We start from the raw sequence: 56408 nt of genomic DNA, 5'->3' as shown, positions 1-56408 counted from the left end.
TATCAACGATCTCAAGTATATATCCTGAAATTCCTGCCCTTGTTCAGTTGTGGGAAGACCTTCATCTCGTGGACCAAAACCTTTTCAAGGGAAGGTTCAAACGGGAAACAACATAATGAAAAGTTGACTATAACCAAATGCTTAATTAAACCAACCATACAAATACTATAGCTAGCAGAGAAGCCCCACTCATTGGGATCACATCTGCCACCCTAATCATTCACCCTTTCACCACCTATGTAAACTGTAGTTACTTGCCAAACTCCTCTATAGATTCTCCAAAACCTGCAACCTCAACCATCAAGAAACACAAGTGCAGCAAGCATCTTAGAGACACCACCACTACACCTTACCCTACAGCTCACACCATCCAGGTTTGGAAACATCACCCATTATTTTTCACTAGATCTAAGTCCTGGACCCACTAACGCTGTGGAAGTACTTCAGTACAGGGATTTCAAACAATTCATGAAGGCAGCTCACTATTCCTTCTTAAGGTAAATTTTGAGAGAGTGAAAGAAGGAGACTCCTCCATTTCCTACAAAGGAATAAAATATTACCAATTTTCTGTGCTCTCATGGGAATTTAATTTTTTAAATTTTAATTTAGAGAAACAGCATGGAAACAAGTCCTTCTGGCCCAAAAGCTCGTGCCACCCAAAAATACACTATGCGACCAATTATCCTACAAACCCCATAGGTACATAGGAGGAAATATGAGCACCCGGAGGAAACCAATGCAGATCCAGGAAGAGCAAACAACTTACAGATATTGGCGAGATCGCTGGCATTGTATCAGTTTATGCTAACTGTACTGCCCTATTTTGTTATTAATTTTTCATAATTACTCTTCCCACAACTTATGAGCTACTTTGACATGATCTTTAAAATCACTGCTATTAGAAATATGAAATACTTTTTTTTGAAGTTTTTTTTGAAGTCTCTGAAGTTTTTGTCACTCATAAAGAGTTAAAACTTTTCATGTCACTTCCAGTTTTGTCGCTCAAATGATTTTAAGATTTCATCATTTATTCCTATAGGGCACAGAAGAAGACTCTCTCTGCCAGCCTTCAACTTCCCTGCAACGTCATTGTGTCAGTTGACCTCACTAAATGTTCCCAGTTTCCAATAATTAATCAGGAGGCCATTCTGCCCCTCGAGCAGGTTCTCTAAGATTACTGATGATTTCTTTAAACTGCATTCAGTTGCTATGCTCCTGTTTCTCAAAATTCTATCCAAAAAAATCTTTCAGTCTCGTATTTAAAAGCATTACTCAAACTTCTATCTACTGCAACTTTGTGGGGGAGAGCGCTATGTGTGGAGAGCTCTTTCCCAACTTCTCAAAGAATTATTTCTATGTCACCACCACCCCCCCCCCCCCCACCCCAACCCCATCATCCTCACCAACACCAAGCTGTGATTTCGTATTCTTTGGTAGCCTGGTGATAATGATATGATCGTTTGTTGACATACAATCAAGTACAATGTACAGATCCTCCAACATTTTTACATGCTGCAGCCACACAGATGGCTCAGTGAATCTCATTTGAATCAGAAGGTTGTGGGGACTTTCGTTGCCATTGTCTACGCAAAACAAAATCTAGACTGACCTTCCAGTGCAGCACTTGGGGTGCTTTCCTTTTGACATAAAGTTACCATTGCACAATCTTAAAAAAAGACCAAGGAAGTTCTCACCAGTAAGATGGATCAATATTTAATTTCTAATAGTTAACATTTCTAACATTTCTAATAGTTCATCACCTAGCCATTATCACAAAGCGGTTTGTGGTGCTTGCAGTATCAAATTGGTTATTATCATTCCTATCTTGAGAGAGAGGGCAAATCCCATCCTTCCAAAACTAGATGAATAATTTAAAAACTAATGTGGATATGAGGAAAATGTAGGGAAGGGTATAAAAGGAACAAACAAGATCTTCTCAAATATTAGTGAGGCAGAGATCACTCTTAAGAAAAAGATGGGGAAATTAATGAATCGAATGAACGGTCTGGATGGGGAATACACCCAAATTTATATTAAAAATGTACTATGGTCTCCCAGAGCCAAAGTGTAAAACCAGGATTACAGAGCTCAAGGGAAAGATCGGAGTCGGACTTGGGTGTGGTGGTTTCAGAAAGAAGCTGGTCAGATTGGTGAAAGGACAGCATGACATCAATTATAAATGCAAGATACGGATTGGTTCAGTATAATTTTTTTACACCAATTATATCTTACCCCACAAAAGTACAGATCAAAAGTAGAAATATCAGATATGCTTCAGAAGTGGGGGTGAGACAGGAACTTTTCTACATGGGTGAAGGGGAGGCCATTTTGGCAAGACATTGCAGAAAAATTAACCAGGATAACTGGAGTGGCCTTCACAGGTAGTTTTATGGAAATAAGCAACAAAATGAATAAATATGAAATCTAATTTATAAAAATAGCATTGGCCGTAGCAAAAAAAATTATTGTAATCACTTGGAAGTCCAACTCCCCTCTACTTTATATTTTTGAAAAAAATAGTCAAAAAAATTAAAGAGGCAGGTTGCTTGGTTCTCACCATGGTTGTTTGGGGGGGGATCTTGCTATGCTCAAATTTATGGTGGCATGACTAGCTTGCCCGTGATCCAGGTTTAAATCTGCTGCTGTCTGTCAGGAATTTGCACATTCTCCCCATGACCATGTGGGGTTCCTCTGAGTGTTCTGCTTTCCTCCCATGTTCCAAAGATGTACATGGTCAGTAGGTTAATTGGCTACATGGGTGTAATTAGGTGATGTGGGCTTGTTATTATGCCTGCTGCATCATTTACAATAGTGATCACAATTCACTCTTTTTATTTTGACTGTGAGGTAGTTTGAGGTGCCCTGGAAGGGATAGGAAAGGTGGTAGAGATGAGAAATACCTACCCTTTCATCAGCCACTACCTTTCAAGTGTCTGCATAATTGTATCAGAGGCCCACTGCTTGTCAGGCAGAAATCATGGTTCAACGAGTTCAGATTTCAACTTGCATCCCTGTCACTCTCTTCAGGTTACACACCAATTCCACAAATACCTGCTCTGGATTCTGGTGTTGACTATCCCAGCCACAAGGCTTGGTACCTTAAATATCATTTTCACTCTGTCTGAACTGACATTACATTCTTTCTGTAATTCATACAGCTTTGCTCAGACTAGTCTGGCTGCTATGTTGCTGTGTGAAGAGGAGCCTGCATTCATAATCTTTTTTTCCCTGTAGGGCACCGTGATTACATCATTTAGTTTCTGCTTTGGATCAGGAGCTTAGACAGGTCAACCTCGTTGTACTACTATAAATAGGTCAATTTATTAGCAACTGTATCTAAATATCCTGCATGATATTCTAGTTATGTATGATAGGATGAAGAAAAACAAGTTATCAGGTCTGCTCCCTTAAAACTAAAAACAAAGTATGTTGGCACTTTGATTGACCACTCCCATAATCGCACACCACTCGTTTTTCCTAGTCTTGCTAATCTTCTCTGCTCCCTTGAAGTGTTTTACTCTATGTAAATCTACTTCAACCACCTTTTAACGAGCATGTCCTATTTCCATTTTCGCCACCACCCCCCACCCCCCCCCCCTGCCTTTTACTCTTGCACCAATTATCTTCAAGCATAATCCTTGGGTTATTGACTCCCTTCACAGATGATTCCCTCCAGATGCTGCTTTCCATGCTGCTAATAGAAAGTTTTTTTTTGTTTTCGTTGTTCAAATTCTGTGCTTGGAGCAGCTCTAGTAAACAAATGCTCAAGGAGAGCAGGTTCTTTATGTTCTCCGCGTAATTTAGAGTCCTTTTTTGTGGAGTTTATTTTCACTTCTTTTTCAACATGGTCAATTCAGCAGGTGCCACAAGAACAAATGTTGTGAAGTTGTTTCCACTATCCAGTATCTGGAACTAAGAGTGGCCACTAACAATATGATGGTAAGAAATACCTTCAGCTCTTTGGAATTCTCTCTACCAGTCTGTGGATTTCCAGTTGTGAAGATAGCCAAGATTTGGATCACTTGGAGACTGAGGGTCAGTGAGGAAGTGAACAAGCCACAGGGATGTGATTTCATTGAAAACATGTTCAAGGAGCCAACTGGCCCTTTCTTTTTCCTATTTTTTATGTTTTAAATAGGTGGAGGAGCACTGGTATTGGTGGTGAATCTTATGGGCGTAAATAACAAGGGCAATACAGCTCAATGAATACTACAGTGACAAACTTCTCCATTACTTCAATAAAGTCAATTAAGTCGGATACTCAATAAAGGGTCCTAACATGAAACAGTGACTTACCATTTCAATCCATTGATGATGCCTGGCCAGCTGAGTTCCTCCGACTTCTTTTTATTCATTCACCATTACTTTATTTAATGTAAGGTGCGGTGGAAAAGCTCCAAACATTATTTAATTAAATTTACAAAATACTTCCTAACATATTTGAAATGTTAATTTATTTGCCTAAGTAGCTCATACAACTATATTGATTTATCAGAATATTTACTGTGAACTTTTAAAAGTATTGTTACATTTAGACAGGTGATTGAGAAAGGAAAGGTTTAGAAGGATATGGGCCGAATGCAAGTAAATGGGACAAGCTTAGTCAGCATGGACAAATTGGACTGAAAGGCTTGTTTCTGTGTAGCAGAACTCCATGAATTATATCTAATTAGTAAATAATGCAAAACCAAATTCCAATATCATCCATTTAATGTCAGATTTTGATGCTCCCAGTATCCTTAAAACCCTTAAGAATGATTATTTGAAAATAATGTAGTGAAATGTTCAATATTAAAGACCAAAATAGTAGAATTGATTGATGTCAACTAATAATTACTTGTAAAGAAAAACCAAACCAAATAAACTAGCCACTGGAAAATTAATTGATTTTTATTAAGCAAATCCAATACATACAAATCATTGGGCTCACACATTGTTTCCAAATTTGGCTTTATAAAGAGATAAGAAACAATCCATCTATTAACACTGTTTAAAAATACTTTCCCTTTGTGCAACACTGAATTAGTGCAATTTCCAGATTTGTGACAACGTCCTTTTGTTGCTTCATTCTTAATTGAGAACTTTGAGTTGATTTCTCTCTGTTCCTTTCTGCTATAAAATTCCTCTTCAATTTAATTTCCTTTATTGTCCACCCAATACTTACTTTCAACCAACTGTTCCTTTTGCAGCTGCTCAATCTTCCACCATCCCAAGCCAAACTAGTGATGTCACTGTAGGCTTGCAGCACCTCTTGCCTTATACAGTCTTCACACATGCTCTCACACTCTTCCCTTTGCCATTGCACACATGACACGTAGAAACAGTGTAAATACTAGACAATGTTAAGCTCTAATATTGTATTGGTAGAAGACAAACATGACAAGATTCCCTTGGAGGATTGGGGAAGGGGGAACAGTCCACGCAGGGCATGTTATCACAACTTGAGAGTTTTTAAGAAATTGCCCTCAATCAATGAAAGCACCAATCAAGATGATGCAAAAGAGAAAAGAAAAACTTATGGCAATTTTAACAAAGTTTGTAGCCTCAGCAGCTTCTGATATTTAACAACAGTTGTGAACGGTTAACATTCCAGACAAATAATGTAACATCTTAAACTAGACATGAACAATTCCAGTCTGGAACCCCTCCTCACTTAACTGACAGAGCCGGTGTTTGAGCTGCTTGTCCTATCGATTTACACATAGTTCAGAGTGGTATCAACAAATGTCGAAAGGAATGCTCTCGTGTTGTGGCCAAAACAATGTGTTTTTTTTTAATGTACAGATCTTTTCTCTGAAGATGCTACACTGCAAAGCTTCACATCCATATATACTTTCAAAACCAGATCAGTCACAAGAAAATCCTGCTCTACTGATGAGGCTATCTGGATTGCTAAAGTGAAATTCAGGTTAGGTCACCAATTCTAATGAAACCCCCATGATAGTCTCTCTTAAGCAAATTTGTAAATTTCACTACTTTAGGAGAAGCACTTTAAATAGACAGAAGCCATATATATACACGTACATCCTTAATAATTATTGGGGAGGGCAGGATGGGGGTTTCAGTGGTGGGAACTCCATATAAACATGCTTGGTTTGAATTAATGAACAGAAAATCGAGTGGGCTTCATCAAGAGAACATCCAACCCATATGGTTTCTAAACTACCAGGAAAACTCTCTTTGCTCATTATCAAGAATTCATAACAAAAAGCACAAATAAAAAATGCAGATTGTGGAAATGTGAAATATAAACTGAAGATGTTGGAAAGACTCAGTGGCTCATGCAGCAAATGTATAGAGAGAGAGAGAGAGAGAGTTGATGCCTTCATCAGGACATCTCTGGATTTCCAAGAAACACACAATGAATGTCACATTTCATTTCCTCCCATAATTTTCAAAAATACAATAACTGAATTGTAGTTGAAAATATTGCAGCATTAAACCATTATGCACCCTAGACTCAAAAGTATCATCTTCAATTCAGAGGGCATAAAGTATCAGTTTACCTTGGAACTATAATGATTTTTGTGGAGAAGGTGTCTAATTACCTACCCTTGACATTCAACAACATTACCATTATCCAGTCACCAATCAGAAACATCCTGGATGTCACCATTAACCAGAAAATCAACTGACCCAACCATCAAGTCCCATGGCCCTAACAGGCAGCCAGAGGCAGAGCATCCAGTAAAGAATGGTGATGCATCAACAAGGCACAGGTCAGGAACCCCTCCACTTGCCTGGAGGCCTGCAGTTCCAACAACCCTCCAGAATTTGGCACCATACAGGACAGAGCAGTGTTAGTCACTGATACAGAGTGGCTGTAGTGTGCGCCATCTACAAAATGCACATCGCAAACCCACTTCTACCTCCAAGAATTGCATATGGGAACTCAAACACCTACAAGTTCCCCATAGAGTAACACACTGTCCTGAATTGAAAATACCATTCCTTCACCGTCAAATCCTGGAACTCTTTACTCATTAGTACTGAGGGAGCCCAGCCCCTTCACCCAAGGGACTGCAGTTGTTCAAGAAGGCAGAACTCCATCATCTGCTTAACTGCAATTAGGGATAGACAATAAATGCTAGACAGAGTTGGCCACATTGGGAAGAGTTTACAAAAGAGTGGGTGGTTGAGGTACACAAGGAGTGATAACTTCAGAGATTTTGTTAGTTTACATCCAAACTTTGGGAAATAAATTATCCTGGATACCATATGGCAGTAACCACTTTAAGACTGGTCAAACCCTGTCATGAAGAAACTACTACAGTAAAATAAAACTTGCTCAGAATGGCTCTACTGCCTTTTATGCAGAGAGGTTAGTTCTTTGGTCACTTGGACTGTTTTCAAACTTCTCACCTGAAAACACACACATTTTGGGTAGGGACGACAACCACTTGTATTCCATAATACCTCTGAAATAAAATGTTCCTCAGGAATTTAATCAAACAAAATCCAATGCTGATACCCAGAGAGATACGGAGGCGGGTGATCAAAATCTTGGTCAGAGCAGGAGATGGACATAGCATCTTAAGAGTTTGGCAGTGAAGTTAGGGAGGAAATGCTTATGAGTTTGACAACAGAAGGCAAGTCCAGCAGTGGTGAGGAATCTAAAATCAGGGGTGATGAATGAATTAAAGTGAGGAGTGTGACAGAGCTGTAGGGGATAATAGAGAAAGTTGCAGAATGTTATGACAGGTGCTGTAATGTTCTATGGTCTTGTGTAAAATGGACCTTAGGCTCCCAGGGCAGCTCAGAACAGTCTTACAATGCATTCCTGGTGCTTGTAGTGCCTCAGCATTGGATGATTTTGGTGGTGCATTCCAGATCTTAATGTGTGGCAAAAAGTCCTTGTCCTCATGGTTGTTTTACCAATCAATGCCCTTGTGTCCTCTGCTGACTGACCTTCTCACTTTTGAAACAGATTTTCCCAATTTATTTAATCAAAAGCCTTTCCTAATTCTGAGCATCTCTATTAAATCTTTCTGCTAAGATCCTTCACAGCTCCCTCAGTATCTCTGCAGAGCCAAAAGCCCTTCTGTAGATGACCATTTTGGATGCTTATTCAGTGTCTGAACGAGGTGGACATTAAGAACGAATAGTTCTCAGGGTGATGGCAAAAGCGCCGGAGAGATGGACAATTGTACTTCGAGCAGACAGATGTTCATTGGACTGAATGCCCAAGAATCTTTGAAAATTCACGGTACATAACCACCACACGATTTTCCTGCTTTGTGCTGGTGTTCCTAGGAAGGGTTAGTTGGAAATAATCACACCCAAACAAATTGGAACTCGCCCCACTATGATCTGGGCTTCCAGACAAACCTTCATTGAGTGCTGGGTATGTTTGCCTGAGAGCTTGAGTCTTGTCTTATATGGCAAACTGCTTCACATCAACACAGAGCACACTGAAACTGGTGTGCTTACTGAAAGGTGACATCCTAACACAAGCTCTGTCCCTCACTGACTGCCATTAATGCCACCACAGAAACAAGAGAACTCTCTGCTGGAGAGTTTGCAGCTACAGAAAGAAGACGTTGCAACCAGTCACTGCCATGAGCACCTGAGTAGTTCCAATATTTGTCAATAAAATGAGCAAGTTACAGCCTTCCTGGTGACCTGGTATGTTACAGGAATTTCTCACCTACACTAGTGCAAACGGTATTGATAGAAACCCTGAGAAATGTTGGAAATGATGTAAACAGGAAGGCTCTGGATTAGACATAGCACCCAGACATCCTCTGACAAACTGAGAGGATCACCCATGCACATCAGTAACGCTACGGACCAAGAGCAACATTCAGACCACAGTAACGACAGTACCCTCTATAATGTTGGGGACAAATACACTTTTTCTGCTTTATTTTCCACTGTGTTCCACTGTTTTAAATTTGTAATCAAACAATTCATGTGATTAAAGTGCATAGACCAGATTTTATGCAAGTTATTTATATGTATTTTGGTTCGACCATGTAGAATTACAGCAATGATTGCTTGAAGTCTGTGATTCATAGACATCACCAGGTGCTGAGTATCTTCTCTGGTGATGCTCTACTGCAGCCATCTTTAGTTCTTACTGTTTTGGGGACCTGTCCCATTAAGTTTTCTTTTCAGTATTTGGAATGCTCAATTAGATTTTTATCAGGTCACTGACTTGGGCATTCAAGAATTTTTCAGTTTTTAAACTTTGAAAAAAAAATCCCTTGTTGCTTTAGCAGTATGTTTGGGATCATTACCTTGCACTATTCCAAGTTTGGAGGCATTTGCTCGAACTTGAGCAGATAAGGTGTATCTATTCACCTCAGAATTCATTTTGAATGTCCATAAATGACAGACTTCAAGCAGTCATTGCATGCAAGGGATAGGCAACAATGTACTAAACATGACTACTTTAATATACCATTGCTATGTCCCAAATATTTTGGTGCCCTGAAATGTCGGGACTATGTATAAAAAGTGCTGTGATTTTTACAAAGTGTATACAAATAACCTCAAATAAAATCTGGAATGTGCACTTTTAATCACGTGAATTGTTTGATTACAAATTTAAAACGGTAAAGTATGGGCAAATAAAGGAAAAAAAGTGTCTTTGTCCCAAGCATTATGGAGGGCTCTGTAAGTAACCTGAAATCTTAGCCCAAAATACACTAAGTTATGCCTGTGATTCTGAAAGAAAACATGGCTTTGAATTCCTGATTTCAGGCAATAACTTAAATGCAGGTTTATACTCTTTGGTAAAAGCAGATATGGAAATGAGATTAGATATAATGAAATTACACTTCCAGTGCAGATCATCTCAACATATCCAGATAAATGCACATAGAGCCTGTGGCTCCTTAGTGAGAAAGAACTTTGCAAAACTGGCTCTATAAGGTATGAATAATAAATGTGAGGAACAGAAGAGTATGCAATCAAATACCAAGGGCTATAATGTTCTTTCATCACTTTTTCTACGGTTAATATATTCCACTTTATTCTTACCTGTGGAAGGGAGCTGTGCATTTTACACACCAAGTGCTGGATAACTATTTAAAGAAACCAAATGCAATATTCAATTAACATTTTTGCTTAAAATAAAGCAGCTTCAAATAAAATAAAATACAATTAGGTGAAGTAATCTCCAAATCCCCACAGAATTGTGAGCAGACCAACATCTTCGTTTTGAGGGTCAGAGAACTTGGATCAAATATTTTGAGATCTAAAAGCAGACACGGGCCTCTAAACCAGACACTGATGTCTGTACAGTACTGTTGCTAAAAGCTGATCGATGCTTTGAAACTTCAATAAATGTTTGCAGGGTTGAGGTTCAGACCAGAGAGTTATTATCAACTTCATCCTTCCCTGTTTTGTTTTCTCTCATGATTTATCAGCGAGAATATAAATAAGGTTTTAACTGCAATCATACCTTCTTGAGCGATCTGGCATTGCAAATGTAAAACAAGCACACATTCAGGCAGGAGCACTGCTGCGAGCTGTCCAAAAATAGGACCACAGCTTTTCGAGTGCTCACATTATATTAACACTCGTACAAGCCAAGTGCTATAATGCACAAGGTTTACTACATTAATAAATTATTGTGTAATACTGTGCTGAGGGAAAACACAGATGGAGACAATATTGGTTGTATCCAATACAATGGTCATTGATACTCTGGCATAAAACATATGTATTTCCCCCCCAAAAATTGTGCTTGTTTTTATTTTGAACATTAATGCAATTATAGTAAACACACATGTCCACTTTAAAATAGGAAAATATTAAGGAAATAGTTTTCTTGCTTTTGTAAAGCAGTCTTCTTACAACTTTCTTCATCCTTATCTCCTCCTAGATGAACATAGATAATACCAGAATTAGACTCAAAAATTGCAAGGCTACATGTATAATCTGTAATTCCACTTAAAGTTTATAAGTAAATGATAATTATCAAATATATCACACAGGAGGACACCAGCCCATTGCACCTGGGTCAATTTCTGACCAATGCTCCAATTAGTTCCTTGTGGTCTTCCACAATACACAAGTACTGGAGAAACTCAGCAGGAAAGCAAATCAGTCAACATTTTGGGCCTGAGCCCTTCATCAGCAATGCCAAAGATTGGGTGAACACCTAAAAATGATGGGGGAAGTGAAGGAGGTGGAGCCCAGGCATACAGGTGATAAGTGAATGCTAGAGGGCAGGCGAAGTAAAGAAAGGAACTAAGAGATGATAGGGGAGGGGCAGAGGCCTGAAAGATGGTCCCTCATAGGAGGAAAGAAGGGAAGGGGGTAGGGGATAGGGAGCTAGAGGAAGGAAGGTGTGGGTGGTGTGCAGGGGAAAGAGAAGGGAAGGGAGAAGCGAAGGGAGGGAGAGAAAAAATGGTGGAGAGGGTTACCGGAAATTAGAAAAGTTGATTTAGATGCTGCCTTGATTGATGAAGTCTAATCTGCTGAAGTCCTCCAGCAATGCCGTGTCTTGTTCCAGACTTGTGTAACCTCACTGTCTTGTCCTTTTTTCTTTTCATGTATAGGCTGAACACAGGCAAATGGGACTAGCTTGGGTAGATAACTTAGTCAGCACGGACAAGTCAGATAAAAGACCTGTTTCCCTGCTGTAAAAACTCTACATTTATCCAAGAGTTCCAATTCAATCTTGTTCCATTGTACTTTCTGGCAGAGGTGGACAAAGGAAAACGTGCTCACCTAAGACCAGAGCTGGCTTTTGATTTCCTTAACTCTGCCTTATACTCTCCAACCAATAACAATCATCAATAAAAACTGAAAATGCTAGAAACACTCAGCTGATCAGGGAAATTTACATTTCAGATCCAAGATCAGCTCTGACAAAGGGACTCAGCTGTGAAACATTTTCAAATTTTTTCTTTCCCCACAGGTGCTGTCTGACATGTTCAGTCTTTCAACCGTTTTCCGTTTTTATTTCAGATTCCTAGCATCTGCAGGTTTTTGATTTTCAATGAAAAACATATTTAGTAAAATCTTGCTTGTGTATTAAATCACCCCTTGACCTTCTCTGTTCCAACAAGTACAACCAATCAAAGCCCTGGAACTGTTGGAATAAATTTCTGGCACTACCCTCTCTAAAACCCTTAACGAGATTCATAGTGATATGCACCTAATTGGATCACTGCATCACAGTCAAATGTCTGATATGTACAGGTTTAGAACAATCTTACTTATAGTCCATTCATAAAGTTGATAATCGATAATGCGCTTTTGCAAAAAAATCAGCCTCACCAACTTGTCCTTCCACTTTCATATATCAGCTCTAATTTTATCATTTATTTCTTTGTTCATTTTCCAGGAACAGGTTTGTCTGATGTTTGTCCTTTATCTTTGATAGTGAAGGTTTTGACAGCACTCTTGGTTTATTGAGGCCTGGTTACTGTGTGTAGCACTACAAACTTTGACTGCAATTGTTCAAGGGAGTGACCTTCATCTATTTTACTTGAAAGCCAAGTCCATTAAATGATGAATAATCGTCAGCGAAGGGCCTGCCAGAGACAGTTTCCATGGTAAAGTAAACAAACCGCATTTCATTACTTAGAGCAGATAAAAATAGCTTTACTGGGCATTCAGACAAAGACAACACCTTCTATTAACAATTAAGCAAAACGTTTAATAAAGCAAAACATCTCAGGTTTTTCACGGGGATGTATGACTACAGAAAAGAAGGAAGATCCACAAATGGAGATGTGGATTCGGCTAACTAAAGACTTCAATAGACAATAGACAATAGGAGCTGGAGTAGGCCATTTGGCCCGTCGTGCCAGCACCGCCATTTTAGATCATGGCTGATCATTACCATCAGTACCCCTTTCCAGCCTTATCCCCATAACCCTTAACTCCGTTACCCACAAGAGTCTTATCTAACTCTCTTTTGAACATAGTCAGTGAATCCGCCTCTACCACCCTCTGTGGCAGAGCATTCCACAGATTCACACTTCTCTGGGTAAAAAAATGCTTTCTCATCTCCGTCCTAAAGGGCCTACCCTGTATTCTTAAACTATGCCCTCTAGTCCTCGTCTCCCCCATCATTGGGAACAAGTAATCAGACTTCACCTTGTCTATCCCCCTGATGATTTTATATACCTCAATCATGTCCCCCCTCATCCTTCTAAACTCCAATGGATACAAGTCCAATTTTTCTAGCCTTGCTGCATATGACAACCCTGCCATCCCTGGAACTAACCTTGTAAATCTGCGCTGCACACCCTCTATAGCTAGTATGTCCTTCCTCAAGTTTGGAGACCAGAACTGGACGCAATACTCCAGGTGGGGTCTCACCAGGGCCCTGTATAACTGCAGAAGGGCGTCTCTGTTCCTATACTCCAATCCCCTCTTTATGAAAGCCAACATTCCATTTGCCTTCTTCACAGCTTTCTGAACCTGCATGCTAGCTTTCAGTGACCGGTGAACAAGTACACCCAGATCCATTTGCACTTCCCCACTCCCTAGTTTGTCTCCATTTAAATAATACTCAGCTTTCCTATTACTTCCCCCAAAATAAATAATCTCACATTTGTTCACATTGAAATTCATCTTCCATTTAGCCGCCCACTCCTCCAGCCTGTCCAAGTCCCTCTGCATTTTCCTTACATCCTCCTCACACCCCACACCGCCACCCAGTTTAGTGTCATCTGCAAATTTGCTCATGTTATTCACAATCCCCTCATCCAAATCATCAACATAAACTACAAACAACTGAGGACCCAACACCGATCCCTGAGGCACTCCATTCGTCACATCCTGCCATTCTGAAAAAGACCCATTCACTCCAACTCTTTGTTTCCTATCTCTTAACCAATTTCCTATCCATGTCAGCACCTTACCTTCAATACCATGCTCCCTGATCTTGCCCACTAGACTCCCGTGCGGTACCTTATCAAAGGCCTTCTGGAAGTCCAAATACACCACATCCACTGGCACTCCCGAGTCCACCCTCTTTGTCACATCCTCAAAAAATTCCAGAAGGTTAGTCAAGCATGACTTACCCTTAAGGAATCCATGCTGACTAGCCCTTATACTATTATTACTGACTAAGTGTTCTGCTATTTCTCCTTTTATGATGGACTCCAATATCTTCCCCACCACTGATGTCAGGCTAACCGGTCTATAATTTCCCGTTTTCTCCCTCCCTCCTTTCTTAAAAAGCGGCACCACATCAGCCACTCTCCAATCCTCAGGGACCTCCCCGGAATCTATGGAACTTTGGAAAATGTCGACCAGTGCCTCCACAATTTCCATAGCCACCTCTTTAAGCACCCTAGGATGCAGCCCATCAGGCCCTGGGGATTTATCAGCCCTCAGTCCCAACAATTTACTCATAACCTCCTGCTTCTGGATCCGGATATCCATTAGATCCCCTACCTCCCCAGTAAAGTTCCCCAAGTCTCTTGGTACCGCATGACCACTACCCCCTAAATGACTATAACCTATATCCTCCTTGGTGAAGACAGTTGCAAAGTATTTGTTAAATTCCTCTGCCATCTCCGGTAATAAATGTCCGGTAATAATTTCACCCTTGCCCATTTTCAAAGGGCCAATTTTAGACCGAACCAATTTCTTCCTCTTCACATACTTAAAAAAGCTTTTGCTATCCTCCGCAATATTATCTGCTAATTTCCTCTCGTACTTCATTTTCCCGTCTCTTATGGCTTTCTTAGTTACCCTCTGATGTTCTTTGAAGGTTTCCCAATCCTCTAATTTCCCACTCCGCTTCGCTATCTTATAATTACTCCCTTTGGACTTGATAATGCACTTGATTTCCTTAGTTAGCCAGGGCTGCCATTTACATCTCCTAGAGCCTTTCCTCCACTTTGGAATAAATTTGTCCTGAATCCTGTAAAAAATGTCCATAAAAACCTGCCATTTTTCCCCAGTTGTCCTCCCAGCTAGTGTATCTTCCCATTTTATTTTGGATAGCTCCTCCCTCATAGCTGCAAAATTCCCTTTATTTAACTGAAGTACAGATGCTTCCGACTATTCCCTAATGGCTCCCCTACATCAAGGTCACTTATTAAGTCTGCGTCGCTGCACAGCACCCAGTCCAGAATCGACTTCCCCCTGGTAGGTTCCTCCACTAGCTGTTCCAAGAAAGTATCTCGTAGACATTCTATAAACTCGCTCTCTTGTGTTCCTGCCCCCGTCTGATTATCCCAGTCCACCTTCATGTTGAAGTCCCCCATAACTACCGTATTGCTACCACTTTGACATGCCACTCTTAATTCCTGATTTATACTACTACCGATATCTGAGCTACTTTTCGGAGGCCTGTAAATGACCCCCATTATATTCCTCTTGCCCTTGCAATTTCTTAATTCAATCCAAACAGACTCTACCTCACCTGTTTCAATGTCCTTCCTTTCAAACGCCTGAATCTCATTTCTTACCAACAGAGCTACCCCACCTCCTCTTCTTAACTTTCTGTCCTTTCTAAAGGACGTGTACCCTGGAACATTTATTTCCCAATCCTGCCCTTCCCGCAGCCATGTCTCCGTTATTCCGACAATGTCATAACCTCCCATTGCCATTTGCGCCTCAAGCTCATCCATTTTATTCCTTACACTCCTTGCAAAGAAGAAGGATTATAGAGGAGAAAAGTAGAGGGGTTTTCAAAATACCAGATCTTAGGGCTTTTGCACCATCAATAAGGTACAGTAAGAATGTGATGGAATACTCTCCAGTTACTTGGATGAGTGTATCTCCATAAACACTCAGGATACTTAACACCACCCAGGATGGATCAACACTCCATCCACCAGCTAGTACACAGTGGCTACTTGCCCAAGCTTCTCCAACAGTGCCTACCAACAAAGACAAGAGCAACAAGTGTAGGAGAATACCACAATGTCTCCGGTTGCACACCACCCTGACAAGCAACCAGTCCTTCTTGTTGATGCATCTAAATCCCCAAACTCCTTCTCCAGCAGCACTCTGAGAGACACAGTAAAAGCAGTTCAAAAAGTCGCTTATCACTGCTTTTTCATTGTCCAAAAATTGGTCCCTTTGAAGATCAAAGTGATTGGCTTTGTATGGAGCCAAAAAAGATGGGGGAGATCTTAAATATTTTTAAAAAATCAGTATTCAATCAGGAAACCAGCACAGAGTCGTGGGAAATAAGGAAAAAGCAGTGAGGTCATAGAACCTATACTGATTAAAGAGGAAGTGTTTGCTGTCTTAAAGCAAGCAAGGGTGGATAAATCCCCCAGGGCATGATAAGATATTCCCTTGGACCTTGAGGAAGGCGTAGCAATTGCATGGGCTCTGGCAGAAATATTTCAAATGTCCTAAGCCACAGGTGTGGTGCCGGAGGATTGGAGGGTAGCTCATGTTGTTGTTTAAAAAAAGACTCCGAATAACCCTGGAAATTATAGACTGGTGAGCCTAACATCAGTAGTAGGTAAATTATTGGAAGGCGTTTTAAGAGACCAGATATACAGTACAATTATTTGAATAGCCAGGAACTGATTAGGGATCAATCGTCAACAATGTTTTGTGTTTGGTAGGTCGTGTTTAACCAAACTTATAGAGATTTTCGAGGAGGATACCAGGAAAGTTGACGAAGGAAAGGCTGTGGATGTTGCCTACATGGACTTTGGTAAGGCCTTTGACAAGGTCCCACATGAGAGGTGAGTCAGGAAAGTTCAGACGCTGGGTATTCACGGTGAAGTAGAGAACTGGATTAAGACAATGGCTGGGCAGAGAGTAATGGTGGATGAATGCTTCTCAGACTGGAGGCCTGTGACTAGTGGTGTGCTTCAGGGATTAGTGCTGAGACCATTGTTGTTTGTCATCTATATCAATGATCTGGATAATAATATGGTAAATTGGATTAGCAAGTTTGCAGAAGTTTGTTGTAGACAGCAAAGAATGTTTTCAAGGCTTGCGGAGGGATCTTGACCAGTTGGAAAAATGGCTTGTAAAATGACAGATGGAATTTAATGCAGACAAATGTGAAGTGTTGCATTTTGGAAGGACAAACCATGAAAGGACGTACATGGTAATGATAGGGCATTGAGGAGTGCAATAGAACAGAGGGATCTGGGATACAAATACATAATTCCCTCAAAGTGGTGTCACAGGTGAATAGGGTTGAAAGAGAGCTTTGGCTTTCATAAATCAAAGTATTGAGTAAGAAATTGGGATGTTATGGTAAAGTTGTATAAGACATTGGTGAGGCCAAATTTGGAATATAGGGTACAGGAAAGATAGAAAGAGTACAGAGAAGATTTATTAGGATGTTGCCCGGACTTCAGGAACCAACTTAAAGGGAAAGGTTAAAGAAGTCAGGACTTTATTCCCTGGAGCGTAGAAGAATGAGGGGAGATTTCATAGAAGTATTTAAAATTATGAGGGGGAATAGACAGATAAATATAGATAGGCTTTTCCCACTGAGGGTAGATGAGATACAAACCAGAAGACATGAGTTAAGGGTGAAAGGGGAAAAGATTAGAGAAACTTCTTCACACAGAGAGTGGTGGGAGTGTGGAACAAGCTGCCATCTGAAGTGGTGAATGTGGCCTCAATTTTAACATTTAAGAAGAATAAGGACAGGTACATGGATGGGAAAGGTATGGACAGCTATGGACTTGGTGCAGATCAGTGGGACGAGGCAAAAAAATGTTTCAGCACAGACTAAAATGGTCAAAGGGGGCTTTTTTTCTTTGCTGTAATGATCTATGGTAATTAGGGACATTATGGTCATTAAGCGTTGACCTTGCCATTGATGCCTGCATTCTCTCCAGTGTCCTTCCTGGTCAGTATTTATCCTTCAGCCAATAACATTGTCTGATTACCTCACCATTACCATGATATTTATGACAACTTGTTAAGCTAAAGTTGACTGCCATATTTCCAACATCAGAACAGTGACTGTAGGTCAAAAAAGAAAATTATTTACTATAAATGCACCAGGGATATCCATAAAAGTCACTAACATTAAACAGTACAGCACAAGAACACAGGCCTTTGGCCCATGATGTCTTCACAAACACAATGCCAGATTAAACTAAACTTTTCTGCCTACGTATGATCCATATCCCTCCATTTTCGTGTGTCTAAATCAAGAGATTTTTGTATATTATTCTTCGCTGCTTTATTGTGATATGAGAATCATCACCTGACTCCTTGTCCCGATGTTGATGACAGCATTCAGGTATTCATTCAAATCCTATTGGCTCCAACTCACAAGTGCTGTGGTTACCTGTAGAACTGCTGAACCATAGAGAATTACAGAATCGCTGTAGCAGGGATGTGATGTATAGAGGTAAATGTTGAGAACCTCGAGAGCATGGTGAGGACTCAATGTAGGTGGTGGGGGGGGGGGGGGGGTGGTGACAGGATCAAAAGAAGTGCTGTGCTGGGTGAGAGTTGTTCCGGGAAGTTCACTCTCACCCTTGAATTGCCTGGTAGTTAGGCTTGTAAAAATGGATGGGGCAAGAACAGCTAAGATGTTCTGGTTCCTTTTTGTTGAATCTGAGAATTGTTAACTGCCATTTGTTCTAAGAGATGTTTTGCAGCCTTGTATGATACAAGGCCACCGGCTTTGGAAGGAAGGAGGGTTCTGCTTGGCTTACATGTAAGGTTCTACTTCGAAAATTACATGATTCTGTAACTATCTTTTCCGTGTATAAATATTTGGTGCATCCTCTTGTCGGACGGAGACCCTATGAGACTGATTCAAGTGTGACTGCAAAAATGGGCTCTTCCAGGTAGCAACTGTCTAATAAAGAGTCAACAAATAGATTTCTGTGTGCTGTGCCTGTTTGAATCACAGAACCACAGATGGAGGCCATCTGATCCATCAGGTCTATACTGGCTCATTGTACAAAACTATTCACACTCATTCTGTTCTTTCCCAGTGCATTCATTATCTTCCCTTAAATTCCTATCCTTTCTGATAACCTTGAATGACTCAATCATACCTTGTGTAATAAATACAAAAATGCTGGAGAACCTCAGCTAGTCACGTGGTGTTCTTTATGTAGCAAAAATAAAGATACATAATCAATGTTTTGGGCCTGATCCCTTCATCAAGCAGACAGGCATCTGAATAAATTGGTGGGGGGGGGGGGGAACATAGGTGGATATGGGTGGGAGGGCTCAAGAGAAAAAAGCTGAGAAGTGATAGGGAGAGGATATAGCTCTGAATTGAGAGGGAAGGGGGTAGAGATCTCGAGGAAACGAAACAGAGGGATGGGAAAGAGAGGGACACAGAAGAGCAGCCTTACAGAAACTGGAGAGGTCGATGTTAATACCATCCAATTGGAGAGGCCCCAAGCGGAATGAATATTAGGTGTTGCTCTTCCAATTTGCAGGTAGCCTCGGCTTGGCAGTGCAAGAAGCCGTGGACAGATATGTTGGTGCAGGAATGAAGCATAGAACTGAAATGGATGGCTACTGGGAGATACCCACAGTTGCTGTAGACAGAGAAAAGGTGCTAAACAAAATGATCTCCCAGTGTCAGAAACCTTCGGGTTGGACATGCAGCTTCTTGTGACTAGTGATATGAATGAGGATTGTTGACATTGGATTTTATAACCATGAGTGTGGAAAAAAGAAAAAAGTTTGTGGACACCAACCTGAAAACTCTTACAATAGCAGTATGAAATTAAGTCAAGTTCCCTATTTTTCCTCTATGACATCAATTCTTTAATTTGTAGCATTTTGTTCTAAACCTATTTCAACCAAATTTCAAGCAATTATTTTACATTTTATACTTTTCACCTGACATTTCAATCTGTGTTAGAGTGGTTAAGTTAACAGACTAGCAAAGCTGTGATTGGAATGGACAATCCAGTTTCTAGGATCCCAACCCGAAACAATGATTTACTATTTCTACATGTGTACGCCGTCTGAACTGCTGAGTTCCTCCAGCAATTCATAATCTACTCTAGACCTGCAATAGTGCTTCCACATAATCCTAGCCACCTACAACTGCTGTAACATAGATATTAAAGCAGAAAAGGGATAATCAGTTGTGGTCACCTCCCAACACCAACCCAGTCAATCTTGAAATATTCTCCTCACAGATATGCAGTCCGTCCCCCATCCTAGTCAAGTAACAGACTGACAGCGTGTACATAAAGAATCTCACCTGACAAGCCAGGTTCCAAACTCTTCCATCACAATGCCTGAGCATGCCTTGTCCAGCCAGTAGCATTGACTACCAGGGTGGGGCAAAGAACTCTCATCCTGAGAGAGTAGACTATTAAATCTCATAGAAGTAGGTCAACATGGGAAAAACAACTTCCTGTTCAGCACTCACTGTCCACCCTCAGCTGACAAATCAATGGTCCTTTCTATTGAACAACACTTGGAAGAAGAGCTGAAAGTAGCAAGGGCACAGTGGAAATTCTGGGTGAGGACCAACATACTTGGCAGAACCCCCAGTTGGTACACTGATGGACAGAGCAACTGGGTTGGGTTTAAAGCAATTAGTGATGGAATTGAGATGAGGGATAAACCAATTTTCACACTCCTTACCAATTTCTGTGCTAAATGTATTGGTCCTTGATTACATTGCTGGAAGAAATTGCAGCACAGCCCTTGTGGGGACAAAGTCCTATCTTCAGACTGAGGACCCTCTGTGTTCTGTTGCACCACTATTGTGCAAAACGAAGAGACAGAATAGATCTGAGCATCCATGAGAGACTGAATATTGATCAACATCACCTGAAATGCCTATCAGCACAATCTGTAACCTCATAGCCCAACTGATTCCTCACTCTGCCACTACTGTCACACCAGGGGATCCATCCTGGTTCACTGAGGAGCGTGGAAAGGCAGGCTTGGATCAGTGACTGGCACAGGTGCTAATCCAGTTAAACTACAACATAGTGCCACATGCAGGACAAACAGTAAGCTATTCCACAACCACAGAATTGTTCTACAATTGTGACACATCTAGTCATAAATAATGGAGGAAATTGAAGGGGAGGAGGCTGCAAGAACAAAAATGTGAAAGACAAGGCCAGAGCATTCACAATTCATCTCAGCTTCCTATTGAGAGCATACTCTTCCACTAATTTGACGGACTCGGACACAATAGCAAAAAATGGCTGAGAGCATTAGATGCAGCAAGGCTACAGGTCCAGGCAACTTCTCAGCTATAGACTTGACCTCTGTCCCAGAACTAGCTCTGACTCTTGCAAGGCTGTTCTGGTAGAATTACAGCATTCGCACCTCAGGACAATGTGGAATATTACCCAGGTAAGTCCTGTTTGCAAAAGCAGGGCAAATCCAAAAAGGCTAACTGTCACCCAATCAATCTGCACACATTCATCAAAGTGCTTTGGACACTGTCATTGACATTTGTTATCCAATATCTGCTTACCTACACACAGGTTGGGTTTTTCACTCCAGCCCTCATCACAGTCCAAATGTGGAGCACAGAACTGAATTCCAGAGGTCAGGTGAGAGTGACTGTACTTCAGTGAGTGTGGCATCAAGGGGCACTAAGTAAACCTGTACTTAATGGGCATCAAGGGGAAGCCACTCCAATGGCTTGAGTCACACCTCACATTAAGACTGAGCAGAGGGAAGAAGTCAAGCATCCCAGTGCCAGGGTATCTGTGGAGGGGTTCCTCAGTTCTATATACCAGGTTCAAACGGTTTCAGCTGCTTTTCTAATCAATGTTTTATAAAGCCTCAGCTTTACATTCTTGCTTTTATATTCTAGTCCTTTGGAAATGAATGCTAACATTGCATTTGTCTCCCTTATTACCAACTCAATCTGCAAGTTAACCTTTAGGGAATTCTGCATTATGACTCCCATCCCTTAGGATCTCCGCTTTCTGCATTCTCCCCCCATTTAGAAAACAGTCTACTTTATTTCTTCTCCCAAAGTGCATGACCACCTGACACATAGTGTATCCCAGGGATGGAAAACTTTAAAATTTTTAATTTAGATATACACCACAGTCACAGGCCATTTCAGTCCACGAGTACGTACTGGGGGGGTGTAGGTTAATTTGGCGGCATGGACTCGTGGGCCGAAATGGCCTGTGACTGTGCTGTATGTCTAAATTAAAAATTAAAAGGTGGCCATCCCTGGTGTATTCCATTGGGGGACATTTTGGTCAGTGTAGACAAGTTGGGTTGAAGGGCCTGTTCTCTGTTCTCCCTGCTTCCTCAACACTATCCACCTTCCACATATCATCCGCAAACCTAGCCATCCATTCCATCATCCAGATCACCTACATATAACGTGAAAGTAGCAGTCCCAACAACGATCTCTGTGGAACACCACTAATAACCACTAGCTAGCCAGAAATCAGGGGCAATACAATTAGCACAGCAGTTAGTGCACCAACAATTGGAACTGAGGTTTGAATCTGCCCTGTCTGTATCTCCTCATGACTGCATGGGTTTCCTCCAGATGCTCTGGTTTCCTCCCACAGTTCAAAAACATACTGGAGGTGTAGGTCAAATTGGGTGGCATGGGCTCATAGGCTGGAAGGGCCTGAGATTGTGCTGGGAGTCTAAATTTAAAATTTAAAAGGCCTCCTTTGCCTCCTGCCAGTCAGCCAATCTTCTATCCATGCTTGAACCATTTCCCTTAGTACATAGGTTTCCATATTGTTTAGAACCTTCATTTGAAGAGACTTGGCGATGTTTATAAATTATTTCATGGACAAATATTTTCAAGACTTTGTCAATTATATTGGGTTTTAGATTGCAACCTAATCCATTGACTGCTATTTTTGAAATTAATAGTTCCAGAGGTGGGTCATATTCCCACTTCTGCCCATCAGACTGAAGCCTTTACTGCATTATTGGCCATTTTATTTAAATAGAAAGATCCTAATGCACCTACTTTGATGCAATGATTTTCTCAAGTTATGCCATGTTTAAGTTTAGGAAAAAATTAGAAGTTTCACTTTTGATACCTCTATTAAGTTTGAAGAGACTTGGAGTCTTTTTATAATCTATTCTTGCATGAGTATACTTGGACTTTATCTTCCAGACTGCTTTGGATTTCTGTTGTTTTTTTTTTAAATTGAGGCTGCCAAACCTTTTTTTCTTGTTTATTTTGGTAGGTTAGATGGGGTTTTAACAATTTTTTTTGGAATATTCTAAATTGAGGAGAAAGGGATAATATTTTTCAATATGTTATAATGTTATATGTTGTATTGTATATTGCAATATATTGACATTTCTGTTTTTACTATTCAATTCTGTATTCTATTCTTCTCATGTATTGTTTAATAAAAAGATTAAAAAAGAAAAAAATATTTCCACATGACTTAGTATAATTATTGTCCCTTCTGGACTATATTTAATGTTATTTCTTTTCTCTTTGTTGGTGAAAATCAGAAGATTAACTTTTATTAATAAATTCTCAGGATAGGCTGCCCAATCTTTTTTTTGTTTTGTTTCTTAGATTAAGTAGGGTTTTATATAATGAGTTTTTTTTTGAAGATTTCAGTTTGAGGAGATGAGAACATATTAATGAATTGTGGTGTAATACAATATGTTATATCATATGATGTCATATAGTGAATTTTTTTCCTTCTTGATTATGTTCTCCTATTCTCCCTATGTATTGTTTACCTATATGATTAATAAAAAGATTGAAAAGAAAGAAAGACCTTCATGTGCGGCACCTTGTCAAAAGCCTTCAGAAAATCCAAGTAAACATCATCCACTGACTCTCCAACAGATTGGAGAACTCAACCAATTGGTCAGACAAGATCTTAACTGAAAGAAATCCTGCTGACAAACCAATTTAATCGATGTTGACTTCAGCTCCAACAACACTGGAAGCTCAATATCTTTGTGGGCAAAGCAGTACATTTGATTAGCACCATCCACCACTCTACCTATCTATTCAGTCTATTACAAGACATTGCAGCTGCAGTGTACAACATCTACGGAAATGCATGCAGTAACTCACCTAAACTACCTCAAAAGCACCAAAAGGACAAAGGCAGCAGATGCATGGAAACATCCTCCCCACCAACCCCTTTTCAGGTTCTTCGTTGAGTCTCACACCATCCTGATCTGAAAATATATTGCCAATCCATAATACTCCAGCGAGACACTTCCAGCTCTGACCTTTTCAGCTTAACCCAGTCTCAGCAGTTGATTGGGGCTGATCCTCATTCCTACTTCCCATCTGCAACCCTGAATGATCTAATTATGCAAATGGGGTCTTTCTGCTCTGCATTTGCCTCTACACAGCTGAATTTCAGATTTCCAGAACTTCTAGGAATGGCCTTATAACATCTATCAAACCAGTTCTATCATTTGTTTTATTACTTCTTTACTTAGATGAAACTGAGCCATCATTTACTACCCACACCTGCTTACCTTTGAGATGGTAGGGATGAGATGCCTTGAACTGCAGTCTTTCTGGTGAAGAGCTAATAGGACGTGGGTTTTGGAATTTAGACCCAATTACAATGGACATCCAATTATGTAATGAAAAAGTGGGAAAGATCTTTCAAGAAGAATGGCCTCCAGTAGCTAAAAGACCAGACAACTCACAAAAAAAATTATTATCATTTCCTTGCCTAGAAGAAGTCCATTCAGTTGAATGGTCTGCTTCAATGCAGTAAATACTCTGTGATTCACACACAGTGATCAACAACTTTATTTCAAATGTCAACAACTGGATACTTGGCACATATTCTAATGGACATGATATCCAAAAGGGCAAATAGGTTGGAGTTATTTACAGCAACTCAACTATCCTATATACGATTTCCCTTTAGATTATGTACAATAAACTCACTGCCTTAAATTACACAAAATCAAAACACACGGTGATAGAGTTGTTGGAGCTCCACGAGCGAGCAATGTTTTTGACATTAATACAAACTGAACTACCCCATGCAAGCTAAGAAATACATCAAAGTTATACCAATTTATTTTGACGAAAGTAGCTTTGAAAGGTCCAAACTTCAAATGGCACTGCTCAAACTAACAGTTTTAAAAAAAGAAAAATAACAGGACAGTGAGCTGGACATTGGAGCTGGACACAGATAAGTTACTGTCAAAGAGCAAATCTCAGCTGTTCACTGACTTTTGATCTTAAACTTATGTCCAGAAATTCATCCTGGTCAGTGTGCTATATGGAAGTCCCAGTGCATTGTACTCTTCCTCTCAAATACACCATGACATGATTACAATGTGCATTTATTGAACTTCTAGGCCAAAAAACAACTGCAAGCCACTCATCTGTAACATATTAACTCCTATTGCCTAAGCTCTTTGTTTATTAAGCAATTATTAGGCTTTGCTGGTTTACAGTTATTCACAATGCAACCAATGAACAAATGCTTGCAAAATAGCATCATAATTGATCTCATGACCCATCAGAACACCTCACAGGTTTGCCCTTTAGTAAAAATGTATTGTTTCTATGTAGCTGCCATGCTTGCCCATTTTCTAATATCTTTCTGCCCCCAAACCACACATTTCACATACAATGATACAGTACAGAAACACAAAACAATGCAAGAAATACAGTAGCACTCCTTGGTATTCGGCACCTATGGGGATTGGTAGATGCTGGATAAGTGCTTTTTCCGGTTGGTTGAGACTTGCTCTTACAATGCCTAACTAATACACAAGAAAAAAAACAGTTTAAAAGACAAAAGACAAAAATACTATACTGTTCTTACATTGAACAAACTTCACTTGCGTAAAAATATAAATCTTAAAGTACTGAACTTTATTTTCAGTCACATTCTTTGAAAAGAATTTAACCATCACTCAATCTGCAGGTTCCTCCTCCTCCTCCATGGAGTCACCCGAAAGATGAACAACAATAATATCATAGATAATTAACAGCCCCCCCCCCAACAAAGTTCACAGATAAAGCCCCTGAATGGGGCAACTCTTGCTAAGCAGAGAATAAGGAGACAGTTTAAGAGAGTCACCCCAACAGCGAGTGGCATCAACCAGCTCTTCATCCTGGGCGATGTCATTGCTGTTTCACACAACTTTATTCAAACAGCAGCTACGAGCAAAGCACGACCAAGGCAATCCTCTGGCCAAATATTTGCTCCCATCTTCACCAAAGTTTTTATGTGTTACTTCAGAGGAAATTTACTTTTACAATTTTCAACATATTTTTATTCATTATTTTATTCTCATTTATTTTAATTTTAAAATGTATTTTTCTCGATTTTTTTTGCCAGTTGCTTAAGGCTGCTGATTTACTTAAATTACTGATAACAGGGGTTTTACTGTAGAAGGAAGTGGTCATTCATCCCTTCAACCACCTGTCATTCTTTACAGATCATAGCTGATCTTCTAGCTGATCTACCTTGCTCGATTTTCTTTCATTATCCTCATAATCATCTATCCCTGCAGCATCAAGAAACTTATAGATCTCTACTTTGAATGAACACAATTGAACACAGAGGTTCACCAGTGTCCGAGTTCAGAAATATCTCCTTATCTCCATCAAAAAGGCCAAACTCTTAATCGGAAACTGTGCCCCTGAACCTTGTCTCCTCAGCAAAGGCAAAACTCCTCCAGCATCGAGCCTATCAATCCTTTTAAGAATGCTGTAGCCCATATTTACAAACTGTTGGTATTAAAATTTAAATGAATCTCGAACATACCCTCTCTTATAGGTCTCTATAAATATTTATATGTTTAAAAGGATTAGAAAATGAAGCATTTCTATTGTGGTTTTCTTGACCCTCTTTTTTTTCTTCTTTTTTTAGTGGGGGGGGGGGGGAAGAGGAGTGGGAAGGGATTTATAGGAGGTTTTACTTTCTTTTTCATAAAATACCACGTATTTGGATTAAGTTTGAAATATTGTGATGTTTGCTAAGTGGTTTTATATTAAATAATGTAAATTTAAAAAGAAGAATGCAATAAGTTTAAATCAGATATCCTCTCATTCTTCTAAATTTTACAGAATATGGTACCTTCTATCCTAAGTACCAGACCAACGAATTTTATTGCATTCTCTTTAAAAGGATTTAAATAAATGAGATCAAAACTGTATACGTATTATTCTGAGGGGATGGTTTCACCAAGGCTCTATACAATTACTGAGCCTTGGTGATACCATCCCTGCATTCCTCTTCTCATAATGAAGCTTTACATACCATTTACCCCCACGCCCCACCATCCCCCCTGCCCTGCTGGACTTGCATTGAGTATATTCAAGCACATTTAGCCACCATTGAACATCAATACTACCATATTTCACACTATTTAGCAAATATTCTGGTTTTCTGTTTTGTGCACCCTCACCCTGCTTGTCCATATCTCATTGACACCCCTTTATATTCTCCTGCACACTCACAATCCCATATAATCAGCAAACATTAACGCGAACGTGTCGATGTGCCTGTTCTTCTCATTTCACTCCCTCAGCATAATTTTGCATTCCTTTCTATCACATGTTCATAGCTAGTTCTGCTTAAAGGCACATGCTCCTTTATCCCAGTTATTTTATTGGATAATAAATTTTATGTTTTTCCTGCCCCATGAGAGAGATATCTTTGCTAAATTGAAAATTGGATTTGTTACCACCTTATTTTAATGATCTTCTGGTTTTAAATGCTCCCACAAGAGGGAAAAATCTTCTTATTTCTCCCTTATCAAGTCTTCTATTAATTTTGAAGATTTAATATTCTGATAGTTCATCAATTAAAACATTTCTCTCTCCACAGATGCTACCTGATCAGCTGAGTGTTTCCAGCATTTAATGTTTTTATTTCAGATTTCCAGTATTTGTAGATTTTTGCTTTCCTATCAATGGAATATTAGATTATTTTCTTTAAAATTTCCTGGATTGAAATCAAGAAATCAGTTTGCCTTTTAAATCTGGGCTCTTCCCACCCAAGACCTTTCGGAGCTGGGTAGAATTTTAAAACAGGGACTATGTAAGTTTTGGTTAAGAATAAGAAGGCTGAAAGATCAAAAGCACCAAATTGGAATTAAGATGTAAAACTGCCAAGAGCTGATCAGGATCTAATCAACTTGCTCCTGATTTCTTTTTGTCTGACTACATTGATCTGAATGCCAAGATCTTATACACCAAGATCCATCAGTATTTCATTTCTAATTTTACCATCTTAACTCTATTTTTTTTGCCATATTTCTCATTCAAAAAATGCATTACACTGTAAATGAACAACTTACATAAAAAGCAATTCAAATATAATGAAATTTTTTTTTAAATCCATTATCCAGCATCTAATTATTGGGAAATGCTAAAGGTCTGGATCTGGGTCACTCATAATGAGGAATTTAAGCTTGGGGTGCAGAGATGAGCAGAATGTGGCAGGAGCTGGGGTGGGGGTGGGGGGGCTAGTCTAGAGTTCAACTGTGGCCTGACTATACAGCCAACGTCAGGATTGAGATCTGGAATAACAAGGGTCAGAAGTGCAGGAACGTCTGTAACTGAAGCCATGGTCCAGAGTGCTTGTTTTGTTCCTGCTCACTGGAATATTTGTTATACTATAAAAGCATGTAAAAATCATATTGAAATGTGTTTGGTATCAGTTGATCTATCATCTAGTTATTCCAAAAAAAACCAATAGTCCACCAAAGTCCCAAATATGTCAGATCATCAGAATGTTACTGAATATTTGACATCAAGTCATATAAAGTTAAATCAGGAATGTTTACTAAAGGTTTAGACAAATACTCTTTGGAAATAAAGAGTATTCCAATGGCATTCCAATAATTGTGGTGTGAAAATACAATGGGTAAGAATTGAAGGAGTGCAGAGATCTAGCAGGCAGTGAAGATGACCTACGGATAGATGTTAAAATTCTCAAAGATCTTTCTTTGGCTTGGCTTCGCAGACGAAGATTTATGGAGGGGTAATGTCCACGTCAGCTGCAGGCTCGTTTGTGGCTGACAAGTCCGATGCGGGACAGGCAGACACGGTTGCAGCGGTTGCAAGGGAAAATTGGTTGGTTAGGGTTGGGTTTTTCCTCCTTTGTCTTTTACACTACATTTAAAATCACCAATGCCTGAAGAGGGCGCACAAAATCAGTGAACCGGTGCGGACTTGAAAGGCCAACATGGCCTGTTTCCGCTCCGTAAATGGTTATATGGTTAAAGAGATGCTGGATGTTGGCAAAACAAGTTTAGAGAGAAGGTTGTAGACAAAGTGTTCATGGAGCAGTAGACGCTGGGTCAGAATACATAGCTGTGCTGGAAAATAATACTGGATGCCAACCCAGGTAGAAGCAGCAGAGTTTTGGAAAAGTCTGAGTTGGGTTAGTACAAGGTGGTGGTCTGTGATGTTACAGAAATCGTGCCTTCTGGTTCTTGACCTCAGCCAGGGAAAACAGCCTGCCTGCATCCAGTCTATTTATTGAACCCAGTACAAAATGTTCCAAGTTTTGATTAAATCTTTTTTCATTTTTCTAAACATCAAAGAATACAGGTATTGTTTAACCATGGGACCAATCTGGTGAATTTTCATACACTCCCTTGGTGGCAACTATATCCAAACTGAACACAAAGGCCCAAGTGTGATCTCATCAGTGCCACCCACAATTCCAGTAAGCCATTTATCGGGTCAGATATAGCAATGAGCTCTCTGAACCCTTCTCCATTAACAATGGCGTGAGGCAAGGCTGTGTTCTCGCACCAACCCTCTTTTCAATCTTCTTCAGCATGATGCTAAACCAAGCCATGAAAGACCTCAACAATGAAGACGCTGTTTACATCCAGTACCGCACGGATGGCAGTCTCTTCAATCTGAGGCGCCTGCAAGCTCACACCAAGACACAAGAGAAACTTGTCCGTGAACTACTCTTTGCAGACGATGCTGCTTTAGTTGCCCATTCTGAGCCAGCTCTTCAGCGCTTGACATCCTGTTTTGCGGAAACTGCCAAAATGTTTGGCCTGGAAGTCAGCCTGAAGAAAACGGAGGTCCTCCATCAGCCAGCTCCCCACCATGACTACCAGCCCCCCCACATCTCCATCGGGCATACAAAACTCAAAACGGTCAACCAGTTTACCTACATCGGCTGCACCATTTCATCGGATGCAAGGATCGACAACGAGATAGACAACAGACTCGCCAAGGCAAATAGCGCCTTTGGAAGACAACACAAAAGAGTCTGGAAAAACAACCAACTGAAAAACCTCACAAAGATAAGCGTATACAGAGCCGTTGTCATACCCACACTCCTGTTCGGCTCCGAATCATGGGTCCTCTACCGGCATCACCTACGGCTCCTAGAACGCTTCCACCAGCGTTGTCTCCGCTCCATCCTCAACATTCATTGGAGCGCCTTCATCCCTAACATTGAAGTACTCGAGATGGCAGAGGCCGACAGCATCGAGTCCATGCTGCTGAAGAACCAGCTGCGCTGGGTGGGTCACGTCTCCAGAATGGAGGACCATCGCCTTCCCAAGATCGTGTTATATGGCGAGCTCTCCACTGGCCACCGTGACAGAGGTGCACCAAAGAAGAGGTACAAGGGCTGCTTAAAGAAATCTCTTGGTGCCTGCCACATTGACCACCGCCAGTGGGCTGATATCGCCTCCAACCGTGCATCTTGGCGCCTCACAGTTCGGCGGGCAGCAACCTCCTTTGAAGAAGACCGCAGAGCCCACCTCACTGACAAAAGACAGGAGGAAATACCCAACACCCAACCCCAACCAACCTATTTTCCCCTGCAACTGCTGCAACCATGTCTGCCTGTCCCGCATCGGACTTGTCAGCCACAATCGAGCCTGCAGCTGACATGGACATTTACCCCCTCCATAAATCTTCGTCCGCGAAGCCAAGCCAAAGAAAGAAGTCAAATCCTTTCACAAGAAAAGCCATTATCCCATTTGCCTTTCTTGTAGCTTGCTTTACCTGCATGTTTCCTTCAATAACTAGAATACACTAACACCTAGGTCCTTTTGAACATGCTTTTCTATTGGGTGCAAAATACATAACTTTATATTTCCTACCATGTATTCCATCTCACTAAGCTTGAGTATTTCACCTTGAATTCTCCTCACAATCATCCCTGGTTTGCATAGGTGATCTTTCGCTGTCGCTGCATTTTCTTTACTATCCCCAACATAAAGGATAACACTGACTGAAGCTATCTTTAGAGCCAAGGGATTAGTTTATGCATTGGTACTGGTTCCAAATTTTAGGGCACACTGTCTTTGTCCTAAATGGGTGTCTCTTGCCAGTTTATATGTTCAGCCTTGTGCCAATTTTAAAACAGGCTATTTCTAAGGTGTGAAACTGTTGCTCTGGAACAGTTCTCCACTTGAAGAGCATGGGAAATTAGTTGGGTCATACCCATCAGAACCAGAAGGGGTGAAGAGAAAAAAAACAAAGGCATGCAAGTAGTCAAAAGAGAAAAGCACTTGCACCTCTCAGGAGCCGTTGGTGTGCATAGCTTTCCTGTTGTTCTTACGGGTTCCACAACAATAAAACATATTTCTGGCTCCTTCTGGCAATGGCCTCCCCCCCTAAAGGGACAAATCAACTCCTTAACATCTACACCTTAAAGTTACAATTCACCAGAGCTAAAATGCAGGTGCATTGGCCATTCATGTTTCGACCTCATCCAAGGTGACAGCAACAAACACCTTTGCATAAACAGCATTTTTGGATTGTTAGTGCCTGTTATTAAGCTGCTTGAGAACTGACAACATTTATACAGAAATGTCTTTTAGGTAAGGTAAGGCTATTCTACATCTGAGCAAAGAAGTAAAATTCAATGGCTAGGTCTGAAATTCCTAGCAGAACAAACAAATGGCAAAATGCAAGGTCATATTTCCACCCCTAGTTGGTGAGAGTATACTTGTGTACAGTTCTGTTCACCCAGCTATTGGAAAGATGTAACTGAGCTGGAAAGGATGCAGAAAAGATTCATGAGGATGTTACCAGGACTGGAGGGGTTGGTTACAAAGCAAGAATGAATCAGCTGGGCCATTTTTCTCTGGAATACAGGAGGCTGAAGGACATTCTGTGAAGGACCTCCTCATTATAAAATTATGAGAGGACTAAGTAAGTCTAGTAAGTCTTTTTAATAGTGAAATAGATTCTAGACAGCATGGGTTTAAGGTGCGAGGGAAAGATTTAAAAGGGAGCTGAAGGGCACGTTTCTCCACACAGAGTGTGGAGAGTATGTGGAATAAGCTTTCAGAGAAAGTGTTCAGGCCGGGGCAATTATAACACTTGAAAGACACTTGGACAGGAACATGGATAGGGAAGGTTTTGAGGGATGGGGACCAAATACAGCTTAGGAAAATAGTCAGCAAGGGCAAGTTGGGCCAAAGGGCCTCTTCCTATGCTAAAAAGAAATGATTTTAAGACATTAGCCAAGGGTTATTAAAATTCTCATTTTTTGAGAACGTCATTCTATTTATATATTTATTTGATTTGACTGGGAAAGGAACTATTTCTTGTAGAGAAGGGGCAAAGGCTTTAAAATCAGAGACTGACTCTTCTGAATCATGTCAGCAAGTGCTCCCTTTGACAGCTGACAAGACCTAACAATGATGGCAATGCAAGGGTACCAGCACACTATAGGAAAGCACTCACTTCTGAACTGCACTTACATCAAGAGATCTCAGTGGCCTCCCATGTCCTTCCCAGATGCTGCCCTTTGACATCAAACAAGAACACAAGGTCAGTTTCTACCAATTCTGTTGACCATTAATTCTAGATGTCTTCCATTGTCTTTAAAATCTCAATCTATTGGACTGACATTCTGACTAGATGAGGAAAACTTTATTCATATTTTAAATATTGCAAGACCAACGTTGTTGCCTATAGTGACTGTCACAAACTCAAGTTCCTAGTTACTTGATAGAACTGTTCACCACCTTAGGATTTGTGGTGGGTTAAGTTTGGGACCACATAATCAAGAGTGCTATTCTCCCCACTTCAGATCTCCTGCTACAGGGATCTTACTCAATAATTTTTGTTACAAGACTTGCAATTACATTGGTAACACTCCTAGGATACGTCTGTTGATTTCTGCAGTGCTGTTTAATTTGAAATTGCTGTTAAGAGACGTGCGCCAATCCCAACAGCTCCTCACATCTGGCTACTTACATTTGGTGGGGGAAAGAGTTCTCATCTGTGCTCGACCACAAAACTCATGGTAGTTCCATCGAAGGAGGGCGGCGCGATGATGCGAGGTCCCTGCTGGGATGAAATGCTGATGACAGGTTTTCCATCCGACAGTTCTTTGCAGCCCCTGCTTGTTGTCTGGCTGCCGGGCAGGGTTTTACCGGTGGGGAAGTAATAGGGACTCTCCTGGTACTGGGGCTCGGGCTGTAGCCTTGGTGCTCTGCTGCCTTTCTGGGTCTCGCTGCATTCCGTGTCGGGGGCGGATGGCAGGGCAGGCAGAACCGTCGGTTGCGGCAGGAAGCCGGGGTAAATCATGAAGGTGGGTCCATAGGTGCCGGGGCTGAGAGCCATGGGCGACATTGGCATTGGGGCTACTGGTTGTTGAGGCATTGGGATGTCGACGTATTGCCCGGTCTCCGGATCGTAGAGCCGCCTGCGAGCGGGCTGCACCGGCAGGTCCACCAGGTAATACTGGCCGGTGGCGGGATCCAGCAACATCCTCCGCTGGGGCTGGGGCACCGGGAAACAAGGTACCGAGGTGCCGTCCATGAGAACCGGCGGCACTGGTTGGACCTTGCCCGGACTGAGCGGCTCCAGCGCGGGTGGAGTAAGACGGATGAAATGAGCGTGCTGTTGCTGGTAGACGGCGGGTGGCGATGGCTCACGGGGCGCGGTCGGGGGCTTCTTCACCGGGATGGTCAGGTAGTTCTCGTGCTCGGGCGGCGGCAGCTTTTCCTGCGATCCCGCCGCGGCGCCCGGTTGGCCGAGCTTCTCGCTCTCCTCCGCCCCTTGGCGTGGCTGAGCCCGGGACGGGCGGAGATCGGGCGGTGGCGGCGACCCGACGCCCACCTGGCCGCCCACCGTCGGCTTGGCGCCCTGGAGCAAAGGCTGAGGGGCGACCGGCGCCACGGCGAAGAGTTGCGGGACGGCCGCTCTCACGCCGCCGCTCGCAGGCTTGGGCAGGGCGCGGGCTTGGCTCCGGGCGGCGGCCGGGGGTTTTGCGGGAAGCTGCTCCTGCTCGGCCCCGCCGGGAGGGGCGTCAGAGTCCGAGGCCTCCTGGCTGGCGATCAGCGACAGCACGTGGCTTCCTGCCAGAGGCCCCGGGCCCGGGCCACTCTTGCGCCTCCACTCGTTGTGGTCGAACACGTACAGTTGCTCCATGCTCCTCACCGCCGCCGTCAGCTTCTCCAGCGCCAGCTGACTGCTGCTCGCAGCCGGAGGACTGCCGCCTGCCTGCCCCGGGCCCCTGGCACCGACCCCGGGAGGGCCGCCGCCCGTCGCCTCCTTGAGCGGGACGCGACCCGATGTCCTGTGAACGAAGGCCGAGCCGTTCTTCATGGCCGCCGGGCTGCTGCCGTCCTCCGGCCCTTCCTTCCGACTGACCGCCTGGCACTTGATGACGATGGGCAGCGGGGCGCCGCTGCCTCGCGGTTGCTCCGCCGCCGGATCCACGCCCGGCCCGCCACCGTCCAGCGTCGACACGTGGTAGGAGCTCTTCACCAGCTTCCTCACGTCCCGCACTTGGTGAATCGGCGCCTGCAGCTTGTGCATGGTGTCCCGGACGTCGCGGACAGTGAAGGGGGGCGCGCGCGCGCGCGCGTCCTCGGAGCGCGTCCCCTCCGCTCGGGGCGCTGGGCCCCTGGCGTCACTTGCTGCTTTGCCCAGGCTGCTGGCGCCTCCGGCGAGGTTGGGAGTCAGCAGCTTGGCAATGCTGAACGGGCTCTGCCTCCCGCCCTTCGCCTCCCCGAGCCGGATTCTAATCTCCGCGCCGCCGTCCGCTGGCCTCTGCTGACCCTCCGCCGAGGTGTACGTGACATTCACAGCTGGCTGCTTTCTGCCGGGCGCCTTCTGAATGCTGGGCACGAACAGATGAGACATCTTGGTCTCTTTGCAGAGTGGGTGTCCGCCAATTTCGGCTCGGACGCGCTGCGCCGGCTTGCTCTCCCGTGTTGGCGCTGGCGGCTCGCTGTCCTTCCAGGACCTGAAGGCGCTCTGTTGACTGCGGTGCAGAGTGCTCTTGCAACCATCGCCGGAATCGCCCGTGGCCGGCCGGGTTTCGCAAGGGGCGGCCTCGCCGGTCGCTTCCACGGGGAGCGGGGAAATTTCCGAGCTTCCGCCGTTGGAATTGTGTTCAACATCACGCGAAGGCGGAGGCGCTTTCGGAAGTTCGGCGGCGGCCGGGCTAGTCGGCCCGGCGAAGGAGGTGTCGGTGATTTCCCCACGCTCCATCTTGAGCTCCTGCTCGAATTGCATTTTCTTCCCGATGACATTTTGCAAGAGATTGGAGGCGAATTTGGATTTCTTCTGCGCGCCATCCATTGCCTCAGCCGGCTTGCTGCTCTCCCTGCTGCTCTCGACCCCCTCCTCCCCCAGCGCGGACTCGGTAACCTCATCGGTGCAACGCAATCCGACCACACCTCCGGCCAAGTGCACTCGCCTTTCGCCCTCTCTCCTGGCCGGGCCCTGCTCCTTGACATCGTATCTAAAGTTTAAGGTCTCGGTTAAAGTTATAACCTTGGATCCGATCTGTTCATATTTCCCAGACAGATGGAGTTGCCTTTTGGACGTTGACTGATCCGCCGGGGTTTCTTGCTTCTCGTTAGCGGTGACTGCAACGCCCGGTACCGGGAGGTGCACGGTTTCCGAACCGGTGGCACGTTGCTCTCTGCCACCTTGCGCTGTGTCCAAGTTTGCGCCTTTGCTCGGAAATCCCACCCGCCCTCTCTTGCCCGTTGTTATACTGCGAGACTTGAGGTCAATATAAGTGGCGCAGCGGTTGAGTGCGGTGTTCTCATCTGACAAGTCGGTGGATGTCCTGTAACCGGCGCTGAAAGTATCGAGATATTCGTCACCGGCGCAGGCGAGGCTGCGGAAAGTCCGAGCCGTCAAAGAGCGCACTTCCTTGTCGGCGTCGTCCAGCTCGCTGACAGCACTGGAGGTTCCGCTGGAATTTCCAAAGGTCTTCCAATTGGATTTAGCCCCAGTCTTGGCTGGGGCATTGGAGCAAGAATGTGCATCCTTGACAAGATCTCCCGCTGCCTGGGTTTGAGTTCTATGCTGGTTCCCCGGCCCCAGGGCGAGGGATTCCTTTCCCTTTTCCTGGGTGCCATTTCCTTCGCTTACGGACTGCGAGTCCGTTTGAATGGATACCTGAAGCCGGTCGCCACAACTTGCATCCTCAGTCCGTTTCTCCAACGCACTGGCGCTGCGAGCGCCCTTAACTGGCAGGCCGGGGGAGACCGCGCCTGTGGCTGGCGGATCTTCGGCGTGACTTGTTGCGCCCAGAGGCGTCCGGGAACTGGCCTCCGATTCCTCGCTCTCCAAAGAGCTGCTCTCTCTGCATGAACTGCAGGCGCTGCTCTCCTCCGTGTCCCAGCCCTCCCCGAGCTCGCATTCGCCATCGTGATCCAGTTCATAGAGTTGAATCTCGTGAGTGGTAATGTAATGGGCTTCGTCGCTGCCGCCCGGCTGCGGCCGATCCCACAGCAACGCGCTGGAGCTGGAACTCTCATCGCCCAAGTTCAAGGCCGGCTCCTTACGCAGCGCTGGCGAATCCAAGCAAGAGCGTAAATCACCAGCGCAATCTTCCATTCCCGTACCGCCGTTACTCGGCGGCGATTCAGCACACTCGCTGTAACTCTCGTAGAAATCCGAGTAGCCGGCAGCAGTGTCGTAACCCGAATGGTCGCTCTCGTCCGCCTGAGTTTCCTCTGCGTCAGCGCAGCTCCGTCCAGAAGGACTCTGGCCCTTCTTCACCATGCTGTCCCCTTCTCCCTTCTCCCCGGGCACCGAGCCCCCTCTTCCGTTCTCCGTACATTTACGTCGCGCCTCCGCCTCTCCGCCGGCGAGAGACCCTCGCCGTAGCATTGACTCGCCGCCGCAAATCGGGCTAAAACGGGGGGGCAGTGGAGCTCCGGGTGCCCGGGGCAAAATCTGGCCGGTGCCAAGGCCCGCGCCATTCACAGTAGCGCTCCGAGCCGCCGCCAGCGACAAGTGGAGACGAAGCATTAAGCAACGACGGGCTGCAGTGTCCCAACAGTCAGGTCACCGCTCAGACATTTGGTCAAATGTCTCCACTCCCTGAGCCGACTTCGCAGTGAGCACAGAACTTCCTGCGGGGGATGGAAGCAGAGTTTAATAACTGGCATGTACGCGTTGGCAAACACCAAATCGCCTGCTGAGCCTGTTAATTTCACGTCGAAGTATACATGTATTATTCATGAACTTTCTAAAGAAAATTAACCGTTTAAACATTTCTGCATAATTATGAAAAAGAAAGTTTTGCCCTTTACAACTCCCCTCAGCGCAGGTTGGCCTCTGATAGGGGAGAAGGGGGAAATTGCACAGCAGGTAGACGGCCCGAATGGCCTTCTGTCCCGTGGTCCTGCATCCAAATTTGGAGCCGTTGCTCCATGTGTTCATATTTTGGACAGACGCATAAATGGAATGTGATGACAATGTGGAGCTCGTTCCTTGCTTGCCCCCCCCACCCGGCGCTCTTTTTAATTTCTCTTTCTCCCCCCCCCCCCCCGCCCCCTCCTTTGCAAATCGAGTCTCGCTGACGCGTTGGTCCGATGCAGATTCGTCTGAACGCATCGGAGAATCCCGGGAACCTGATTCCTGAGATTTTACTGCAACTTTGGTTTTCCCGGCACTTTTGAAGGGACCAATCCCGCGCAGGAGCGTCTCAAAAACCTTGGCACCGACCGAATGAGGGATGTAAGAGAAGAGGCCTTTCCACAAATTAAAACAATTTTGGTTGCCACTTTTAAAACATGAGTCGTGTTGATTGTCACCACGTCAAGTTTTGGTTGTATATTGTCAGAGCTCAATAATATGTGGTTTGTAGAATGTATCGATGTAAAAATGTAAGTTCAGTGTATCCGATTGCATATACAATTTAAATCCCACGAACAAATTAAAGCCCTCAGTGTAAATCCCTAATTTGAACTCCAATTAATATTTAATTGTCTGCAGCAAGAGATGATTTTACCTTTGATTAATAATGGCAACGGAATGCCATTCTGTATACCTATCAATCAGATACATGTGATACAATTCAGAGATACACACCATGGCTGATCGAGGGGAAAACTCACGGTGCCAATCCTGAATGTCGTTCGCTGGTGGATGGGCGTGAATCCATCTCCGGCTGATGGAGGCTGAGGCAGGCGTCAAGTCCGTTGTACTTGGAGTTTCGCTTGGTTTTTGTTCGCGGCGATTCATTGAACAGTCTCACTGGGTCAGAACTATAACTATTCATAGGCTATGCGTCAGTTATTCCCATTGAATAAAGTACTATTTTAAACTAACCATTACACTCGCTCATTGTGAGAATAAGATAGGGAGGGGTCGGGAGGGCTCGAGCCAATGGGGAGCTGGAAGTCACAGATCAAGCCAGTGACTTTCAATGAAGATGTCTGAAACCTCGCAGCAATATCCACTGGCGAAAAGTATTTGGCTAATCTCTGAAATTGGCAGCCTTGCCTTCCTCTCCTGGCGGTGGACACCCCGATGTGCATTTAAACCATCGACATGAGGTTGATGTCTGCTCGCTGATAGATTCCGGGGAAAGCACAGCCGACTTTCCCGTCCAGCAGTGCATCTTCACCAATGGAAATGCGTCCAGAGCCTTCTTTTACGGGTCGAGATCATGAGCTGCCAGAGGAGCTCAGCCGGTCGGGTAGCATCGCTGGAGGGAGGCTTAACGTCGAGACACCATGCTTCAGAAGAACCGTCAACTCTCCATTTCCCTTCACAGCTACTGGCTGACCCTTGAGTTCCTCCAGCAGTTCGGTTTTCGTTTTCTCTAGATTTCAGCATCTGCAGTCCCTTGTGTCGCTGTCCCTTTCTTGAAATTAGTTCGGGTATTAATGCTGGGCAGAGGACCATGACCGAATTCACTTCTTCAAAAAATAGGGCCTTGGGATCATGGAGGGGGGGGGGAGGGGGGAAGAATAATTTCAGTGCAGCTATTCTCATCTGAACAAATACACTTTCATCGTCATCTCTAAACACCCCCCCCCCCCCCCACACACACACACACAGAGTACTACAAGGGACCATAAGGACAGGTTTGCAGGTTACCACAATCTGCACCCTTTGCATGTGTCAGAAAGGATTTGCCCATTGAGGTAGAGGTGACACTGTGAAACTAAATTTTAAAGTCATGTGTAAACTGTTCATTTTTTACTTAATTAAACATTGATAAAGCATCTATTTTGTGCAATGTAACCAAACCCTTAGTCTGTAGTCCCTCAGGAGTTTGCAGAGGTTTGATATGACATCAGAAACCTTGGCAAACTGCTACAGATGTGTAGTGGAAAGTGTGCTGACTGGCTGCATCATGGCCTGATGTGGGCAGAAAGCCTTGAAAAAGGTATGGATACAGCCCAGTACATCACAGACAGAACTCTCTTTCACCATCAAGAAAATCTACATGGAGAGCAGCAGCAATCATCAAAGATCCACACCACCCAGCTGTTCTCACTGCTACCATTAGGAAAGAGGTACAGATGCCACAAGACTTGTACCATCAGATTCAGGAACAGTTGCTACCCCTCCACCAACAGACTCTGAACTCATTTAAGTTTGCACATTATTGCTGAATATTTTTTTCTGTATTTGCACAGTTAGTTTGTTTACATTTCCTTCTTTTGTTCTATCTCTTTCTTGAGTTTATTGATTAGTAGAAATTCTTCCTGGTCCACAGGAAAAAGAATCTCAGGGTTGCATGTGATGTCATGTATGCACTCTGAAAATAAACTTGAACTTTGAAGATCAAAATTCCATTTATTGTCATGTACACAAAATATACAAAAAAATCCCTTCCTTTGCCTTGTAAAGACATATAAATAAGTGCCACTAATCCAGCGCCACTGAAGTGAAGAGTAGCAAAAGAAAGTCCCTTCAGAGAATTGAGGGCCATGGATCTTGCCACCTCCTCCTATGTCACTGCATCCTGCATCCCTGTAACCTCAAAAGTCACAGCATCCTGCCTGTTCCTGCAGTGAACTCAAGCTCCAGACGTCCGAGTCTCCATCCTCAGTCCCTGATTGTGAACCCTCAATATTATTAGGAAGCTGTAAGAGACCAAGGCCCTTCAAGAGCCCTGCTCATGATTGGCACACTCACAGATACCGGTCTTGATAACTGCTTCCCCAAGTCAGTCACCAACGGCCTGGTGTGAGCCCTTCAGGTGCAAAGCTCTGCACTGGTCCACTGCTATGATCTCCTCCCCTGTAGCGTCCCGTCCCTGGCTTGACCTTCTCTGGGGTGGGGTGATGTTTTCCCACTCTGATGCCCTGTTCCAGTCCACTGCTCCCTGGAACCCACAATTCCTGATGTCTGGTCTGCTGAATTTGGGTGCCACCAACTTGAGCACTGAGCTCTGTGAAAATTCACCATTGTTGATGGTAGTAAGGCCACATTGAAAGTAAATATCCAGAAAGCTATCACTGCTCATACAACTAACTTTAGTTCAGAGCAGTAATTAAATATATGCATTCTGATTTATAGTACAATATATGGCGCATCTTAATCACACTAATTTTATCTTTCTAAACTTATGCAGTTGTCCTCAGATATTGGAGAACATGACACTTTGGAAGTCAACAAATCTGAGGTCATTTTTCGGCCACTAGGTGATGTAATTTAAGAATTAACTACATAATTTCCCCAAATAGATAAATTAGAAATAATTTAATGGGGTTTGAAGATCAGTTTTATGAGGAATAAAGACTGTCAGGTGCCAAGAATACACCACGTTCATTTACATCAGTAAAATCACCAAGAGCCAGTGTTAAACAAGTGAAGTGATTTCTTCGTTAGCAATACATGCATTTGCAGACACATAATCATCATACCAGATTAAAAATAAGGACTGTAGTTATGAGGGAGAAATCTGACCTGGACGCATCTGCTTTAACTGTGCACTCCCTTCTCAGTATCACTGGATGTGGATTGCAAGTTAGCTGGGGGTTTTTATTGCTTGGTGGATGATGGGTTAGCGACAAGGCTGGCAACAGGTGTGCTTTATACAAGCTGAATCTTCCCACCAGCAACCAGTATTTCAGTGCCCCAAATATATAATGACATCAAAATAGAACACAACAAAAATGTTCCATCAGTTTAATGGAAACTTGGGATGGGATGGGGAGGAAGAGTTGTGGGGAAATGCGGTGGGGGAGAGAGAAAGGGAGAGAGGGGGCGAGGCAGGGTATCAGGTAAAGAAGAAGGTAAGGGGAAGTAGGTACGTGGTAAGTGAAGGTAGAGAAGTGTAGGAAGGAGTTTGAGAAGTGATGCATAGTATTGAGCACAAAAGGCCAAGCGGTGGATTCTTTCAAAACCAATAATTTTTTAAAAAGGCTTCCAAATGACAAAAATAGAATACATTGGAAAATTAAACCTATAGATGCTCAAAATCTGAAATAAAAGGAACCTTAAAATGCTGAAGATTCTCCATGATTCAGAGAGCATCAGTGAAGAGAGAAATAGTTAAAGTTTCGATTTAAGACTCTTTATCAGAATGGGAAATTGGGAAAACCAGTTCATATCAACCCACAAAGAGTCAAGAGAAGGTGAATAAAGAGAGCATCTCTGATAGGATGGGGGCCAAGGATATATATATATTTTTTTAAATTTTTTATTTTTCACACCATAAATCACATTAGCCATGATACACACTTTTTCCTTTTCGCACATATACAGTGACATTTTCTCCCCCCCCCCCCCCCTCCTCCCAAACCCCTCCCCCTCCCATCCATTTAAGGTATACAATCTCTTTCTCTTTCTTTTTTCTTCTTTGGCTTGGCTTCACGGACGAAGATTTATGGAGGGGGTAAAAGTCCATGTCAGCTGCAGGCTCGTTTGTGGCTGACAAGTCCGATGCGGGACAGGCAGACACGGTTGCAGCGGCTGCAGGGGAAAATTGGTTGGTTGGGGTTGGGTGTTGGGTTTTTCCTCCTTTGCCTTTTGTCAGTGAGGTGGGCTCTGCGGTCTTCTTCAAAGGAGGTTGCTGCCCGCCAAACTGTGAGGCGCCAAGATGCACGGTTTGAGGCGATATCAGCCCACTGGCGGTGGTCAATGTGGCAGGCACCAAGAGATTTCTTTAGGCAGTCCTTGTACCTTTTCTTTGGTGCACCTCTGTCACGGTGGCCAGTGGAGAGCTCGCCATATAACACGATCTTGGGAAGGCGATGGTCCTCCATTCTGGAGACGTGACCCACCCAGCACAGCTGGATCTTCAGTTTTTTAAAATTTTTTATTTTTCACACCATAAATCACATTAGCCATGATACACACTTTTTCCTTTTCACACATATACAGTGACATTTTCTCCCCCCCACTCCCTCCTCCCAACCCACACCCCCCCCCCCACGCCCCCCTCCCATCCATTTAAGGTATACAATCTAGGATACATTAAACCAGTCAGATAATGTTGTCACTCAACAAAAATACACCAGAAATTGTACTGAGTCCATTCTTTTCTTTCCTTCTCCTTCCATCAACTTAGGTAATGATTGTCCCCGGTAGGTTTTCGCTATTGTATTTAATGTAAGGCTCCCATATTTGTTCGAATATTTCAATATTATTTCTTAAACTATATGTTATTTTTTCTAATGGAATACATTTATTTATTTCTATATACCATTGTTGTATTTTCAAATTATCTTCCAATTTCCAGGTTGACATAATACATTTTTTTACGACGGCTAGAGCTATCTTAACAAATCTTTTTTGTGCATCCTCCAAATCAATTCCAAATTCTTTGTTTTTTATGTTACTTAGAAGAAAGATCTCTGGATTCTTTGGTATATTGTTTTCTGTTATTTTATTTAATATCTGATTGAGATCTTCCCAAAATTTTTCTACTTTCTCACATGTCCAGATTGCATGAATTGTTGTTCCCATTTCTTTTTTACATCGAAAACATCTATCAGATATTGTTGTGTCCCATTTATTTAACTTTTGAGGTGTAATGTATAGTCTGTGTATCCAGTTATATTGTATCATACGTAGCCTCGTATTTATTGTATTTCTCATCGTTCCAGAACATAATTTCTCCCATGTTTCCTTTTTTATCTTTATATTTAAATCTTGTTCTCATTTTTGTTTAGTTTTACCATTTGTTTCCTCATTCTCCTTTTCTTGCAGTTTAATATACATATTTGTTATAAATCTTTTGATTATCATTGTATCTGTAATCACATATTCAAGGTTACTTGCCTCTGGCAAACTCAAACTGCTTCCTAATTTATCCTTCAAGTAGGATCTCAATTGGTAATATGCCAGCGCTGTATCTTGAGTTATATTGTACTTATCTTTCATTTGTTCAAAGGATAAGAATCTATTTCCTGAAAAACAATTTTCTATTCTTTTAATCCCTTTTTTTTCCCATTCTCTAAAGGAAAGGTTATCTATTGTAAAAGGGAGTAACTTGTTTTGCGTTAATATTAGTTTTGGTAATTGATAATTTGTTTTATTTCTTTCTACATGAATCTTCTTCCAAATATTGAGGAGATGATGTAATACTGGAGAACTTTTATGTTGTACCAATTTTTCATCCCACTTATATAATATGTGTTCAGGTATCTTTTCCCCTATTTTATCTAATTCTAATCTCGTCCAGTCTGGTTTTTCCCTTGTTCGATAAAAATCTGATAGGTATCTTAATTGTGCGGCTCTATAATAATTTTTAAAGTTTGGCAGTTGTAAGCCTCCTTGTTTATACCATTCTGTTAATTTATCTAGTGCTATCCTCGGTTTCCCCCCTCTCCATAAAAATTTTGGCCAAGGTTACATGATGTTTTTAATTGAGTTTGGTTGATAGATTAATGAGGGCCACTGGAGAGAGAGGAGACAAACAAAGGTAAATGCAGAAGTTGTGAAATGCCCTCGAAGAAGAGTTTTGGCTCGAAACGTTGACCATTCTATTTATTCCATTGATACTGCTTGAACCACTGTGAGTTCCTTCATCAGATTGTGTTTGGCTGCAGATTCCTGTGTATCTCCATTTAGTAACATGTAGTACTTCTACACTTTCCTTATTGATATACATTCTTATGAGGTATTTTGACCTCATTTTGGCAAGTCAGATCACCTGGTTGTTCTCCTTCTGCCTTCATACAGACAGAGCCTAAAAAAAGAGGCTCCAGAGATCACAGCAGCCAGAAGGTGGTCACAGGAGACTGAAGAACGTTTACAGGACTTTGTTGAGTCGGCAGATTAGGTGGTATTCAAGTACTCAGCTGAGAATCTAAATGATTACACTGGCCCATTACATACTTTATCAAAACAGCTGCAGACATGATTCTTATTCTAGAATCGACTTATTTTTAATATCTACACAAATATAAAGGAGGATATTGGATGTTCAATACAAAAAAAGGATATTATCAGATCATTCACCATCATTAATTACTATAAGGATGCCAGACAAGGAAAAATTGGTATATAGGTGGAGATTGAATTTAACATTAAAAAAGGAAAGATTTTTTGTGATTTCATTAGAAGGCATATTCAATTATTTTGTGATACAAATCTGAACTCAGTGAATGATAAATTTGTAATGTGGGATGCTTTGAAAGCTTATCTGAGAGGGCAAATTATAAGCTTCACTACAAAAATTAAGAAGGACTATATAAAATAAGTAGATCAGTTGGAGCAAGAAATAAAAATATTGGAAGAAGATCTTCAGAAGCGAAGTTCAGAAGATAAGCATGGGCAATTGATTAATTTAAAAAACTACAATATAATAATTGCAAACATAGAACTGAAAAAATGATTACAAGAATTAAACAGAGATTATGAATTAGGTGAATGAGCACATAAAGTACTTGCATTGTAATTGAAATCTGAGCTGGCCTCAGGAACAATTAATGCAGTTAAAAATGATGTGAATGTTATTAGTTAAAAACCGCAAGAAATAAATGAAACTTTCAAAAACTTTTATTCTAAGATATATAGCTTGGAAACTTTAAAAGACGATGACAAAATAGATATTTTTAATCGTACCTAATTGACTCGTTATGTGCACGGTTTCATAACTCCAAAGGAAACGGGCCAATGACAATTTTTCTCAAGCAAAATATTTCAGTAACAGTTGGCTCTAGAGCAGTGATTCTCAACCTTCCCTTCCCACTCACATATCACCTTAAAGAATCCCTTACTAATCACAGAGCACTTATGGCATAGGAATTACTTAAAGTGGTATGTAAAGGGAAAGAAAAAGGTTGAGAACCACTGCTTTTAATAAAATATTAAAAAAACAGCTGTGGACAAGTGTGTCCCCACCAAATCGTTCAGGGTTTTCCCCAACCAGAAACCCTAAATGAACAATGAAATCTGGGACCTTCTGAGAGCCAGATCACAGCCATTTAAGTCAGGAGATCCAAATCACTACAGAAGGAGCAGGTATAACTCCCATGGAAACCTATTTCCCAGGCGAAGTGGAGAATCCAGATGAGAATGGAAACAATGAAGGAAACCCAATAGCTGAGGCAGGAGCTAAATGTCATAACCAAATCTGATGCAGAAGGAGATAACAAAGATTCACTCCCAGATGAACTCAATGCCTTCCCTACCCAATTCAACCACAAGAAAAAGGAAGAACCACCACTCTGCATCCCCATGTTCCTTTATGAACCTCTCCTATCCATACCCAAGGATGACATGTGGATGGCTTTCAAGAGAGTGAATCCAAGGAAAGCATCTGGTCTGGATGGAGTATCCGACCAAGTATTAAAAATCTGTACTGACTAACCTACCAATATATTCACGGATATCTTCAACATCTCACTCCAACAGGGTATAGTACCCACCTGTTTCAAACAGGTACCAATCTAACCAGTGCCGAAGAAGAGTGAAGTAACCTGCTTAAATGATTATCGACTAGTAACAATTACATCAACAGTAATGAAGTGCTTTGAAAGAATGGTGTTGAAGCATATTAGCTCCTGTTTAGATCCATTCCAATTCATCTATTTCAGCAACAGGTCTACGATGGATGCCATCTCACTGGCTCTACACAAATCCCTGAAACACCTGGACAGCAAAGATGCATATATCAGGATGCTCTTTATCACTACAGTTCATCATTTAACATCATCATCCCCTCAAAACTGATCAGCAAAATCCAAGACTTGGAATTCAACATCCTACTGTGTAATTGGATCCTGGTTTCCTCACCTCCAGACCACAATTAGTGAGGATTGGTAAGAATATCTCCTTCATAATCACCATCAGTATTGGAGCACAAACAGGGCTGTGTTCTCAGCCCCCTGATCTACTCACTTTAAATTTATGACTGTGAGACTCAGTTCAACAACAACACCATCCACAAATCTGCTGGCAATACCATGGTAGTGGGTTGTAGAAGAAGGGACAATGAGTCAGCAATCAGGAGGGAGAATGAAAACTTGACTGAATGGTGCACCAACAACAACCTCACACTTATAGTCCAAGGAGTTGATTGTTGACTTCAATATGAGAAAACCAGAGGTCTATGATCCAGTGATCAATGGGGAGATCAGAGGTGGAAAAGGTGAGAAAATTTAAGTTCTTGGGAGTCACTATGTTAGAGGATCTTTCCTGGTCCCAACATACGAATGGCATAATGAAAAAAGCATGTCAGTGCCTCTACTTTCTCACCAGTTTGCAGAGGTTTGGTATGATGCCAGAAACCCTGGCATATTTCTATATGTGTGTGTGGAGCGAAGTGTTTATGACCAGCTACATCACAGTTTGGAATGTGAACACCAGTACTCCTGAGCATAAAGCCCTGAAAAAGGTAGTGGACACAGCCCAGGACATCACAGGCAAAACCCTCCCCATCATCGAGAACATCTATAGGGAACGCTGCCGTCTTAGAGTAGCAGCAACCATCAAGGATCATTAGCACCCAGCATATGCTCTGTTCTCACTGCTATCATCAGGAAAGAGTTAGAGGTGCCACAAGATTCACACCACCAGGTTCAGGAACAGCTGCTACCCGTCCACCATCAGATTCCTCAACAACAAACTATATCTTGGACTCATTTAAGGACTCTTACTTTTACATTTCATTGATTTTTTTTCTTCTCTCTGTGTTTGCCAATCAGTTTGTTTACATTTCTTTATTTGATTACATGTATACGATGAATACATTTTTTTTCCACTACCAATTAGTGGTAATTCTACTTGGAGAGTAGTAAAAGTAATCTCAGGGTTGTATGTGATGTCATGTATGTACTCTGATAATAAATCTGAAATCTGAAATCGTATCCAATTCACTTGTGAAATTTATTAATTGAATCAGCTGCCATCTCCAGATCATAACCACTCACAACCTAGAATCCTGTCTCGTCTTTTTTCGCTAATTATCTTAACATTTATTTTATCAATAAATATTGTTTGAATGCAAAATAATGAACACTTTTGCCTCATACTCTAATTAGACTGATGTTAACCTAAATCCCATTAACTGAGATCCTGGATGGTTCTGTACCTGTTGCTGTAACAGGTGGAATAGGTGAAGAATCCAGTGCATTATCTGATATTTACAGATATAAACTAAATTCATCCCAGAAAATTATTTCTGAGCTATTTCAGGTTTTTAAAAATCTCATAACATAATATTCAAAACAGGTCATCTGGCCTGTCAAACCTGCTTCACCATTCGACAAGATCAAGACTGATCTTTCTGTGGATTCAGCTCCACTTACTCCCCCCCCCCCCCACTCCCCCCACCACTGTTAATTTCCCTATTTTTCAAAAATCTGTTCTCTAAATATTAACCATAAATAGCACAGTTAGCGCAACACTATTAAAGTGCGAGCGACCCAGGTTCAAATTTGGCGCTATAATAGGAGTTTGTATGACCTCCCTGTGTCTGCGTGGGTTTCCTCTGGATGTTCCCATTTCTTCCCACCCTTCAAAAATGTATGAGGTCTGTAGGTTAATTGGCACATAGGCTGGAAGGGCCTGTTACCATGCTGTATGTCTAAATTTAAAAAAAATTAATGGCATTTCATGCTTCCTTAGGCACATATATGCTGCTCTCTGGGAAAAGCAATTTATTTAATGATAAGGAGTTTATGGTCATAAACGTTGTACAATGTAAACCTGCACTGAAATTCTTATTGCTACAGCCAAAAAGGTTGTTAAAAAACCTACACTCGTGTAACTGAATTAAAAGCAGATAATAAATATTCACAGTTATTCTCGTGCAATAAAGAAGGTGACAGCAGAAGTGCAGAGAGACCTTTTATGGTGATGGAGCCATTCATTATTAGTATAACAAGGGATGGTCCAAGAGTCTGATAGCTGTTGGAAAGAAACTATTCTTGAACTTAGAGGTGCTGGTCTTCAGGCTTCTCTACCTTCTGCCTGAAGGTAGCCGTGAGAAAAGGTTGTGACCAGGATGAAAATGGATCTTTTTGATGCTGACTGCCTTCCAGAGACAACACCTCACATAGATGCATTCCCATGGATGGGACATCAGAGCCTGTGATAGACCTAGTTATGTTAGTTACCTTCTGGAGCCTTTTGTGTTCCTGGGCACTTGAATTTCCAAACCAGGCTGTGGTGTAACCAATCAGCATTCCTTCCGCAGAAGACCAATAGAAGTTTAATAGAATATTCAACAACAAACCAAATCTCTTTGGACTCCTTAGAAAGTAGTAGTATTGATGTGACTTCTTCATGGATGCCTTGAAGTGCTGGCTCCAGGAAAAGTCTTCTGAAATGTGGACTCCCCAGGAATTTGAAGGTTCTAACTCTTTCCACCTCTGTCCCATCCATGCAGACAGATGTATTGTCCCTTGCCCTCTTTTTCCTAAAATTAACAATACTCCTTGGTCTTGGAGACATTAATCAATATTTGAGAACACTTATTTGACTATATTCACTGGAGATTAAGATGAGGGAGAATTTTATAGAAACATTTTATGAAAGCCATAGGAAGGTTGTTTCCACTGGCAGGTGAGTCTCAAGCTAGGAGACATAGCCTCAAGATTCAGAGGAGCAGAGATGAGGAGGAAACAACTGACTACAGTTTCTGTGGAAATTTTCACTACAATGGTCAGAGGTCCCCACTTGTTTCAAAAGGATGTCCATTATTCCAGCACCATAAGATCATAATACACAAGAGAAGAAATAGGCTATTCAGCTCATCGAGTCTGCCCTGCCATTTAATCATGAGCTGATCCAATTTCCACTCAGTCCCACCTGCCAATGGAAACAGACGCCCTCCTTTTATCTTATCTATTGCTTTCATAATCTTGTATAAAATTTCCTCTCATCTTCATCTCCGAGTCCGAAAAGTGTTCTCAAATATTGATTAATGTCCCTTCGATATCAAAAATTAACTGTTGCAACTTTTGAATCTTATTATTTCAAGTTGAAGTTTATTGTTGCATGTATCAAAATACAGTGATAGAGTTTGTTTTGCGGGCAGATCAGTAAACATCTTATACATAGTACATCAGGCAAGACAAAGAGCATATGAGCAAAGGCAACATAATTTTATGATTTTGCAGCAGGAAAAAAACTGTCTTTGAATCTGGTGGTGCGTGATCTCATACTTGCAAAACTTCTTCCTGACAGGTGAAGAGAGTGTTGTCGGGGTGTGATGGGTCTTTTATTATGTTGGCTGCTTTTCTAAGATAGTGGGAGTTACAGTTGGAGTTGATGTAGGGAGTGGGTGTATGTGATGGTCTGAGTCATGTTCACTACCCTCTGCAGTTTCTTGTGATCTTAGATGGAACAAATCTCATTCCAGGCAGTGATGCATGATAGGATGGTTTCAATTGAGCACCTGGAGAAGATGTTAGGGATGCAGGTGAAATGACAAATTTCCTCAGTCTAAGGGAGTAGAGATATTGGTGCACTTTCTTTGCAATTACATCGACATTGGTGGATCAGGGTAAGTTATTGGAGATGTTTACCCCTAAAAACAAAGCTGTAGATTATCTCCATCTCAGCACCATTGATGCAGATGGGGGAGTGAGATCCACCCTTCCCCTGGTAGTCTATACCAAGTCTTTGATCATGCTGACAGTGAGGGAGTGGCTATTGTCTTAATACCAAGCCATGCTCCTCTATCTCTCTTCTGTACTCTGCTTTATCATTGTTAGAGATTTTGTCTGCAATGATGGTGCTATCCACGTGATGCACCATCAATAATCACAGAAGGCTGATGTTATAAAACTATCAGGCTTTTATTAACTAAAGGCAGGAACTACCATCAACCTCATTGACTGATCAAAGCAAAGAGGAAGGGGAACATGCAGGGTGCTATGGGTAGGATCAGTCTTAGGAGGCATGTCCAGCCAGCAGCAGCCAATCATGGCATAACAGTGGTTTACTACATTCACCCCTCCTTTTTAAGAAAAGTCCTGTAGGTTGAGAAAAAAAAGAGAAGGTGAAAAAACTATACCTATATACATTTTCTAGATTAAGTCTATCAGGGGGTCTCCTCTGTGGCAGCGAGCGGCATGGCAATGGTTGGGGCACCGCTTAGCATCCTGAGCAGCTTGTGAGATTGGCCTGTTAACAGTTTGTTGAGGGGTGGGAACAGATGGCGTGGTGGGAAAGTGTGGAGCTGATACATCGTTGGCAACAACAGTGGCTCTGGGGATTCAGGACAAGGGGTGGAGTAGTGCCAAAGAGAGCAGGCAACTGGAGATTGCCACCCCCCCGCCACTGCCTTCCCAGCCCCCTCCCCCGTACACCTCAACAATATGTGTGAACAATAAGGACAAGTAGTGGAAGCTAGGTCCAGGGCAGTGGACTACAACGGAAGAGGCAGTAAAATCCTCAAGCTCTCACTGTCTCTGAAGGGACTACCTTTCTTTGCTTTTTCTCCTCTCTTTCTCTGCAGTATGGCACTGGAGAGCAGCAACTCTTTGCCAGCCTTTGAATGGCACAGAAGCCTTTCACTGTACACATGACCATCATATGTAAATAGAAGTTGAAAGGTAGGGTGAAGAGGGATGGGATGAGGCCCAGAGCAGAGTTGATGGGCTGAATGGCCTGTTTCTCTGATGTGGGTTCTATGTATTTACGCCAATGGACTCAGTAACTATTCTTGTCTTGATGATGATCTGCTTTCCATCTGTGGCAGAGATCAGGCAATGGAAATCGAGAACCTTTCTGCAAATCATCAATCTTGCTCTCAGCATCGCCAAGAAGCCTATTATTGATTTTAGGATGGAGAGGCTGAGGGATCACACATCTGTCTGTATTGATGGATCAGAGGTGGAGAGGGTCACAGCCTTCAAGTTCCTGTGAGTCCATATTTCAGAAGGCCTTGCACATCCAGGTAAGCATGAAGAAGGCACCAAAATGGCACTACTTTCTAACAAGTCTGAGGAGATTTGTCATGTCATAAAATATTCTATCAAACTTCCACAGGTGCATTGATTGATGCACAACAGATTGGTTTTGTAATTCAAGTGTTCAGTAATGCAGAAGGCTGCAGAAGTACTAAACATAGCCAGGTTCATCACAGGCTCTGACCTCCCATCCATTGAATGCTTTTTCATGAGGCGCTGCCTCCAGAAGGCAACCAACATCGTAAAAAAAAAACCATCAGCTGGTTACAACTTCTTCTCACTGCTATCTTCAGGCAGAAGGTACAGAAGCCTGAAAATCAGCACCTCCAGGTTTAAGAAGAGTTTCTTTCAAACAGCCATTGGACTCATGGCCGTCCCCTTGTTACACTGATCAGGGCCTGCTCCGATATCACAAAAGTTGCTCTAGTCTCTCCAGAGGGCAGACTTTAATGCTCCTAACTCTCTCAGTATTGCGCATGCCATCAACTGCAGCCAAATATTAGTGTGTAAAGTTGCAGAGAATGTACGTGCCTGCAATAACAGGAGAGACTTTAATCATGTTAACATTCAGGAGTAATACGATGCTTGGAATCTTATCAAGGTCCTTGGCACACTCGTGATGACTTTACATTCATCCCTCCCAGTGCTGAACTTGACATAGTTTATGAGAAGAGGGAAGAAAGGATGGGGGAGGAAAACAGGCACGCAAACAATAGGTGAATATGGGTGGGAGGGCAGAAGAGAAAGAAACTGGGAAGTTATAGAGGAAGGGGTATCTCTCTGAATGGAGAGGGGAGTGGGGAGCTGGAGGATAGGAGATAGAGGGTTAGGGAAAAAGAGAGAGAGAGAGAGAGAGAGAGAGAGAGAGAGAGAGAGAGAGAGAGAGAGAAATGGTCTAACGGAAACCAGAGAAGTCAATGTTAATGCTATCTGGTTGGAGACTGCCTAGGATGAATATTAGATGTCATACCTCTAATTTGCGGTTGAACATCTCCTCTCCCTACCTTTTCATTCAGGCGTCCAACTGTTTATTGCTCATACCTAACAAATGGCTCAGGCCTGAAACATTGGTCGCCCTTTGTTTCCCATGGATGTGACGTGACCTATTGAGTTTCCCCAGTGTGATAGTACAGGATACTATCACCAATGTATATTTGTATATATTTGTTTATAGTTGTTGTGATTGGCTGATTAAAGCCTTGGTTTGAGCTAACAAGTCTTTGGATCATTCGAGGAGCTGCAATATAATCAACAAAAAGTTTCAAAGCATGGAGCAAATGCTGCGACCAGAACGCCTCAGCATCAACCCACAGTCAGCTACTTCCCAGAGTAACTTTAGGCACTAGGTCAAGGTTCCGCCTGCCGCCGCTGCTGCCGCCGACTGCTACCTGCAACGATCAGACCCGACTGTGGAGGAAGACGCAGTCAAACTACTGGTGCCGATGTCCATGGTGTCCTCGAGGGTCTACGAGAACATCCAGGATGCACCATCCTACAAGGATGCCATGAAGGTGCTGAAGGGACTCTATGAGCGACCTATGAACAAGGTCTATGCGAGGCACATGCTAGCAACCAGGAGGCAGCAGCCCGGTGAGTCCTGCAGAGCCAACCTCCAGGCACTGAAGTTACTGGGGAGAACGTGTGCGTGCAGCAACAAAACTGCAGCCGGCATCACTGATGACCTCATCAGGGACGCTTTTGTGACTGGGATCCGCTCTAACGAGGTGAGGCAATGATTGCTGGAGCATGGGGGAGACAGCCTGTCTGAGACAGTGAAAATCGCTGAACAATGGAGGCTGCAGCCCTAAGCAGGGACGCTTATACACAGGGCTGGAGCCCTCGCTATGATGAAAGTAGAAATCCTGTTGATGGCCTTGCTGCCGCCGCAGTGCCCAACGCTGCCCCGAAGTGCTACTTCTACGAGAGGGAGAAACACAACAGATCCCTGTGCCCTGCGAGGAAAGCTCGATGCCAGAAGTGTGGGAAGAATGGTCATTTCACCACTGTCTGCCAGTCTAAAATGGCCGCCACCAAATACAGTGCCTCATGTGAGGCCCAACTGTCTTCCCCAAATTCAAATCTCCCATTCTCAGACCTCTCATCCAATGAGAGCTTGACGATGCAAGCACCGTGCATTGAAGACGCTGCCCACACAATGCCCCATCCTCACCACGGTGACGCTGATCCCCAACGCAGCCTACCTGCCCAATGGAACCCTCCAACCTGCAGGCCCCAAGGGTCTACCTGCCACTGCCGCCAACTGTGGCCGCCCTCCACAGCCCACTGCCGTTGCCTTCACTGCCGCCAACGGCGGCCGACATCCAGAGTCTGCCGTTGCTGCCACTGCCGCTGCTGCCCCTGCCGCCACTGCTGACTACGGCTGACCCCTACAGCCTGTGGCTGCTGCCGCTGCCGCCACCGCCACTGAGCCTGCCGCTGCTGACGACTGTGGCCACCCACCACAACTTGTCGCTGCCGAGGGCCTACCTGCCACTGCCACCGACTGCAGCCACCCTCCACAGCCTGCCGCTGTCGCCAAAGGCCCACCTTCTGCTGCCAAGGTTCCACCTGCCGCTGCTGCTGCCGCAAACTGCAGCCGCCCTCCACAATCTGCTGCAACCACTGTCACCGAGGGCCCATCTGCCACTGCCGCCGCCGCTACTGTCGCTGCCACTGTCACCTTACCGGCTGCTGCTGCTGACTGCGGCCGACCTCCACAGCCTCCTGCTGCCGCTGCCACTGACAGCTACCGAGCAGAAGGCCCCACCGAAATGTGTTCACTGTGAGCCCACCCACACGAGTGACATCATCACACTAGCCCGCACTACAAGAAGCATCCTCACTCCCCCTACTGGTGGCTGCATCCATGAAACTAGACCAGGTCCAGCCATATCCCCTAGCTAAGGCTATGGAGACTATTAAGGTGAACAGTCAATACATTAACTGTCTATTTGATTCAGATACCAGAGAGAGTTTTATCCATCCCGACCTGGTCCACCGATGCACGCTGACAGTTCATCCGACAGACCAGAAGATCTCACTGGCCACAAGAGCCTTCTCAACGGGCATCAACGGGTATTGTACAGTGACCCTGAAAGTGCAGGGCATCAGATTTACAGGATTTAAGTTGCTGGCCCTGCCCCAGTTATGTGCACCTGTCTTGTTGGGGTTGGATTTCCTTTTTTTAAAAAACTTTATTTAAATGATTTTTAAACAACATACAATCAAACATAACAAAAAGAAATCAATTTTTTATATAAAAAACCCCTCCCTACCCTCCCACCACCCTCCCTTAAGGGGAGCCAAAAATAAAAATAAAACATAAAACATATACAATATTTCAAAATATTTCCAAATTCATACATTCCAAATAAGGAGATCACATTTTAACAAAAAAAGAATAGTTATCATGCAAATTACATGTAATTTTTTCCATACAAATGCAAGCTCTCAATTCATTATTCCAACGTATTATATTAATCTCCACATTATCTTTCCAAGTACTAGCTACACATTTTCGTGTTACAGAAAACACTAAGAGTACAAATGCAATTTGAAATTTGTCCAACCCCATTCCCTTCAAAGAAACCATATAGCCCAACAAAAAAAATCGATGTGTCTATTGGTAATTTAATTTTAAATAATTTCTCCAAAACCAATCTAACCCCCTCCCACAATGGTTGTACTTTATCAAAGGACCAAACTGCATGTAAAAATGTTCCAGTACTTAATCTACATCTAAAACAGAAATCCAAATTACTAAATCCATATTTTTTTCAATTTCTCTGGAGTCAAATATAACTGATGTAAAAAATTATAATTAACCAATCCATATCTTACATTTGTCAATTTAGTTACACCTTCATGATAAATAACTTCCCAATTCTCTTGAGGGATAATATAAATTAAATTACTTTCCCATTTATTTCTAGATTTCTCCCAGTCCGGTTTATCCATACTTTCTTGTAACAATTGATACATATCCGAAATACAACCTCTCTTTGGTATAGAAGAAATCAAAGATTCAAATTTTGTTAACTTAGGCAAATTCATCTCTTTACCATAATTATCTTTTATCAAAGCTCTGAGTTGATAATACACAAATAAAGAGTTTACAGATATATCAAATGTCTCCTTCAATTGATTAAAAGAAAGAAACTGACCTTCAAAACAATCTTGAACCATATTTATACCTTGAGAATTCCATCTCTTCAAATGATTATTAAACATTGAGAAAGGAATAAGCTGATTTTGATATAATGGAGTTCAAATTGATAATTTACCCTTAATTCCAAGAGCCATATTTCTTTAACCCATATCTTTAACAAATGTTTTAATACTGGCATATTACATTCCTGCAATAAATTCATATTCCACTTATATATAAACTGATGTACATCAACTTTAGAAATACAGGCCAATTCCACCTTTGCCCAACTAGGGGGTTGATCAATATCCATCATTCTACTAACAAATTTCAATTGTCATAGTAATTTTGAAAATGAGGTAACTGAAGTCCACCTAGTGCATGTAAGTTTCTGCAAAGCTATTCGAGCTAACTTTCCCTTCCATAAAAATTCCCTCACCACCTTATTCAAGTCCTGAAAAATGCTCTTTGAAAGTAAACATGGTATTGACTGAAATAAGTATTGGAAACGGGGAAAAATATTTATTTTAATGCAGTTTACTCAACCAATTAATGTTAACGGAAGATCTTTCCATTTAATCAAATCCATTTAAATCGTTTTTAATAGAGGAACATAATTTAATTTACATAAAAAATTGATAATCTTTATTTACAATTATTCCTAAATATTTAATTCTATCAACCCATTTTAATTTTATAATATTTTTACATTCTGAATAATATCCTTTCCCAACTGGCAATATCTTACTCTTATCCCAATTTACCTTATATCCAGATAACTCCCCAAATTACAACAAGCAATCTTGTAAGTATTTCAAAGATTGTTCTGGGTCTGTCAAATACACCAACACATCATCCTCAAATAAATTAATCTTATATTCAACATCCGCAATTCTCATCCCTTTAATCTTATCATTCTGCC

The 56408-nt window shown here is 42.5% G+C and overlaps 1 protein-coding gene across 2 annotated transcripts; it reads right to left on the bottom strand.

Moving 5' to 3' along the window:
- Positions 1–4874: 4874 nt before the first annotated feature.
- LOC138757769 (uncharacterized protein C4orf54 homolog) lies at positions 4875–37105 on the bottom strand. 2 transcript variants are annotated; one of them, XM_069925614.1, is made up of 2 exons: positions 33008–37105; positions 4875–10827 (listed from the first exon to the last, which is right to left on the bottom strand). In XM_069925614.1, the coding sequence occupies exon 1, from the start codon at positions 37031–37033 to the stop codon at positions 33029–33031; it is 4005 nt and encodes a 1334-aa protein (XP_069781715.1). In that variant the 5' UTR covers positions 37034–37105; the 3' UTR covers positions 4875–10827; positions 33008–33028. The 2 variants fall into 2 exon arrangements, with proteins under 2 accessions (XP_069781715.1, XP_069781716.1); XM_069925615.1 differs by lacking the exon at positions 4875–10827 and adding an exon at positions 25481–25566.
- Positions 37106–56408: the final 19303 nt, after the last annotated feature.

This window comes from Narcine bancroftii, chromosome 3 (genome assembly GCF_036971445.1).
Source record: "Narcine bancroftii isolate sNarBan1 chromosome 3, sNarBan1.hap1, whole genome shotgun sequence".
NCBI classification, from domain to species: domain Eukaryota; kingdom Metazoa; phylum Chordata; class Chondrichthyes; order Torpediniformes; family Narcinidae; genus Narcine; species Narcine bancroftii.
This window is presented reverse-complemented; position numbering and strand designations above follow the sequence as displayed.

Bases quoted from the DNA above. Each gene is read 5' to 3' on its own strand.
- LOC138757769 (XM_069925614.1), bottom strand. From the start codon at position 37,033: ATGCTTCGTCTCCACTTGTCGCTGGCGGCGGCTCGGAGCGCTACTGTG.